This window comes from Gastrolobium bilobum, unplaced genomic scaffold (genome assembly GCF_033153095.1).
Source record: "Gastrolobium bilobum isolate Gb01-03AN ecotype WA unplaced genomic scaffold, APGP_CSIRO_Gbil_v1 utg30794, whole genome shotgun sequence".
Taxonomy (NCBI): Eukaryota; Viridiplantae; Streptophyta; class Magnoliopsida; order Fabales; family Fabaceae; genus Gastrolobium; species Gastrolobium bilobum.
The window spans coordinates 1-72,089 of record NW_026899964.1 but is presented as its reverse complement, the minus strand read 5'-3'; the positions used below and the strand labels follow the sequence as shown (position 1 = coordinate 72,089).

The 72,089-nt window shown below is 35.1% G+C and overlaps 4 protein-coding genes and 1 non-coding gene across 5 annotated transcripts; 4 read left to right on the top strand and 1 right to left on the bottom strand.

Annotated features, from left to right (window-relative positions):
• Positions 1-12,981: 12,981 nt before the first annotated feature.
• On the top strand, positions 12,982-14,177 carry LOC133294406 (non-specific lipid-transfer protein 1-like). Its single transcript, XM_061493055.1, has 2 exons — positions 12,982-13,587; positions 13,964-14,177. Exons 1-2 carry the CDS (start codon positions 13,250-13,252, stop codon positions 13,971-13,973), a joined length of 348 nt encoding a protein of 115 aa, XP_061349039.1. The 5' UTR covers positions 12,982-13,249; the 3' UTR covers positions 13,974-14,177.
• A 28,690-nt stretch (positions 14,178-42,867) lies between these two features.
• LOC133294401 (non-specific lipid-transfer protein 1-like) lies at positions 42,868-44,259 on the top strand. The gene is made up of 2 exons (XM_061493050.1): positions 42,868-43,307; positions 43,976-44,259. Exons 1-2 carry the CDS (start codon positions 42,964-42,966, stop codon positions 43,983-43,985), a joined length of 354 nt encoding a protein of 117 aa, XP_061349034.1. The 5' UTR covers positions 42,868-42,963; the 3' UTR covers positions 43,986-44,259.
• Positions 44,260-48,246: 3,987 nt separating this feature from the next.
• On the top strand, positions 48,247-48,639 carry LOC133294408 (protein FAR1-RELATED SEQUENCE 12-like). The gene has a single exon (XM_061493057.1). It carries the CDS (start codon positions 48,247-48,249, stop codon positions 48,637-48,639), a length of 393 nt encoding a protein of 130 aa, XP_061349041.1.
• Positions 48,636-50,827, top strand: LOC133294407 (protein FAR1-RELATED SEQUENCE 5-like). Its single transcript, XM_061493056.1, has 3 exons — positions 48,636-48,972; positions 49,065-49,320; positions 50,425-50,827. The coding sequence occupies exons 1-3, from the start codon at positions 48,636-48,638 to the stop codon at positions 50,825-50,827; spliced, it is 996 nt and encodes a 331-aa protein (XP_061349040.1).
• An 18,905-nt stretch (positions 50,828-69,732) lies between these two features.
• LOC133294409 (small nucleolar RNA R71) lies at positions 69,733-69,839 on the bottom strand. Its single transcript, XR_009749201.1, has one exon. It is a non-coding gene; the product is annotated as a small nucleolar RNA R71 (small nucleolar RNA).
• Between the last annotated feature and the right edge of the window lie 2,250 nt (positions 69,840-72,089).

The window sequence follows — 72,089 nt, the reverse complement described above, 5'->3', positions numbered from 1 at the left end:
GTATTAAGCCTCGCTTAATTAAAATTGCAGAATATCTTTTTCTTTTCAATTATGACGTCATTATCATTACCAAGTTGAATTAAATAATTCATATTCAAAATATTGTCTGTATGTAAATTGCAAAAGACAGCTAACTGAAATACCTCAATAGATAGATAAGTGTGAGTATCTAAAATCACGGAACTACAACACGTAGCCCGGACGTCATCCTGATACATTATTACAACTCAAATCTAAACTAAGACATAGTCAATCAGTGTGGCATGGACAATCCCCATGCTCACCAAATAAGGCAACAAAGCCAAACATAGTCTCAACAACATCAACATAATAATAACAAGCTAATAGCATATCATCAGCAAATATAATCCAACATCCAAACATATCATCCTATAAACAACAATATCAGCTAAGCTCCGGCCTCCCGCCGCTAGAGGTCTCAACCCCCGCATTATCTGAACCTGAAATATGTGCCCCAAACATGGGGTGAGATCTCTAAACAGAAATCTCAGTAAGACAAGGGGCCCTCAAGGATCTTCCACCCCAAGCTCACTTACATGTACAATATAAGTTCTAAAAGCAGTAATTCAATATCAGTTCCAAAATCAGTGCAATGCAGCAGATAATCATGTCATGTGTGTTGTAACTATTCTACTGATCAGAGAAGTGCAGGAATATGTCTATTACCCACACAGTACACGCCCATGATATACCCGCCTGTAAGAACCCGCACCGTTAATTAAGGAAATTAATTAATTAAATATGAGATTAGGAAATAATTCCATAATTGACCCTAATAATTATTATGAGGCTCTAATAATTATAGTAAATGATTAAGAATGCTGAAAGTCGCTTTTCGGAAGAAAAATGCAGATACCGATTCCGCAAGTCGGTATAAATGTGTACCGATAAAGTATCCCGGAAAATTATAATAAGTGCGTGATAATTCCTAGAATAATATATAGGACTTGTAAAACGAGTTTCAAGTTAAAATAATGAGAACTGGTGCCAGAAACTGATACTGGCTATGAAAAGCGCGTACCGGAAAGGTGCTCCGAAAAATATAAGAAAAATATGATAATTCTTGTAAAATTGAGTAGGTTAAGAATCCTAAGTTTGGGATTAAAATTATAAGCGTAGCAATTAAAGTTAATACTGTGTGTTAAATGCTTAAGTGACTATATATAGGCTTATTAAGGCACAAAACCCTAGACACTCAGATTTCCTACGTGACTTGTTGAGGGTGGCTGACAAGAATATTATTCCATTGGTCTTCTCCCTCATTTCTTGAGCCAAGTTGTCACCTTTGCTCCATCTCTTCATCTCTAAACACCTTTACCTTGGGTGGGTTGGTCTTGTGAGGTTGTGAGTGACTCCCTTGCTGAGTTGTAGCCCCTGGTTGAGGGTGAGGAGGTGCTGACTTTGAGAGTTGGCTTGTGGGAGCTTGGGGTTGGTATTTTGAGCTTCAAAGTTCCACCTTTGTGAAGAAAACAGTCTTCTTGTTGTGCATTTTCGTGGCCCTTGGTTGCTGCACACTGGAGTGGTGTAGGGAGCTCCTTTTCCCTGCCATTTTCTTTTTTGAGAAGCTTTGTATGCATACTCAACCTTTGATCATGAGTTTTTGGTTAAAAATGGAACCTTGATGCATGTAATGAGCTTAAGATGATAACCTAACGTTGGGAAATGCTTAAGACACTTAGAAATGCATGTTTAAGCTTCTATAATCGGTAAAAATTGGACCTTTGGTTTGGATTTTCACGAAATACAGAATCTGGGTTCTGTCGCGAAATATCCGGATATTTGGTTGTGAATATCCGGATATTGATATCCGGATATGGGGATCTGAATATCCGAATATGTATATCCGGATATTGGAAGAGAGATATCCGGATATTGATATCCGGATATGCCCCCGACGAATATCCGGATATTCTGGGATTTTGAAGAACAGTAACTGCACTGTTCATACAGTAGGCTATTAGGGGTTTGTGGACCCTAGATTGATGAAGTTGAACTTCTGTTTTAATTGAACTAAGTCAGAATCAAGTGGTTAAGGGCTTATGGCTTTATGTGAAGCCTTAAGACATAAATCGTAAGAGGAAAATGTAGTCTTTATGTTTATGCTTATGAGCTATGAGTGTTGATATGCTTGTTGGTCCTAATCAGATTGTGATCTGCTGTATGTTGGACTTGAGCTGTGTGGACTCTTGGCATTGGATAGTGAGCTTGTAAGGTAAGCTTTCGTGTCCTCGATTTAGATATGTTGTAGTTCCACCATGCCCCATGGGGGTATGGTTATATGCATGATGTGTTACATGCTTTGGATATTTTGAAATCCTATTGAGCTGTTATATGCTAGTGCCTTTATGATATGCATGTGGTGTTCCACCTATACGGTAAGCCTGAGTATGTGGTACATACAAGATGGTGAGCCTGTGGGTGAGGTGCAAGCGGTGTTCCTTGTACTACGTGTGGGTAATATACGTATTCCTGCATTTCTTTGGCCAGTAGAATAGTTTAAACACACATGGCATGAATATCTGTTGCACTGCATAGTTTTGGAACTTATATTGGAAATTATTGCTTTTGAACTTATATTGCACATGTAAGTGAGCTTGGGGTGGAAGATCCTTGAGGACCCCTTGTCTTACTGAGATTTCTTGTTTAGAGATCTCACCCCACGTTTGGGACGCTTATTTCAGGTTCAGGTAACCAGGGGGTTGAGACCTTTAGTGGCAGGAGGCCAGAGCTTAGCTGATAGATGTTACATGTTTATGCTGCTTTGCTGATATGCTGTTATGATTGGATGTTAGATCCTGTTTACTGTCTTATGCTTTTAGCTTCAGTTTCTGGATTTCTCTGTTGAGACTCTGTTGGTTATGTTGTTGATTTGGTGAGCATGGGGATTGTCCATGCCACATAGACTTGATTATGTCTTGTTTAATATTGGAGTTGTATTAATGTATAAGGATTATTGTCCAGACTACGTGTAGTGGATCCGTGACATAGATACTCACTTTATATATATTTATGAGGTATTCCAGTTAGATATCTTTTTGCAGTTACATACAGGCGATATTTTATGGAATTGATTAAGTAATCAACTTGGCTAAGTATAATAACGTCATAATTGACAAGAAAAAGATATTCCGCAACTTTTAATTAAGCGCAGCTTAATACGATGATAAGTTAACATACCGGGTATACACGGGGTGTTACACCGCCCACAGGACAACCCCATGGCTTCCTGTCTCGGCGAAACACCACATACATATCATAAGCATTTTGCACTTAACAGCTCAATAGCATTTCAATAAAACAATACATGAAAACACATCATGCATATAAACCATCCCCCCATGGGACATGGTGGAACCAACAATGGCTAAACCGACGACGCGAAAGCTTACCTTGTAAGCTAACTATCCAAAGCAAGAGTCCACACAAGCTCAAAGTACACACACAGCAGTATCACAATCTGTTTGGGACCAGCAATCATATCAATATTCAAACACAACAAGCATATGACATAAAGATAACGCCTTTTATTTACGTTTCATGTCTTTAGGCTTCTCACAAAGTCATAAGCCCTTAATTACTTAGATTCTGACTTAACAAGTCATTAAAGAAGTCCAACTTCATCAATCTAGGGTCCACAAACCCATAACTCAGTTCTGTATGAACAGTACCGCTACTGTTCACGCAAACCCAGAATATCCGAATATTTGTCGGGGGCTTGTCCGTATATCAATATCCGGTTATCTGTCTGGCAATATCTGTATATCAATATTTGGCTATTCATAACCCCATATCCGGATATTTCTAACTCAATATCCGGATATTTCTAACTCAATATCCGGATATTTCACGGCAGAACTCAGATTCTGCATTTCGCGAGATATCAATCCAAAAGTTCGACTTTTACCGATTATAGAAGCTTAAACATGCATTTTAAGGTGTGTTTAACCTTACCCAACCATAAGTTATTAACTTCGGTTCATTACATGCATCAAGCTTCCATTTTTAACCATCAAAACTCATGATCAAAGGTTGAGTATGTTTACCAAGCTCTCAAAACAGAAAATGGCAGTGATTTAGAGCTTCCAATGCCACTCCACAGAGCAGCAACCGAAGGGCCACGAAAAAGCACTTCAAGGTGGGTCCTTTTTTCACAAAGGTCACCACTTGAAGCTCCCACAACCAAGACAAGGCTCCAACAACAAAACCCAAGAACTCAGCCCCACACCTTCATACAAGACAGCACCCTCAACTCAGAAGATGACATCTTTCACCCTCACCAATTCTCACACCCAAGTGTTTACTTGTTTAGAGGTGAAGAAATCAAAGAAAGAAGGTGGCTTGGAGGTTTTCTCATGCAAAGGTGACCAAGGATAAGGGTGGCAGCAGCTCACACACAAGGAACTCACGTAGAAGAGGTTGGAGAATGCTGAGGATCAGCTTAGGGATTAGTGCCAAGCCTATTTATAGGCCCACTTAAGTGTAATCACACAGTATTAACCATAATAACTACGCTTAGCATTTTAATCCCAAACTTAGGATTCTGAACCTACTTATTTTTCTAAAATTTATCATATTTTTATTTTATTTTTCACGGCATATTTCTGGTACGCGCTTTTCCATAGCCAGTATCAGTTCTGGCACCAGTTCTCATTATTTTAACTTGAAACTTGTTTTACAAGTCCTATATATTATTCTAGTGACATAAACACACTTTTCATAATTTTCCGGGATACTTCATCGATACGCATTTATACCGAGTAGCAGAACCGGTATCTGAGCTTTTCGTCAGAAGAGCGACTTTCAGCATTATATCACACATACTATAATTATTAGGGTAAATTATGGAATTATTTCCTAATTCTCATATTTATTTATTTAACCTCCTTAATTAACGATGCGGGTTCTTACAAACAGCTCGAGGACGACGACCAAAGCGGTTAGGGAAAATTCCAATGGAGTTAATGCAGGGAGTAAAACCACTAATGAAACAGTTAGAAATTTCATGAGCATAAATGTAACGGGCTCCAGATTTGCGATGATTGCGCAGGACATTCAAGAAAGAAATAACGGTGAGGAGGATCTAGTAATATTCATTGATAATTCACAAAACGAAACTGACGTAACGGTCAGATTGGAATCAAACCCACCCCGAGGCCGCAGACCAAACATGGGCCTAGGAAACTCAAAAGGAGTTAATGCAGGGAGCAAAACTACTAAAATAACAGTTGGGCGTTACATGAATGACAATGTCGAAGGTGCCAAATCTGCGATAATTACGCAGAACAACCAAGAAGAGAGTACTGGTAAGGAACATTGATGACTCACAAAATGTTGTTTTCAAAATGGAGAAGAGGGAAACCACGAACTTGGATAGCTTTAACAAGCAGGACGATACAATTAGAGTAGAGAAAAACCCAATTGAAGGAAATATAAAACTAATGAAGGAAACACCTTGTTAATGAATGGGACCTAGGAGAAAAGAGTTAGTGTATCACCTCAAATTCACGAACAAACTGAACCTGGGCCTAGACTAGTAATAAGGCCTCGCCCAATGGATAGAAGACAAATGGCGTAGACAAGCCTTCATCTAAGCCTCTGCGTATTAAGAAAACAGCACCCAAAAAGAATGTTGGTGGGTCCAGATTGCATAAACCACACAAATCAACTTAGAAAAAGTCAAGAACTTAATGGAGCAGAATAACATAGGTCAAAGGAAACCATTGAACCCACATCCAAAAAAAGAAGAAGGGGACAACGATGGCACTAGGGAAAAATTGTAGATGCATTATAGCGCATGAAATGGTACTCTCAAGTCCACAAAAGAGAAGGAGAATGGGATAACTTAGAGGCTCTAGGGGTGACTCAAGTATACACAAGCTTGAGTTGAGTGGAATGTGTGTCCCCAAATTTTTTCTTTTCGATATGTTTTATTTTATGTCGAGCTATTGTTGGAATTGTAGGGGAGTGGGCAAGAAAGGCTTCATCCCCTTATTAAAGGATCTTACTCAGAGACACGACATTGATATTCTTGTTCTTTTAGAAACTTGTTATAGTGGTTTCAAAACTTCTCGTAGAATAAGAAGACTTGGCTTTAACAATTCTTTTTATACAAATGTTGTTGGATATTTAGGTGGTATATGGCTACTTTGAATGATGACATGGTCCAAATACATGTATTACAGACTCACTATCAATATGTTAACACTAGACTATTCTAGAAAAGTAGACGTACAGAGGAGATTGCAACCTTTGTCTACGCAAGCCCAATTCTCTCAGAGAGCAGTGTACTATGGTAAGAACTCCAAAACTCAAGGAGAGCATTATACGCCCTTGGACGGTGATGGGGGACTTAAATACCTACCTAAATTACGGCGATAACGAAGGTGGTAACGCCCTTAATTGGAGGAGTATTAGGGACCTCAATGAGTGCTTGGAGTACTGCAGACTTTCAGACATTGGAGCATCTGGTCCAAGATTTACCTAACAAAGAAGAACCTTGAAGGAAAGGCTAGGTAGGGTGATAGTCAATGAAGACAGGAACATTGGCTTCCCAAACTGTCACTTGAACCACCTTCACTTCTATAGCTTCGACCACTGTCCTTTGCTTTTATAGGATGGCCGCAGCAGAGAACCTCAAAAGGTCTATGCCCTTTTCGCTTCATGGTAGTATGGCTGACGATTGATGCTTTTATCTAAATTGTTAAAGATTGTTGGGCAACGAACAGGGAATGGAAAGACATGAACAATATTGATGCACCCAAGTTGACTGACTTGGATTAGGCTTTTTCATAGTTTAGGGCTTTTCAATAATTAATAGTTATTTACCCTTTTGTTATTTGGGCTTTTTTAAAGTTTAGGGTTTTTCAATAATTGTTAGTTATTTACCCTTTTATTATTTTGTTTTGTCTATTTAAGGCTTAGAGAACTTAGGTTGTTTTTTTTTAAATAAAATTAATAAAAGAGAAATAGTATTTTCTCGCAATCCTTGTTTTCAGTTTTTCTTTCTGTTTAGCCAACGGGTTACTGCTTCGACATTATTTGGTAATCAGAGCTCTGGTTTTCACATAAATGGATGAACAAAATAATGGCGATCAAGGTCGAGGTCGAGGTCGTGCAAGACGGGGTCGAGGTGACGGCAACGGTAGAGGGCTTGGTAACACCCTTAACGGCGATGGCGAACAACTACACATTGACACGCGAGAAGCCTCAATTGTAACAATGACCGCTAAAATGGAAAAACAAGATAGATGAATTCAGAAGCTCGAACAACTGCTTGCCCTAACACAGTTGGACGAGTCAGATGAAGGAAGGGAGTCTGAAAGATCATCTCATGTATAGGAAAGGAGCGAAAACCCATTATGGAACCAAGAGCGACAAGGATGAAATCAACCTTGCGATAAATTCTCTTTTGCTAATATTGGGGTGAAGCTTGAGATTCCATAATTTGAGGGCACCATTCATCCAGATGAGTTTATCGACTGGTTACACACCGTCGAAAAAGTCTTTGACATTAGAGACTTGATAGGAGATCAGAAGGTCCTTGTCTATTATGAATCCAAAGAAAAGAAGAACAATAAGTATCTATTCTATTATGAGGTTATCCCTATCTATGGTGAATCTGATGAAGAGCAAGATGATGAGAATCCCGTTATGAATGCTCCAGTTTATGACGAGTTCCCTATCTATGGTAAGTATGATTGGGAGCAAGAAAATGAGAATCCTTCGACTGTAAGACATGTTTGCTAAAGGAGAAAATAAATAAAAATGATACAGCCTTGGTAATATTCATAGAATCGGGTACCTTCAAATTAAAATAAATCAGACGTGAGTGAGGAAGGTAGGAGTTGTAAAAGGAGCCTCTTTATTTTTCCTTTGTTATTTATCGGTTTCCATGCTCATGAATTGGAGTTTTAAATTGATGAAAGTTAATTATTTGACCAGGTAAGAGTGTACCTTGCGTTGAATTAAATGTGGTTTCTGTATAAGTTACAAAATGATATGAATATGAAGTTATTAGGAGAATAAATGAAAAGCCATGACAATGGTGAGTGTCACCTTCGGCCATATAGGAAGATAGGGCATAAGTTGATGTCAATTGAATAATTATGTTAATGTTGGATCATTATCTTGTAATTAATAAGATTGATTAAGGAATTGGTGTAATTAATGAGGACAAGGATGTAGTTTATTAAGAGCGCGTACATACATAGTGAATATTCCATAATGGCTCCCTCAAAGGTGAATTCCAACTGTGGCCTATGCGGACGGAAGCCAAGTGTCCCATACTCTGGTACCGAAGGGATGCCTATATGATGCATGCTCAATCGTATGCATATTTATATAGATATTATTATTAGCCAATGCAACATGAAATTTATGCACGTATGTCATGCTATGCTTTCATACACACAAAAGAAAAGGGATGCATGATGAATATGCATGACTAGATCATCATTATAATAGCATATCTTTCATGTACTTTCCGTACCAAGCTGCCACATAACAATTACTTCTCATTCATGATTTTCCATCTTGTCACATTCATAGGCAGCATACATGTAGCATATAACAGCACATTAATCCAAGGCACATGTGAGCAATAATTCACAATTCTATACGCTAGCTAATAGTCACATTAGGTAATACCACCAAACACTTACCTCGAGTCTTTAACATTTTTAATCAAAACAACCCCCAAGTCCATCCGACATCCTTGAGGTTTATGAACCTATTCAAAATACCAAACAGATTTTCTTTACTTCCATTTATTTACAAAACACAAGATTCCATTCAGAATTTATTCTTCCCGTACCAAGTTCATTTTCTGATTTTACTTTAATTTCTTATAGGTTTAGCCAGGGACAAACCAAAGGTTTCTATACATTCATATTCGGTTTGTATAGTCATCACCTAGGGCCTAAACTTTTTAATTACATAACATGTTCTACATTATATGGCAAGGTCACTTAATTTCTTAGCATGTTGCCCCCTACGATTTCCCCATACAAGGCTTTATATTTATTCTTAATTTTTTCCCCAACTAATTACACAACTTAGCATAGTGCCAACCACCTTAAACTACATGAAAATCCAATGTAACGTATCCTAATAAACTACATCCTTCTCCTCATTAATTACACCAATTCCTTAATCAATCTTATTAATTACAAGATAATGATCCAACATTAACATAATTATTCAATTGACATCAACTCATGCTTTATCTTCCTATATGGCCGAAGGTGACACTCACCATTGTCATGGCTTTTCATTAATTCTCCTAATAACTTCATATTCATATCATTTTGTAACTTATACAGAAACCACGTTTAATTCAACGCAAGGTACACTCTTACCTGGTCAAATAATTAACTTTCATCAATTTAAAACTCCAATTCATGAGCATGGAAACTGATAAATAACAAAGGAATTAAGTGTAACCAGTCGATAGATAGGGAACTCGTCATAAGTATGAAGTAACTAGGAAGTGGATGAAATTATAATCTGTAACATTTAAACTTTAAAGATAAAATAAGTGTAATTAAAAGTCCTAGTTACTTGGTCCTCTGTTTACACCAGCATTAGACAGGTATATCTAATTGTTTTAAAATTGTCTAATTCGAAATTGTAAAATTTTGTCTGTGTTATCAATTGTGAAATAACTTGGTGAACTGAATTGTTTACTCCCATCATAGAATGCCTGAAATATAGAGTTATCTTGTAGATAATGACGTGTTTTTTAAGAATAGTAAGTATAGCAGGTGTATCAGTAAGAGTATGGCATGTTATTGATATTGACACACGTAAAGAAACGAAGAACATAAGTAACAAAGTAATGGATAACTGGAGATTTTTGTTTAGTAAAATAATATGTGGTTTTACTTAGTCTTTGTTTCAGTATGGTCTTTGAAGTTAATTAAAATGAAACCAGAAAATTGGTTGCTATGAATAAGTCTAGGAAAATTTTATTCCCTACATGCAAGTAAAATCTTGTTATATATATATATTGTCTGAAGAACAAGTCAAGTATGACTTGTTTGTGATACTCTGAAGTAATTGATGACTGTTATAGATGTCAGCTGAATGTGATATAAGGTCTTTCACTAATGTAATGTTGTTTGGGCATTTGACTTAAGTAGTTTTCGGAATGGTAGACCGAAGTTTGGGGACAAACTTCAAATTTGGTGGGGAGAGTGTAACACCCCGCAAAATTTGGGAAATTACATAACTTGAAACTAGGAGTGTGTAGCATGTTTGAAATTCGAATTAGACACGTGTATAGAGTGGAATTTGTGTAAGTTAGGAAAATTATTTTGTGTTGACAATATAAGTGAGTCTATGTGTGGATTTTAAAAGATTCAAGATACTAGTTAAAAAGGGATAATATGATATTTAATTACCATATAGGTAGGAACTCTAATTATTAAATTGTGGGTATATGAAATTACATACATAAATAAATGTATAATTAAAAAAAAAAAAAAAAAATATAATATATATATATATATATATATATATATATATATATATATATATTACATGTCTAGCTTTGTTATGCGTTGAGCATAGAAGTAAAGGAAAGGAAAATTTTAGTTACTAGTACAACTTAGAGGATACATAAAATCATATGATTCAGAGAAAATCTTGGATCATAATTCTCAATGGGCCACGGCCCAAACCTTGACAAATAGGAAATTTAGTCAGCCCATGTTTAGCCTATAATGATGCTTATCTATCCTTAAGCAAATCTATAAGCTTAGCTTGAATTGGCCTAAAGAAAACTGATATGCGCCACTTGTCCTAAAAGTAGACAACCCACCTTATCTCCTCTTCCACGGCTAACAACCAAAGCCACAACCCATGTGGTCTGATTACCTGTCCACTAAATTCTGTCCTTGTTCTCCTTCCTCCAAACCGTAACCAAGAAGAGAAACATCTACCAAGGAAATGAAATTCTCCTTCCAACGTCAAAGCCGCGAGCTTCTAGTAGGGAGCATGAAATAATTTTAACATATTCTCCTATAAACTAGAAGCTAACACACCCACTCTCTCCCTCTCAAAACCGTGGGCTATTTGAGAGGTGAAACACCATCTGAGTTCCTTCTTAGCCCTCACTGGTTCGGCCATGAGCAGGAACCAAGGGACTGCCATTTGAATCCATCTTCCACTCCTTCCTCTTGTTCGGCTGAAGGGAAAATTCTAGGAGGTGAGGTACTTTTCTGTTTTAGTGTCTTTTCCCCTTGACTGATTCTAATTAAATTCCTTCCAATGTTGCAAGCACAAGGTCCAGCCATTGTTGGGCAATTTCCCCACTGCTGCAGCTGAAAACCGATTGACTACAAGGAAGGCCACTGCCTTAAATTCTGATTTATTTCCCCTTGCATGCAAGAGCAAAGGTGTGTAGATGCAAACACAAAGCTAGGTAGCCGGTTCCCCTTGTGGTTGAGCGAAACTTTGCTGTGCATACAAAGAGGTGTGGACCTAACTTCATGTCCCTTTATAATGATTTCGGTGGAAAGTTAATTATTAGAAATTCTAATATCTTTCCCAAAATGGAAATTCTACCCAAAGATATCATGCAGAAAGATCCTTCATTCAAGAAGTCTTTAGTTTGCTAGCAGTATTGTGAATTTGGAAACAACAAGCATAACAACCTCATGCTTCATGGAGATAAAGATTTCGCTTTTGGTGGAAGTTTAATTGAAGATCGTGAGGGGCAATGGGACTTGATGTTACATCAGGCAAAATTTTTCTATCACAGATCGCAGATGCGATTATTGAACCAATAACTGCAGACAATAGTCCTTTTGGAATAGTTTATGGATTTTGTCCACTTACTCCCTTAGAACTCGTATTATTTATAGTTCCCAAGCAGTTTAGTTGTTCGAATGTAGATGAAGATACCAAGAATATTAAAGAATTGCATTCACAGGTCCTAACCTTAATTAAGAAATTTGGTGATATTGTATGAGAAGAGTTGTCACCTGGCTTACCACATAAAGAAGTTGATATCAATGAAGACGAAGCAGATTCAAGGGCGAATCTTTTACTAACTGGGGAGGATGATGCACCCAAGCTGACTGACTTGGATTAGGCTTTTCTATAGTTTAGGACTTTTCAATAATTATAAGTTATTTACCCTTTTGTTATTTGGGCTTTTTTTTTATAGTTTAGGACTTTTCAATAACGGTTAGTTATATACCCTTTTGTTATTTTGTTTTGTCTATTTAAGCCATAGAGAACCCTGTTGTTATTAGATTGTTTTTAGTTGAATAAAATTAAGAAAAGAAAAATAATATTTTATTGTTATCCTTGTTTTCAGTCTTTTTTATGTTTAGCCAATGAATTCCATGCCTTTTTCGCTTCATGGCAGCATGGTTGACAAGTGATGTTCTTACCTCAATTATTAAAGAGTGCGGGGCACCGAACAGGGAAATATGGAGGGACATGAACAATATGTTCAAAAATCGAGTTTCGGAATGGCATCGTGAATTTTTATTAGATATTCATAAATTAAGTGACGGAATTTTATTCATAATATAAAAAATAATAATTACCATTTCTTTATTTTTCCAATTTTATAATAATATTTAAATTTGTTTAACTGGTTCAACAATTTTAATTTAGCCAATTTAAACGGTGGTAACTTTATTCAAATGTGGGCTAATATTTTAGAGTTTAATGTTTCTCATGTTCTAGGAAATAAATTTATCTCCTACATACATATAAAAGTGTGTGAGACACATGTGAGGAGAAAAGAGATAAAGAAAAAATACGGGACAAACACTTTTATATGTGTAGTAATAAATTTATCTCCTATAACATGAGAAACATTAAACCTAATTTTTTAATTCTATAATAATTTTAGCTAGCTTCAATATATATAAAAGGTCTCATTCAATTCAAGTTAATAGGAAAAATCCATTCGGTGCCGACTCTATAAGGATAGTAAATTAATCAACCCACATGCAGTTCGAAGGGTTGCTTGAAAATAGTGTAGACTGTAGACATTAGCTTCACTCGCAGGAGAGTAAAGACTTGAACGAAAGCCCACATCCCAAGTCCTCTCGAGATGGCCAAGCATTGAATAATACACAACCACCACCAAACTCAATGCTCTTCCAAATCACTATATAAAGACTAGACCCACATCACTTAAACTCACAGAAAGTAATTCAAATTTTCAATTTCTACACCCTTAGTTCTACTTAATCTTCTTCTTTTAAGAATGGCTAGCTTCAAGTTGGCATGCTTGGTTCTCATGTGCATGGCTTTAGTGGGTGCTCCCATTACCCATGCCATTACATGTGGACAGGTTTCAGGCAACCTAGTGCAATGCGTAGGTTATCTCCAGGGAGGTGGTGCTGTTCCTCCACGTTGTTGCTCCGGTGTTAGGAACATTGTGAACTTAGCCAGAACCACCGCTGACCGCCGCACAACTTGTAACTGTTTGAAACAAGCTGCTGCTGCAGTCCCTAGACTCAATCCTGCGAACGCTGCGTCCCTCCCTGGCAAATGTGGAGTCAACATTCCCTATAAGATTAGCACCTCCACCAATTGTGCCAGGTACATGTTTAATTTACATGCATGGTTTTTTATTCCATAACCATAATTATTATTATTTTTGGCAACAAGCTAAATTAAAACTAATCCCGAATTAAAACGGTGTAATAATTGTCCAGTCTTAAAATTACATGCATGATCTTTTTGAGTGACCTCATGGTGTCCTCATTCTGTAAGATGAGACTAATTCTTTCACGGCTTGGAGTCAGAAGGTTTTCATCCACGGACCTCAGAGTGCTTTTCGCAGGAATCAAACCCATGACTCCATTAGCCACTAAAGCCCTACCCTTGATTGCTAATTGAATCAATTAATTATAGGAATTTTTCCGAGCTAGGTTTATATTATGGTGACGTTATTTGTTTTTTTTTTTAATTGCAGCATCAACTGAAGTGAAGAAGATTTGGATGATGGGTCTTCTATAAGAAGATATATATTGTACTAGCTATCTACTAGGGAAGAGAATAAAAGGAGGGACGAGGTCTCCATTTAGGCGAACTAGTTTACTCTTGTACTTTGGCTTGCCACGAAGTTTAAATACTTCAATGTGGTTCTATGTTATCCTTAATTATAACTTAAAATAAGAGAGGTTGTAGCTTGAAATTATTGATTATTCAGTAATTCAACACTTTTTTGTTTCCCCTGATATTTATAATCGGCTATTCTCTGTTAATGTTTTAATGGACATTATATACGTTATATGGGTTAATGAAATAAAAAAACTAATTAAATACCAAAAGCAAATATACTAATCTACCCACCGTATACTAAAAATAAAATAAAATAATTACGCATATTTTTACGGATTTTACAGATCTAGATCTACCCACTCTCATTTAAAAAAAAAAAAACATGACATGGTAAGAGAAGAAATTATAATCATATAGATCAATAATAATAAAGAAAGAAAGAAAATATTAAAATAAATAGTTACAAAACATAAAATATCCATTTCCCTTAAATTTTGGTGCTTTCAATTTAGACCCATTAACAAACCGAAGCGAGAACTTAGTACATGAGTGAAGTTTTTATCACTAGAAAGTAGAAAGTGTTTTGAAGAATCTTTTATAATGTTCAAGATATTTTACAAAGAATGTCTTCAATGATGTGTTTAACAGTCATTGGATCCAACTTGTAAGTATTGGCATTATGAAGTTGTTTTGCTCACACATCTTTTGAGCTCGATTTTGGAATCTGGGAAATTAGTTTTCTTAAATGTGTGCTCGTCTTTATGATTATTTAGGGAAACAGATAGTCTAAATTGTTATGAACGTTGACTCGAAGGTACATTTATTGCCATTAGTCTAGTTCGATAATTTTTAAATTGTTTTGTCCAATTAGATGGTGTCGTGCTGACAAAATTTACATCCAACAATACGCAACATATAAAGCTTTGAAGAATTGTTTTTTTTTTTATAACCAAAAAACAATTAATGGTAAGTTGATTATTCTACTAGGAAGAGTTGTGAGGAATTGCATGAGATATAATTTATAAGAGAGAGGAGATAATATAAATTCTCTTTCCATTAATCACAGGCTAATTGGTAATATATACAGCTAATAAAGAGTTGACTAAAATAGAAATTACTCTAGAAATTATAAAGTAACAAAATTAAGCCAATCTATTATGAAAATGATTAACAGATTAATTTGTCATTCACTAGGCTCGTGGGTTTGTGACTTTAGATCCGATAGGCGTCCAACTATGCAGGCTTTTTTCTGATCTACTGGGCCTTTTAGTCCTTTGTCTCCTTGGGAAGCTGGCCTCATATATCCTGGGTTGGGTTTGTTCATCTGGGCCGCTGTAGAATCATTTAATGCTCTTCATTAATAATAATATTTAATAAATAAAATTCTTAAGTTACTTAAAATGAATAATATTATGTGGTCTAACAATTTCCAATAGACTAAATACTTACTATTATTATTCACTACAAAAAAAAATGCTCTTTAGCCACATTCAGAAATGTGGCTAAATCACATAAAAAAATGTGGCAAACAAAAGCTACCACACTTTTTGTAAATGTGGCTAATCATGGCGTAGCAATCTTTTAACCACATTATTTGTTTTACTTAGCCACATTCTGATTCAGTGTGGTAGCATATATTTAGCTACAATTAAAGTTAAATTTGGCACGGTTCAAATGTGGCTAAAATAATTAAAAAAAAATTAAAAAAAAATAGCCACACTATATTGTGGCTACTTTTTTATTTGCTGAAATTTAACGAAAACAGCATTTATTGCAACATACAAGACATAGACAATATTGCTTGCTAACAAGACATACATTTAATCATGTCTTATCACTAAAAAATGGATGAAACTCCATACATTTAATCATGTCCTAGAAACAGAGAAGTCAAAAATTAACAATTAATATTAAAGCCAAGTAATCCTAGCAATTTGAGAATAAGTGTCAAGGGCAGATACAGGAACGACTTCAACTTGCCTTCCAAGCTGACAGGCCAATGCTTCAATGAAGTGTCTTCTAACATCTATTCCCTGTAGTAGAGCAACTGCAGTCAGATAATGTGTTTGATCAAGTAAAAGGTCAATTCTATCCATCAAACAAAGTATAATAAAAAATTCAGATATGTGCTTTTCAAGCCATAAGAAATGGAAGGGAAGACACTGCACTTGCTAATAAGGTCAATTCTATCCATAGGGGTTGCTTCACCCTTTCTTTCCACACAGCTTTAGGAAGTTGTGTAGTTGTCTCACCAGCTATTGTAGTTAAAACTTTATCAACTTATTCTTCTATCTCATCTTCTATGTCTTGCGAATCTAGTGCTGAGTCAACAACATCATTTACTATATCTTCAATAACTCCTGCCTGAAAGAGACAACATTTCCAATAACAAATCAGGGCACAGAAACTATGATATTATGTTGTTACATATAATAATATTTTTATTTGAACATATAATATCCTGTATCATAACCCTTGATTTTGATTCCTTATTGGATTAGAAAGGAACACGTCAACTGCACCTCTCTATTATTAACCTGTGCAAGATATATATTATTCTTGCTTTAATCTCTTTAAAGAGACATCATCCTAATACAACTGAGGAAATTTTGCACTTTTGTCTAAACTCAAATGAAAAGATGGATGTTCTTATATGATACTATAAAAAGAGTTAAAAAAAATATAAATGACATGTAGTAAAAAAGAAAAGTGCATTTGGCCCTTCTAAAGTAAACCATGAACAGTGCTCGTTTTCACTCCCTTTCTAGTGAAATGTTATACAGTTCCTACATTGAGGAGGAAGAACAAGTTGCAATGACCGCATGGAAATGTCCTACGGTAGATACAAGTTTGTTTTTACAAAAAATAGTCTACCCAAAAAAATTAAAAAATTAAAAATAAAGTAATAACCTGAAAGAAACATACAAAGCTATTTTTATTTAAAAAAAGTTTTTGAGTAGGATTCTAAGTCCCACACATAGAATGAATTATGTTATCAGATAGCTTACAACAAAATATTCTCATCAGTTAAAAGTACCTTTCGTGTTAGACTGACCTTGGTGGAAAATCTTTGGCGATGAGACGGTGAGCCAGCTATTTTGAGCAAAACCAAGTCATAAATGACCATTGGAGAAAATTATTTGCTCCCCAGTTCATTTCTTTTACACAAATAACAAGTTAAAGATTTTGAGCATAGCTTAACTGGAATCTGGCCAATGTAGAAAGGAGCAAATTTATGCTTCCTACAAAAGCGAAAAAGGTTCAATGTTAGCCAAAATGAGACACCAATGTAGTGGAGCTTCTCTGGGCATCTTTCACGCAGATGAGGAAGATCTGTTCTAGGTTTTATATTTCTTCAAGTAGCGAAACCTGAATTCATAGCAATATCATAATAAAGGTAATGCATATATTGGAAATATAACATAAATTGATAGACTTATGAGCATAGACAATAACAAATAAAATTATAGCCTTCACACTCACACTATGTTTTAACTCAGTCATTAAACACTATCTAAAAGCTAAAAGAAAACAATTATTAGAAAAGTGCTAGCACACATAAGCACAGACCTGTCTGAAAGTAATTGTCTTTCTGATGTGTTTCCAGTAATAAAATTGTTGAATATGAACAAGGACACATGGTAAACAAGGATTATCAAGAACACAATATGATTCTTATAAAAGACAGAAATTTTACATAGAAGAAATACATCCCAAATATACAATGTATAGGGCTTTCCCCTCCTCTATGAGACACTTAAACAAACAGAACTATCTAAACCTGTTCCAAAAAGGGACTTTAGAAGTAACATACGTTCTCTGCAGCTTTTGTAACTCTAACTCGAGGAGCCTGTTCTTCATCTTCAACATCAATCTCAGAGATAGGAGTAAATTGTCCTTCATAGTAACTGCATAGAGTAAATGATGGAAACGATTAATTGATGATGTTCTGCTTTTAACATTTGACATATTAAAGACTAAAATGAGCCCTATGTAACAACATCTTTAGCAAAGTATTAATTGAATCAGATGATTCATATAGAAGCCAAACCACTTTTTTTGGTAGCCCCGTGCATGAGGCTCCCACCATCGTGGGGTCTTCAGAGGGTTAGATGTGCATATCCTTACCCCTACCCCACAAATGTAGAGGCTGTTTCAGTGACCAGAATATATGACCACCAGGTCCTATGGCAGCAGCCTTACACTAGAAAATGGAGAGAGTATGCTGGAATTTTTTTGTAATCAGATCACACAAGAATATATTTATACTAGTACAGAATTATTTACAGTAATTACAAGATAATTCAACTCCAAAATTAGTTGATTAGAGCACTAAATGACTGTACACACTAAAATATCAGAGATATTTTCTACCACACAGTTGAACCAAGGCTTGCCAAACCGAATCAATATTCAATTAAAAACTTTTGAAGAACGCTCAATGCTCATGGAACCACGTGTAAAACGAAAGCTAAAATGAAAATCACTCCAATCGAAGCAAGAAGACAACCATGCACTCATCGTATTAAAAGCTCAACTGCAACCATATCCAAGCTAAAATTAAAAAAAGAAGATGAAAGCTCAGAAGGGTATTGCAACTTTGGAAGAATCTGGTTAAACAAAGCCATATGCCAGAATATAGAAGTTACCCTCATGACACTCGGGTGTGTGGCAAATATATATTGATCCTCGTGAGGATGATCCAACCTGAAAGTTTAAAATATCAAATTTAATAGACCTGCGCAATCAATCATATGAAAAATGAAATATAAAGAGCAGTGATTCTGAAGAAAAAGAATAGGAATATCTTTTTAGAAAGTAGAATGAGATTACGCCTCTAATGTGTTTTCAGCAAAAACGATAACCATTAGGAGTTAGATCTACAATTTGAACAAAAAAAAAAAAACATAACACTGATTAAAATGAAATAAAATAAATTATTTTGCTTAGTTACTGAAGGTGAATAAAGATTAAAGGTAAGAGGTTGACTTACCATGTAATCAGTGGACTTGAAAGGGTCGTTAACAGCAACGAGTTCAACATCGTCTCTCGACAGAGCAACCTTGGCCACCAAAAAGCCGATTCTTCCAAATCCAGTTACATAAAAAAACAAAAATAAATAAAATAGTAAAAAGATATATAAGCAAATCTGAAGGAAGAGAAGCGAGATCGAACGAAGGAGATAAGTTACTGTTGATTCCAATCTTGACCTTGCCTAATCCACATCATTCAACTGGAAAAAAAACACAAATCAAGCAAAAACCCTAGAGATTTATCTCAAAAAAGAAGAAGTTGAGAGAGAGAATGTGCACAAATCGAAAATTGGATCTTCGTTCTCTCTGCCGATGGATACAAGAACCTTATTGAGATTTACGATCGGAGCCACTTGAGCTCCGGTATCCACATCCTCGCCGGCAGTTCTTCTCTTTCTCGTGGTGTTTGGTGTCGGTGCTAGACATCTAAGAGAAAATAAAAATGAGTGACTGCAAAATTTCAGAAATACATAGATAGGGTCGGGCTTTCTATTACTATGAAATTATGAAATGAAGAAAGAGATGGGTTGGGCCTTATTTTGCGACATTTTTGCTAGTATGTAGTAAAATTGGATATTTTATAAAATTATGCCACATTTATTTCAATGTGGTTAAAAAATTGTGGTTAAATAGAGCTTTTCTTGTAGTTATTTAATAACACCCAAATTTCCATCGACGTTCTAAGATGGTGCTTTAAGGGTACGATTTAATAAAATAGTAAGTTTTCAATATTATACATATTTATTGTTTTGGTTAAACCGACGGTAAACACCAGCCGTACTGGTTTAACAACTTCAGCTATTATCCCGAAAATTCATATAATAGCGGTTTCAATACATTGTATTAATACAAGTCTGGGCGGTAAATTAAATTAGCTGAAGTCGCCGCAAAAATTCAAATAAAATATCACATTATAATTTTAACAGCAGTAAATAACCATCCCTAGATACTAGGGGTGTTCGCGGTCGGATTGGATCGGTTTTGGAAGCAAAAATCATCTGATCCAATCCCTTCGGTTTTATCATGTAATCATCCATTCGGTTTGAATTTTTTTTCAAATCCGATCCGATCCAATCCAATTTTTTCGGTTTGGATTGGATCAGTTTTCGGTTTTTTGAAAATCCTAAAATTTGTTTTATAATTATTGTGCAAATAACATCTTTTGTATATATTGGCTTTGTAATTTTTTTTTAAATACAAAAGCATCAATAAAACGATAATATAGTTTTTTTATTTTTATTTTGGACAATGAGATATGAAGCTCTATACAAATGAAAATTTGTTAAAGAGATGTGATTAGATTTTTTCTTGGGTTTAGTTGATGGGTTAATGGATCTTGAGTTTAGAAATTTTTGGGCTATGATTGAGAAGAGACCCAAGTAGCAGCGAATTAATATATTGGATCAGTTTGGATTGGATCGATTTTCATCAATCAATCCAAAAACCGATCCAATTCAATTAAAATTTGCAGTTTTTTTTCGGTTTTTGGTTTTTCGGTTTTCGATTTATTCGGTTTTTGGTTTTTCGATTCGGTTATTGCGGTTTGAATCGGTTTGGATCGGTTGATGAACACCCCTTTTAGATACAACTTATGTGAAAAAAAAACACTAATGATAAAAAGATACTGAAAAGAACAAAAAAAAGATGAATATGTCAAAATTTACTTATTGTTAATGGACAATAACATAAACATCAACTAGGGTTTTTGGGTGAGTGTGAGGTTTTCCATATTAACTCACCCTTCCCACAAGGACATCAAGGATGTTGGGCAAGCGGCTTCTTACACAGGACGAGTACGGAACACCTAGAGGGGGGTGAATAGGTGTTCTAAACTTTTTCAAAAACTTTTTCTTTAATCCCTATACGCCCAAAATAATTTTTCACAATGCTAAGAACAATGTAGAAACATAATGCGTACCTTAGCAATTTATAGAGTATAAACGCAGCAATGTAATTTTCTTAAGCAAAATATTCAGAAATTAAATCAGAGAGACAATGGACACACGACATATCCTGGTTCACACCCACTAAGCCTAAGTAGGGTACTACGTCCAGACTGAAGTAGCTGCAGATATTTTATTTATCACAAGTGTACCTGTTTTACAAACACGCGTCACACAAGCAATCAAACAAAATATTAAAAACCTTCCTAGTGCCTACACTGCTCCAAGCTCTGAGAATACTCTCAAACCGAACCTACGGAGTTCACCAACTCCTCTCACACAAGACCTCCACTTTCCCTAGTGGATTCTTGAGGCTCCAGGCCTTGAGACACACTCTCAAGCCAAGCACAAGGTTGCCAACCCACACGGTTGCACCCACACACTTAGGACAGATTTATAGCAGGCAACTACTCCACTTTAACAACCAATACAATATCTCAAATTTATAACAAAAAATTTTCCAACCTATTACAATGTCCTATCACACTTGATATATCAAATAGAGCACAACAACAAGCTCCAAAAATGATATGATGTATGCAGAAAATTTAGAGCACAATTATATGTATCACAAACTACAAATTTTCAGCAATAAGGAACTTGTATTTATTTGTATCAAGTATCTAAATGATGGACACTAAAAATTCTGATTTAAAAGAAAATTATCCAGAAAAATTAGAATTGTAATTTCTCTCAAAATTTCACAAAAAATTCAGAATTAGTTCTAGATAAATATTTTATTAATAAACCACAAGAAATCTGAATTTTAATCACAATATATCTCAAGTAAAACAGAAAATTCAGATTTAATATTTCAACAATAAATTTTCTAGAACAATTCAGGATTAGGTTTCTAAACAATAAATCCCAAACAAAAATTTAAATTAACACAATGTATAACAAGGTATAAAAATAAATTCAGATTTAATATTTTTAATCAATATTTCACAAAAATTAGAAACATTAATCTTACACAAAGAGTATCAAGATTTCTAAAATATTCACTTAAAATCAAAATAGAAAAATCAGAATGCTCACAATATATCAACAAAAAAACTGAAAATAAATTCAATAATATCAAGTCTCAAGAATATACCGAAGGATGCTCAAAACAAGGTTTAAGATATTACCTCAACAGATCTCAAATTTTTAGCAAAGTAAAACTGAAAATTAGGTTAGGGTTCTTCAACCTTAGTTCCAAAAAACTTGAATTAAATGCTTCAAAATGATTGAGAACTTATCAAAGAGCAGAGACTACGAGAGCTTTGAAAAGTTTCTTACAAACTTCCGAAGAGTAAAGATGATTCCAGAGAGAAAAATGAGATCGCGTTTCTTTTATCGAGAGCGTAAACGAGGAAGAACGATACTGTGAAGATTTGAAAGATGTAAGTGTAATTGTGAAATTTCTCTCTCTTTGTTTACTATTATATACAACAAGTTCTGATCACTTTTTCTTTTTATATTGCTTAGAGTGACGTGAACGTTTTGAAGCTTTTCAATTGGTAAAGCTACTTTATTGCTTTTTGTTTATTATATTTATTATACAAAGCAACTTGTCCCTGATGGCTTAACTTTTTATTTTTCCTATTATATTATATTAAATCTAACTAACTTTTATATATATATATATATATATATATATATATATATATATATATATATATATATATATATCAACGTAACAACACGAAGATCAAATGAAAAGAATGCAACGCTGTGCATTTCGTTTTGACACGAAGATCAAATGAAAAGAATGCAACGCTGTGCATTTCGTTTTGTTTCGTTATTTTGTATATTACTTTTATTTTGTTTTTATTTTGGTTTTTATTAAAACAAATTGTAATATGAGAAATGCATAATATGTAATGATATGCATTGGAGCTTGGAATCATGCTTAGTGATATATCTAATATGTTACAAAAAATCTAAAAATTATCTAACCCGAAACTTTAGCATCTTCAAATGAGTTCTTCATACTTTGACATCATCAAAACTATTTAGGCACAACCTTGTAGACTATAGGAGGTCCTTCAAAGGAGTCATAAACTACAAAAAGAAAACCATAAACTTAAATTCATATCAATTAAGTATAAAAATCAAACAAAAGCAATCCAAATGATTCAAATAAACTCCATAAGTACTGTTTTCGGATGAGGTTTTAAACAAACTTGAAATGAGCACTTCAAGAACAAGACATTCACAAATTTTGAGCTTATTCTCATAGTCCAAAAAATTCACACAAATATTTCCTGCTAGCATAGTATTATCAAATAATTATAAAGCTAATAATCATTAACCAATAAAACAAAAGCTTCGAATATGGCATGGTCATGTTTGTGCTTCAAATTTCCAACCAAAAAGATCTACCAAAGCTTCAAAACTAGTCATATGCTTATTAAGAGCTTGTCAACCAAAGCTTGCAAAGAAAAATTATTAAATACATGCATGCTTCACATTCAAATGATTAGAATACTCAACTTTCAACTTATAAAGGGAAAACAAATCACCCAAATTGCTAGGCAAAAAAATCATATTTTCACTTTGAGATAAGCATAAAGAAAGACACCCCCCCTCCCCCCCTAAAAAAAGGCATCACAATTCAATCCCAGTTATGAATTACCACGAAAGATAATGGCTTTCCATGTTTTAAGATACAAGAAGGTAATGGTCACACTGATTACAGATTTGCAAGTGGTGAGTCCAAGTGATGAGGGGGCTATAGATGAAAATCATTATCTCGATTTACTATTAATTACTTACTTGAGTAGTTTGCCTAAACAACATACAAGAGCTATTCAAATTAGTTCAAGAATTGTTGGATTTTTCTCTTTCACTAAAGCCCAAATGGGCCTAGTCTGTAAAGAGAGCTCAAAAAACCTACAGTTCATTCAGCTTAGGGCTAGGATTTTTTGAAATACATATATATTTTACACTTACAGTCATTAGTCCTTCTAGGTCAACACTTTGTGGTTGCAGAGGCTGAGGTAAGGTAATCTCTTTGAAAGTGAGAGAGTGCCTACACATTGTCCCCCTCCCCCTTAAGAGAGTGTAACATCCTGAGCGCTGATGAGGGCGAGGAGTGATCCCCGGTGCAAAGAGGCACAGACAAGGAGCGGCTCCTGACAGGCTTCCAGCGGGGGGTTACATGCATGAATGTATCGAACCGACACCCGAAAGAGAGGGATTCCAAAGATTGTGCAGGTGTGAGACTGCACAGTTTGGGAGAGCTTATAAGAATTAATTGGTACTATCTATACTAACAAGATGCATCTTCTTTTCAGTAGCCCGAAACGGAAGAACTCTACAGTTAAGCGTGCTTGACTTGGAGCAATTCTGGGATGAGTGACCTCCTGGAAAGTTTTCTCAGGAAGTGTGCGAGTGAGGAAAAAGCACACTGAAAAGTCTCGTGTTAGTATGTGAGGATAATCATTGATTCTTGAAGCGGCCGGACGTTACAAGTGGTATCAGAGCAGGCCCTCTCTTCCAGTACGGTGTGGTTCGAGGACGAACCAGGCAGAAGCTGGTGGGCATGTAACATCTCGAGCGCTGGTGAGGGATGGGAGTGATCGCCGGTGCAAAGAGGCACGAACAAGGAGCGGCTCCTGACAGGCTAGGCTTCCAGCGAGGGGTTACATGCATGAATGAATCGAACCGACACCCGAAAGAGAGATTCCAAAGATTGTGCAGGTGTGAGACTGCATAGTTTGGGAGAGCTTATAAGAATTAATTGGTACTATCTATACTAACAAGATGCATCTTCTTTTCGATAGCCCGGAATGGAAGAACTCCCCAGTTAAGCGTGCTTGACTTGGAGCAATTCTGGGATGAGTGACCTCCTGGGAAGTTTTCTCAGGAAGTGTGCGAGTGAGAAAAAAGCACACTGAAAAGTCTCGTGTTAGTATGTGGAGATAGTCATTGATTCTTGAAGCGGCCGGGCGTTACAGATTGTCTGGAAAGTCAACCGTCAACCAGCTACAAGGAGATTGTTCGTGCTATGAAGCAGACGAGATCAGTTCGTGAAAGTATTTTACACACAAGGAGGTCGCTTATAGATCTGTGCTTCAAGAGGTATGTGTTAGTGAGACAATGATAATTCAATAAGCATACCAATGTAATAAGATGTCCTTAAATCAATTTCGCTTAAATCCAATAGTTCTAACAATTGGTATCAGAGTCTTGGCTGTGCATTGGTATGTGAATCTAGTTTTGCTATTCATGTAATTAGTTTGCTTCATGAAATATGGCACCTAGGATTCTATATTTGTGTGTCGTATGAATTGTATATGTATCATTTATAATTCTTTTCATAAAAATCGATGCTTTTATTTGGTTTTTGACTTTAATCCATGGTAGAGATTTGGTTATATTTTTTTGGGTTGTAACAAGGAGGCTAATCCCTTATGATTAGGTTTCCTCCTTGGTTTTTTTATTTCATTTTTTGTATATTTTTTCGTTGCAAATATTTTAATGAAAGAAGATCAAGAAGATGCAAAAAGAAGGATGTTCGTCAATGTTTGGACGTGTTTATGACTTTTTGGTGGCTGATTTGAGAAACCAACCACATGACATGAAAGGGGACAGAAGAACGAGAAAAACGGTGGCTGAAACGGTCGGAAAGGACATCAGACGCACCGCCATGCGCTGCCTAAAATGACTGCGCATGGGCTTCACTCGCTGGTACAAATCTGGCGCATATGGGCGCGTGGATGACCGATTTCCAGTGTTACCGGCAACATCATGTTTGTGTATTCACGTGGTCCTTCCCATAGAGTTTCATGCTGAGATGTGTTCGGGTGACAATGCAATGGATATGACGGCTAAGGTTTCCAAGAAGGATATTAGGGTTTCTCGCCAAAGTTTGATATTTTGGGCTTTTGGGCCCATTGTTACCATAAAGGGACTTGAACTACATCCCTATGGACCAAAAGAAAGGACAAGAAGGACTAAAGAGTTTTTGTTGTCTTATTTATAATTTTATTTTTATTTTTCTCTAGGGAACCATGTATTAAAGTCTAGTTATAATTGCTTTATTTTTATGAATGAATGAATTATATGATTGATAATATGCTTGATGTGATAATATTCCATATAAAATAGGTGATGCCGTATTGTTGCATAACTTGTTAATTACATGAGCACTACGACTGTTATGTTTATACGACTAGATTAATAGTCATTATGATAATTAATTCATATTTCAAAATTTAAATACAATGGTTATTACATTTGATGGGCTGGATTAATGGTCATTATCACATTAATTCTAATTTTCAAAATATATGCATAAAAAATTTAATAATTTAATGATCGTTATGGTAATTATTTTGATCTCAAATTATCCTCATAAATGATAATTTTTATAACTCCTATAATCTAGATTAATAATTAAGTCAATTTTTATGATAATTTAAATTTAGATAAATAATTGAAAATTTCCTAAAAGAACTATTTATTTTGCGAGTAAATCGTAGGTCAGCTAAAATGGTCATACGTAAAGCACGCGTTGGCAATGATTGGATGCTATGGATAATTTTTGAAATTAAATAATGGTTACTCTCAATTGAACATTTCTATGATATTGGAAAATTGTTTATGACGAATGGGAGGAGATTCAAATTAAGAAATTTATTTAACCTCCAAGCGCACTATAGAACCATTAATAAAATAATCATGTAATGCCCCACCGAATAGGCATAATTGAATTTTATTAGATTGGACTTATATAATTATAAGAGGAGATTTAAATTAAGAAATTAATTTAACCTCCAGGCTCATTATGGGCCTATAAATAAAATAATCATGTGAAGCCTAATCGGATAAGTATGATTGGATTTTATTAGGCCTTAATGATTTTAAAATTTTTATAAAGTATTGTACGACCCATCGCTCGACAATACTAAGTTATTAAAGATAATTTTGAAATTAAACAATGAATTTTACATTCAACAAAGCTTATGAAAATTCTCAATAAAAATATTGAATGGGTGAAAGTTTTGAATTAAGTAATTAATTTTAAAACCTTCGGCCTCCATTGTGGGTCCATTAATAAAATTGTCATGTGATGCCCCAACGGATAAGCATGATCGATTTTATTTGATTGGACCTTAATAATTTCAAAATTTTAGTAAAGTATTGTACGACCAGACGTCGACAATACTTGAATACTACAGATAATTTTGAAATTAAGCAATGGTTAATTATATTTAATTTTGGTAAAGTTATTAACCTTCCCGACGAAACTCTAGTAATGACACCGAAAATCCAAATAACAATTTTAATTTTTACAAGTGACTTGTTTGACGTAAGCCTTGTAAAGAAAACTGAAGTATTGTTAATAATAAACAAAAATAGTTATGAGAATCTACTTGCACTTAGTTTATTTATTGCGTTATTTGTTTGTAATTGTGTGCCTTGTATGTTTTTCAAAAAATGTCTTCCTTCAATCCTTTAGAAATTTTTAAATCTCTACATGGAATAATGGAAAACAAACCTCGATTTCTTCTTAAATATGAGAAGCTGAATTTTGTCTTTACCGTACTAAAGTCATGGGCACCTGTAGAGGGCCGTGTCTAAGGACAGTAAGACACAATACTTAGATTGGAAAAAGGGCAAATATGGTAGTTCGCTGCTATGTTCTTGTCAGTCTTTCTGAACACTTGCATAAGCAGATGTACATGGCTAAGAGTGGAGTAGAGGAAGATGCTTCAGACTCTTAATGACATGTTTGCTGCTCTAGCAACTCTGCTGGACATAATGTAGTTAGTGCAAGTTTTGCTAAGAGTCTTGTTAAATCCAAGGGAAACCCAAGGGTGGTAATAAGAACAAAATGACTTGGTTATCAGTTGTCAAATCAAATGCTATGAAGAAGCCGAAAAGTAAGTGCTTCAAGTGTGGACTGAAGGGATGCTGAAAGAAAAATTTCCCAGAGGTAATGAAAATAACCAGACATGGGTAAGTTAACGCTTGGTTAGTGGATGAATCAATGATTCAGGAACCACTAATTATGTTTTCTACTCTTTATAGTAGTTCAAACATGGCATGCCTGTCAATGGTGGACAAATAAATTTTTAAGCTTGAAAATAAGGAACTTGTTTCTGCATTAGCAGTTGCACAAGCTATTTAAAAGACTTTGATTTTGGGTGACTATTTATTTGTTAAGGATTTCAAGAGGAATTCAATTATTGTTAGTTATTTGGTTAAAACATGGTTTGAAAATGCAATTGATTCCTCAGTTACATTTCGAAGTTCATCTTCGTCTTTTTTGTTCTGGTACATTGTTTAAATAGTCTTTATTACCTATGTTGTATATCTATAATAACCCTCACTAGTAATTATGGATTTAATATTGAAGAATAATTAGAAGTAAAAGAAATAAAGTCACCTTTGGAGAAAAAGGAGTTAAAATGACAATTAAGGGGTAAAAATGCGGGTAAACAAAGTTATCCGAAAAGTGAAACTAAAGTTAAAAATATGACTAGAAAAATATTCTAGTCCATTAAGTAAAGTTTGGTAATGAATGGAGATGTGTAGATAGATAAACCTTTACCCAGTTAAAATAAATTAACTTTATAAACCGTAACTCCTTTTAAAATTCTCTTTCCTGCACGTCTTTTTCTTCTTTCTTCTCCGTCATTTCCCGTGGCTTATGGATTGTGGGGGGGGGGGGGGCTTAGGGTTTCCTTCTGTTTTCCTCTCATTTCCACTCAATTTTCCACCAAAAGCCATGATGCCATACATGAATCTTTACGGAAAAAGGCTAGTGAATCCATTCCACCACTACATTTGGGCTGATTTGGCTTGTGGAGAGAGATATTCATCACCCCATTTTTGGTTTACTATTCATCCAAGGTGAAAAAAAGAGCTTTTGATGGGGATTTGCTTGGAGGTTGCTTCCTAGACCTTGTACAAGCCATTGGAGGTAATAAAACCCTACTTCCATGATAGTATTTGTAGGAAATCTTAGATTTATGCGGAAGCGGTTTAGGACCTAGTACATTGGTATGCTTACCGAATCATCATTGTTTCACAATTACCTCTCGGTGCGCAGGTCTCGTGTAGAATCTTCCATTGTAGGATTCCTCTTCACGAACAGCTCACCTCAACGCCGCAGCACGAACAACCTCCTTGAAGCTGGACTGTGGCAGATCTTCCAAACTATCTCTCGAGGAGGAAGTGGAAGTGTGTGGGCACTGATTAGATTCTGAGCTTGCCTCTTTCTCACAAAAAAGACCTTTGAGGCTGATGACTTAAGAGGTACTATTTATATGGGTTCCAAGAAACCCTAGCTCATTGGGCTCTAGGTTCCTTGGGCTCTTCTCATACTAATAACCCATTTGGGCTTTAGTAAAAGCGCAAACCCAACAATATTTTGATGATTTGAGCTATGAAAAATTATGAGCATGTGTGGGTGGAAGGTAGGCTAGTTTAAAATGTGAAATGATGATTTATGGTGTATGTTTTGGGAGATAGGAATAGGAAATAAGCTTTTGTATGTTAAAAAAATTGGAAAAAAATCCCATGTATTCCTCCCCTATATCTCGGCCTTCATAGAGTGATTAGGGACTATTGCGCAAAAATTTATATTATGTATTGAGAAGGTTTATTGTGTTGGAATTGAGTGAAAATTGATGAGTTAGTGAGAATGCCTAAGTGGGAAAAATCCTAAGGATCATACCCTATGTTTCGACCTTGTAGGTCTTTGAGGGGCATGATATTACAAATTTAATTGGAACTTGATGAATAAATATATGTGTATCTGTAAGTTGTTAAAATAAGTGAAGAAAATGAAATGAAAAAGAAGAAAAAAACCTTGGATCCTTTCCTTGGATTTGAGCCATTGAAGGTGGTTTAGGGGTAGCTTTGTTACATTTTATTTTAATAAAATGAGTAGTCTTCCAAGGTATGAAATGGATGAGTTAAAGAATTGTGATGACTTAAAGATTTTTGAAAGAAATATTAGTTCCCTTTATATGTACCCACGGCCGTATAGAGAAAAATGGCTCGAAATAGATTGGAAATTTTCCTGTGAGTACTTAGTTAATTTAGGGAACATTAATGATAAAAAATGGTCTTGACTTGTGTACTGGCATATGATTGGCAAAAACGTAAAGAAACGAAAGTAAACGATAAAATGTATGCCTTATGTAAGAAGCATGGCATTAGATCATTGTTATTGATTTTTGTTGTGGATTCTTCTCTAGGTGTGCCTAGGGACTAAAAAGGATCGGAATCTTATTGAAGCAATATAAGTAACTTGTGCCACAAGTAAGCGTATTGGTAAAGCTTCAAGAGGTAAGCTCTATGTTTAAGGAGTCTTTTCCTGCTTGAGTGCTCCACCACGGTTAGTGAACTATGTTTGGACTTTATGACTGTTGTGTTGATACTTTGTATAGATACATCCATATAGAGTTATTTGATAACATGATATGACTTGTTCTGATATGATTTCTATATTGACGTATGGTACACTGATGTCTTCTTGGGGTTTCCCTGAGATTGATGATGTACACCTTTGATATGCTCTGGTTCCGCTTGGGGTCCTCCCTTGGGAACACGTGCGTTGATTTCCGCTTGGGGTCCTCCCTTGGGAATGATGGCGCACGCCTCTGATATGATATGAATATATGATTTGTTCAGTTATGATATCTGTTATATGTGCCATGTATACTCTGTATCTGACTTTCATGCAGGAGTGAGCCAGGGGTATGGAGAATTCACTATAAACCTGGAGCTTATTGAGATTGTATCTCACCCCTTTTTGGGGACATCATTTCAGGTTCTCAGATCCTCGGTGAGCCCTCACTAGGCAGGGACGCGACCCGTGGTTGAGGCGTTTCGACATATTGGATTTTGAGTAGCGGTGGGCTACTGTATTTTGGAGTACAATGATGTTATTTAGTATTTCAGTATTTTGTGGATCATGTTATTTGATTCTTTATTTTGTATATGGCCTGTATATGTTTTGTACATGATTGTCAGTTTGATGCATGTACATTTGTGTATCCAGGCACGTTATATGATGATGTAGTATTCAGTTTATGTTTACATGTTGGATTGCATACTGATTAGATATAGTGGCACGGAGCCAAGTTATGCATGCGCCCACGGATGGGTATGAGAGTATATTTGCTTGACTGGTACTTCTGGATTGATATGTTGTATAAACTGTCTATCAGGAAACTCTTCTGAGTGGGATTGGAAAATCCCTAGTTGTCCGATTTATAGAGGAAACTCTGTCTGATTTTCGTTTACGCCGAGTAAGAATTAAACTAGCAAAAGAAAAAGTTAGCTCGTATTTTTGTAAGTTAAGTCTTTCGTTGTTTCTGTTTGTATCATATGCATGTTAATTGAACCGGCTCGAGACGGGGAGGTTACAATATCCCATTGAATTTATTATGTTGAATTAAAATGATGATGAACAAAAATATCCACCAAAGAAATAAAAATTTAAAATTAAACATATCTTTGACCTTTATGATTGAGTCCGATCATGGTAGTTAAAATCGGGATTTTACCTAAAATCAGAAGGAGGATAAAAAATCATAAAACGTAAAATCCTAACGTAAAAAAAATCATAAAAAATCGTAAAAGCGTTGGAAATTTTGATGAAATGGTTTTGATTAAAAAAAATCGTAAAATCGCATATTTAAATCGGGATTTTAACTACCATGAGTCAGATTACCTCAAATAGGAAACATGGTTTAGTTAAAAGATAGACTGAAAGTTCCATAGTCTTTGAGCTAAAAGCTATATGTAAGTCCTATTTGGAAGGTCAAATGGCTAAGCAATCTTACAAGGTCAAAAGGATTTGTGCAACTATTCAACTAGAATTGGTACATACTAATGTATGCGAACCAATTAGAATTCTATCCAGAAGAAGTTATTAATACTTCATTATAAGTTTAAAACTTTTGAAAAATTCTAAGAGATTTAAGTCTGAGGCATAAAAGCATCTAGTTGTTCAAATCAAAATATTTTGGTCTGACTAAGTGTTGGATACTTGTCTGGAAAGTCCAAGTCTTACATGATTTAAAAGGGGATAGTTTTCACAATTGTCAACTCTCAGAACGTGTTAGTTGAACGAAGTTACAGTATGCAAAAAATCAAATATTTCTAGACTTAGTGAAGTCCATATTCAGTTATTCATCCTTGCCATTGTTGTTCTGGGGAGATGCCTAAGGGAAAGACAATGTACCTTCATAACTTGATTCCATCCAAGTCTGTTATAAAGACACCTAAAAACTTATGGAAATAGTTCAAGCACAGGTCAAACCATATTCGAATTTAGGGTGCTCCTGCACACATCCTACAACAGCAATCAAATAAGATAGAATATTGTACGGAAGTGTGCATATCTTTTGGCTTCTCTAAGAGAATTGAAGATTGGATCTTATTTAGTCCAAAAAATAATATGGTCTTAGTGAACACTCACATGACTTTCTTAAAGGAGGACTATATGGAAACTTATAAGCCCATGAGTAGGGGTGAAAGCGGGCTGGGCTGGGCCAAGCTTTGCCCCGAAAAGCCCAAGCCTACGTCAAAAATTTTCAATTTGGCCTGCTCAAGCCTAGTATGAATCTAACTGTTAGCCTGGCTTGTCCCGTTTATAAAAAAACAAATGGCATGGGTTGGCCCGTTAGCCTGTTAATTTTTAACTTTCAAGTAGGGGTGAAAGTGGGCTGGGCTGGGTCAAGCTTTGCCCCGAAAAGCCCAAGCCTACTTCAAAAAATTTCAATTTGGCCTGGCCCAAGCCTAGTATGAGTCTAACTGTTAGCCTGGCTTGACCCATTTATAAAAAACAAATGGCCTGGCTTGACCCGTTAGCCTGTTAATTTTTAACTTCCAAGCAGAACCATGAATCAACTTTACAAAGTACTCAAATTTTGTAGCTACACCAAAAATCATAATTTCAACGTCCAAACAGAATCATGAATCATAACAAAACTCATACAATATGCATTTAAGTCATTTTCAAAAGCAAAATGCTCAAACTAAATAACATATATTTCATCAAATCCAACAAACAAATCCATACTATGTAAATTAAAATAACTACATGAATCCAACAAACACATCATGATGCTTGTAGTAAGTATAACCTCTCCCAAAAATCTTTTAATATATTCATATACACAATCTAACATGTTGAGATGTTGGTTCCTCCTATATAAGAAATAAAGTAAGATTTCTATTAAAATATAATTGAATATAATTAAGATATAAATAATTACAATTGATTAAATTTATATCTTTTGTTTTTTCCTCAAGGCATACTTACTCTATTTTATTTTATTTAAAATAAATAGTACAATATAAGCCGGCCTATAGGCCTGGCTTTTTGAAAGTGGGCTTACGACCTTTTTATTAAACAGGCTTTTTTAAAGCCCAAGCCTGACCTATTATACAAAATATACTAGGTCAGGTCTGGCCTGATGTAGGCCGAGCCATAGGCCCCTGTAGGCCGGCCCGACCCAGTTTCACCCCTACCCATGAGTAAGGTTATTCTTGATGAGACCTGTCTCAGATCAAGAATTTTCAAAATCTCTAGAAGCTCCATCCTTTATTCGCTTGATTGTTCAAAGAGGGAAAATATATACCTCTGGTTGAACAAACACAAGAACCATAATTGAAAATTCAACATGGTAATATACAAATGGAACTAGTAGAAATATTAGTATCACATGTGGAAGAATAATATCAAGGATTTGTTAACCCATAATATATGGATCAACAAGAAATTGAAGATCTACCATTAGTCCAAAACTTAGATCTACATGTAAATAAACAAGATCTAGTGCGGTACATTCGTAGTGGGAGAGAACCTTGTTAACCCTCAGATTATCTCTTGTTGAGTTACATTGATCCCACTAGTTACGATTATGCACTATAAGGCGTTGTTGATCAAGCGTTGCTCAAAGCTATGAACTATGAGATGAAAGATCCACTAGGTGTATGTGGACCTACGAGGAAAAATAGGGGATAAATAGGAAGGTGAAAACCTTCGAAGATAGTTTGGAGGCAAAAGAACACACCTAATACTGGGTGTGAATTAAATTTTTTGCTAGATGTCATGCTTAAGTCTATCCATATTCTTTTAGTTGCTGCTACAAGTCTAAATTATGAGATTTTATTTTTCCAACCAAAATGGTTTATAGCTAATGGGCAGGAACACACGGTATGCAAGTTGTGAAAGTTCATTTTATGGACTTAAGCAAGCATTTAGTTTATAGTATATCAGTTTTGACCGGATTAACAAAATTTTAATTTTGAGAAAACCTTGATGAATCGTGTGTATTTATTTGAAAAAAGATCCAAGGGGAGACAATAAATTTTCTGGTACTTTATGTAGATGATATGCTCCTTATTGGAAATAACATGGAGGTAATATCAAGCATAAAGAGTTGGCTAAGTTAGAGTTTTGGTATAAAAGTACTGAGGAAGCCAATTATATTCATGGTATAAAAATCCTATGTGACCGGAAGAATAAGTTATTGGCATCACCTTAGGTTACTTACATTGACAAAACTCTTGTCAAAGTTCTACATGAGAATTCTAAGAAGGGATTATGTCTCCCGGCCGTGAAATTCATCTTTCTAAGGAGTAACCTGTAAAGACTCCTGAGAAGAAAAAATGCATAAGTATGATACCTTATTCTTTGGCAACAGGTGGTCTCATATATACCATGTTGGGCATTAAATGAAACATGTGCCACACAGTGGGAGTTGTGAGACGGTACCATTATAGACCTAGAGGAACACTAGATTATTGTTAAGCATGTACTCAAGTTATGAGAGGTTATATGCTGGTATATTGATGAGTCTCCAATTTATTATGTATAAGGGTTAATATGAGCATGATATTGACTTAAAAGTAATTAAAAGTTATGAGAATTATAATTAAAGTGTTATTTTATTCTCAGTAATATTCTCATAAAAATTCTTATATTTTGCAGTAATTTTCAGCTCAATAAAGCGATAAATTGGAGAGCTCAAGTGGATTATCTTTAGATTTCTAAATCATTGAAGATCTTACTGAATCTTCTCTTGAATATTTTTAATGGAAGTTTTCCATTAAATAAAAAAGGAAAGATTTGAAGGATTGGATTAAAGATATGATAGAAGATTCTAGTGAAGATTCCATTAAAGATATTATGAAAAATTAAAAGATATGATTTCATCACTATAAAAAGGCAACTCTTGGAAACACAAAAGTACATCTAGAGGAAGGAAGAAAACACCGGATACCAGAGTTGGAGATTTCAGAGAGAAAGAAGCTTGAAGGAGATTGAGCAACATTGATACTTCTTCTTCTTCTGCTTCATGACTTCTTCTTCTTTTTATTTTTTTTGTTTTGTTTAAGCCAGCTATGTCTGGCTAGTTTTCTTTTGTAGTTAGGGTCATAGATCTGATGTGAACCCTTTTGATATTTAAATTATTTTTATAATTCTTTTATTTCAATTAATTTTATTTTACCTGGAATGAAATTTCTATATCCTTATTAGAATTGATCACTCTTATAGGGCTTTGAGGGTTAGAGCTCACAATAGACATATTGAAATTTTAATTCTGACTGGGGTAAAATAATAATTTGTTCATGATCTAGACATAGGCTTGTATGAATTACAGACTTCTTAATTCATTGAACTTAATGCTTAATTCAAGAGGGATTACTAAGACATTAGAATTCTAATTGGGTTAAAGGGTTAAATACACTAAGACATTAGGGTTTAACCAATTAATTTAAAGAAGATGAATTGTCTGAACAATTGAAATAATTGATTATAAGAATTAATTTAGATTAATAAGGGAGATCAAAGGTGAAGTGTGCCCTAGTTACAGTTCTTTATCATAGTTTCTTCAATCATACTTTTTATTTGCGTTCTTGCATGATCTTGATTTTTATTGCAATTAAGTTTTGTTCTTTTATTTTTATTTTAATTCAAAATTTATTCTCTAAATCAAATTGGATTGTCCAAATTAAAGGGAATAGTTATAATAGTACTTGGTGCTTTAATCCTCGTGGGACGATACTCTTTCTCACTACTTTATTACTTGAAACGATCGGTATACTTGCCGTAATCGCAACATAAATTCTAGTGGGAGTCTTGAAAAATTGAGCTTTCACAGATTCAGTTTTTCAAGTAGATTCACATATACATCTCGCTTGGAATAATATTGATATTGATTGAATTGTATCACTTGGTTATTTTATTACATTATTATGTACACTAGTGTCCAATAATTTGGTTATCTAAATTTGTATAACTTGTTAAGTGAATATGGTGACTATAAATTATAAACTTCTGACAAGATGCTGCCCCAATTAGAAATGGGACACAGTAGATTATATGGTAGGGGATGCCCTACTCTGATTTTGAGCTCAACCATGTATATCTCTCTCATAGTCAGAGCCCCCAAAGATTGGCTTAGTTATGCTTAGTCACTGTTAAGTAATTAATTGTGTTTATTTACCCTGTATTAATTATTTGATGTGAGGAGATATTTTCCATGTAAATGTGTCTGGAAATGTTATAGTTCGAAAACGCTCAAGATTATTGAAAATATTTATCACATGTGTATTTTATTTGTTGTCTAACATTTTCACATTAGTACAGATGAATTGGGTGTACTTATGCGGAGTAGGATGAGAAATGGATTTTAATATATAAAGACCATACGGAGGCACACTTGCGCCTCTACATATTTGCGTAGATATATAGTTGTAGGCATCTCTTGTAGGATTTCTACTCCCACCAATCCTTTTGAGTTTAAATATTGGGTTTTATGTTTATCATTTAACATAATATAACTTCAATTTTCTACACACACATTAAAGAGGTGGGGTCCACATGTTTTTCTTTCTCTTTCATCATTCCACTTTCTCTCTCCCTTTTGATGTGAGAGTTGGAAACAACACTTATATTATATTACATAACACTAATAAAATCCTTCAATATCAGTGTAGGAGTATGAATATCCCTTATATTCTGTAGTGCTGATTTACCTTAGGCCTGCAAGCCACTGATGTTAACTATAGTTTTGCATATGATACATGTAATCTTTGAGGACGCAGTTGGTATATGCCATGACTTACTATACGAAGAAATTAATTCTTAGATTACTTTACATTTTATATTTATTGTGTAAATTATTTTAAGGAGAGAATATAACATATCTAATAATTATTTATATAAGGTGTTACATTTCCGTCCCCAATACCTAATTTTTTTAGTAGTGATGAGATGTGTAGGAATGAGTTCTGTATGGGTAGAGGATTCGAGGAATGAGGTATTAATAAGTTTCTTTGTAATTCTATTGTGAATATTTATCATGATTTAATTGTGGTTAATATTTATTCATAATATAACCCTTAGATTTGTCAATGACGGTATGGTCCAACAAATTTCACAAACATCAGGATTGATAATATAAGCTTATACTATACGTTATGACATTTTTAGTTGTTTGGTGTGACTATCGTATAGTATAAGCTTATACAGCAGAACCTTTTAATGCATCAAAATGATGTATAACTTTTTTTTTTTGGTAATCAAATGATGTATAACTTAATCAACCTAAGGGGGTGGATTAAGCCTAATAAGGAGTTGATATATTATCATTGCACGCAATTCTCAATAATTAATATATTATTTTAATATTAATATATTAAAATAAAATTTAATTTTTTAATATATTAAAATTTAAAATTTTGAAGATTTTTATTTTTATAAAAATTAATATTTTTTTTGAACATGTTGATCAATAAATTTTTGTAAAAGTTATATCATATAACATATTTGGAATAATTGTATAAATTCTTTGTTATTTTTGATAAAAATATTTGTTTATCCTATCTAGTATTCTACAGTACATTACCAAATATTAAATAATATTATGTTATACAATATCATGTCAAACACTGGATATTATTAAAATTTAATAAAGTCTTATACTATCATGCCTTATACTATCAGGCTTTATCTTATACTGAACACCAAACATGTCCCTCGTGTAGTATTCATTGTATAATATATTTCGAAATTATGTTATTTCACTCATTTTTATTGAAAACGCATTTAAGTGATCCATCTGCCCGTGGTAATACAAAGTAGCATCCTTAATATTCTAGCAAGATAATTACTCTCGGTTACACAAAAAGGCCATGAATTGGTTATAACCTAGTTAAATACTATAAGGGTTTGGTCCATACCCCTCAAGGGCGTGAGTTTAAACTCCAATGGTTAATGTGAGAACTTTGTTGGTAGGTGATATGTAATCCTTTTCAGAAATTCTCAAAGAGGTTGAGGGTCTTCTCTGACCCTAGTGGGAAATCGGTGTCTAACCCCACTCAAACTTTTAAAAATTAAAAAAAAATGCTATAATGGCAAGCCAACCTACTTAATTTCAAAGGCTTCAAAATAATGAGGATTTAATGGCTTTTTTTTATACAGATCACAGCTTTTAAGATAAGCTTTCTCTAGTCATTAAGATTTTTCTGTTTTTTTCTTGACAGGGCTAACTGTTTTATTCATCACCGAACAATATATCAATCATTGTGTTATAGCACCTCAGACAAATCATTTTCGACCATACATGATTTGGTTTATATAAGTTTTTAAAGATTATTGAAGAAGATAGGTTCGAATATTAAGTCCAGTTAAATTGAATCATCAACATCCATTTAAAACAATCACTACACAAAAAAAAAAAACACACATTAATATATATATATATATATATATATATATATATATAACATAATTTTATATTAATTACAATATTGACGTAGGCAGAATTTTATTATAAGGGGGTAAAATTATAATATAAATTTTTTCTTTGAAATTATAAACATTTTTGTGACAAAAAATAAAAATAATACTTATAATTAAAGGCGTCTATATATTTTGAAAGAGGTAAACTTCAATAAAAAATAAAAAATCATGCTCAATTATATTCTAAAGGCTTGTATAAATTTGAAGGCGTAACCCGTCCCTTGATCCACCACTGATTAATTATAATTATATTCTCGATTAAGAGTGAAAAGTGTTTAATTGCATTAACTGACTCTACCTAATATTACAACTGCCATATTTAACACTCGAGATAGATGCGGAGGACTCCCATCTTTGATAACAAGCAATGAAATTGACAGAGAAGATAATATTATTGGGAAAAACAAATATTATGTTATAAAAAAATCTTAAATCATGTCATAGAAATAATTAATTGCGAGATCCATTATTTTTTAAATAAAGAATTGATGGGCCTACTTTTGTGTGTCTGTAGAAAAAAAATTTGTGTCATGTAAAAAGAAGAAAATATTACCCAATATTATTTAAGTCTTTAATATTTCTACAATTATCTACATTTTTTTCAAAACGATGTCATTTTGGGTTAAAAAATTAAAAAAATATAAACAAAAAAATTATTATATTCCTAAAATAAATTATAATTATAACATTGATTTTCACCTCAAAATGACGTCATTTTAAATTTAATATAAATAAGTTATCTACATTGACTTATAAAAAAAATAAACCCATTATTTAATATGTACAAATTTGACGGTGAAGATTATGTTTACATCCATTGATTCATGAATTAACGTCAATCAGAACCATATCATGACATTAATGATTAAAACTCTCTCGTAGAGGAGATCTTCCTCGACAAATCTTTAAGTATGTTTTTTTTTTTTTTTTTCTCAATACGTATTTATTGTTTAGTACGACTTTTTGTCAAAGAGTCATTGTAAGGGGATACCCAGTATTTATGTTGAGATCTACCCGATCTGAGTTTTTTACAGTAGGTAGGACCTATGAGTACGTAGGACAAAGACTTAGGGTGCAGACTGTGCTCTATGGTGGCATGGTTGCCTTCTTTTAAGGGTAATTGGAGGACATGGCCTATCAATCACAATAACATGTAGTATCGCGAAAGATCGATTAAAGTGTCATTATTTGAAAAAAAAAATTATTCAAATATCAGATGAATATTATTTTTTATCAGATTGTCACGTGATGTAATTCGCTACAACTGATAGCAAATTATGTTCAGCAATAATTTTATGACACGTGACACATTTTCATAGAGAGAAAAATTGACTGGACGAAGTTCGTTATTAGTGATAGCAAATTTGGTATGCAATGTGACTACGAGTCACGAAATCATACACGAACATAATTCGCTTGACAGTCTGATAAAAAATATTATTCACATGACATTTAAATAAAAAATTTGCCAAACAATAACACCTTGGTCAGTGTTCCTAGTATTGCAATTGCATCACTCTTTTTTCGATTTGGCAAGAATAAATTGAATGGAATATATATGAGATATGTCATTCTATCTATCATTTTTTCTGTCTATCTTTGTCTACTACTCTCCAATATCATTAGATCAGAATCTTAATTAATATTTATTTTTTTCACTCTTCTTTAAATTCTGATCTAACGGTATTGGAGAGTGGTAAACAAAGATAGACAGAAAAAATGGTAGGTAGAATAACTTATCCTTATATATATATATATATATGGCTTATCATTTCTCAAGCTGCTTGAGATAACTTTTTCTCTGGCTACTAAATCATAACCGTATAAAAATATATCAATGATGATAAAGGAAAAAAGAGAAAAAAAGAAATATAACCATTCAAAGGTGAATCAATTAACATAAGAAAATAAATAAATAAAATGACGTAATTTTGGATAGACGGAGATAAATATATCTCAAACTACTTGAGAAATATTTTTCTCACACACACACACACACACATATATATATAGAGGTAGGATCATTTGACACCATTGATCAAAAAAGATCAAAAAAGATCAACGACTCTGATTTGTAAGCATGTGACACCATTGATCTTTTTTTATCTAATGGCTCTCAGATGAGGTGTCAAATTTGACACTGATGTCAAAGGATCCTACCTCATATATATATATATATATATATATATATATATATATATATATATATATATATATATATATGAACTTATTATTATTAATGAAATTACTATGTTTTGATGCACTTTGGTGGTTTTTTTATATTATCTCTTCTCTACAAAATTTCTTTCATTTATAAAATTAGGAGGAGAAATAAAATGAGAGTATCGTGAATGAAATGGAAGATAAAAAACTACCAAAACACAATAGTTTTATTTAAAATGACACAAATTTGTGTATTTTAAAATAATAAATTCTTTTCGCATATAATACACTATAAAATTATAAATTTGTTTTATTATTATTTTTAATTAATAATTATAACTATACATGTTCTTTCCTAACTTACATTTCATACCCTGGGTTATATGTAGTTGTGGCCTTGTGGGTATACCTGCAATAGTGTGTGTGTTTTTTTTTTTTTTTTTGTACTTCAATCTGCAATAGTTTTTTGGTTGAGAAGAATTGTGATTGTTAGGTATTGTAGTCACCATGTTAGGTACAGATCTCTCATCTCTTCTTGTCAGATTTCCACGATATCATTTCTCAAAATATAATATGTAACGATTTTATAACTTCCGTTATCATTATATACCGTACGATCATTGGCGCAGAATTACGAATAGAGTATTGGAGTGGCCTGATTAACAAAGTTTCCGCTAAAAGACGCAAAACTTTTATGGGACCAAAACTTACATTTTATTCAAAAACAAATTGCAAAAGTTTTTTTTTTTTAAATATTTCAAGTTTCAACAACCATAAATGTTACGTGTACAATTTATATTTTTTTGGGTGGAGATTCCCCACATATAATGTGGGCTGTGAATGAAATGGTAAAGACAAGAGAGAGAGCTGAAAAAAAGTAATAATTAAATTTTTGCAAAATGTAAGAAAAAATCTTTTTATAAATAACATCACTATATATGAACAAAATTGGGGTCATGGGTCCCCACTGCCAAGCATTAATCGTCTGTTCTGTTCGACATTTGTCCCGTACAAACATATATTAAAGTTTTCAGGAACATGGCACATTCTAGGCCCATAGCTGGAGTACATTTTTGGTAAGTTAAATAAATAAATTGCAAATACTCTACGCGAAGGTAAATTTCTCAAAATATTAATTGTTTCTATAATAAAATATAAGCTTCGGATGCAAGTGATGATTATTTTTATGAAATATAATTAAAAAAAATATTAGAAGTCAACATTTTGAAATTAAATTTTTCACAAAATAATCTATAAATTATAAATCAATGAAATTTAAATGTAATTGAGTTAAGCTTTCGTGTATAGGCTAGAGGGATAAGGAGAGATATACTACCTCGTGATTTAAACTACATTTTAATAAAATTCATATATAAATAAAATCAACAAACCGAATGTTACTAGTAAACTAAATACAACTTTTTTTCTAATAAAATTCTTAAAAAATTGGTTAACAATACGAACAACTATATCTTAACAAACAATCTAGTTACTGTACGTAGGATCAAACAAAAAATGCAACTCAATGTTATGCCAGAGTTTGAAAAGATGAATCATGAATTCGGTGCGATCGTCACGTTCCACAATAGTAGTGATGAAATGAAAAAACTTACTATCTAGTTTTACTTGAAAACAGTAAAGGTAGGTAACCATTCAAAAGTTTTGTCGGTAGAGGGTAGATACGAAGAAGGATACATTGTACTATGAATACGTCTTTATCCTATGATTTAGCCTCACTATATCAACGTCTAATATTAAGCCAGGTGCCCAAAGATGATACCATGTATCACTGTAGCATTAAATTGATTTCAACTACCAACCAACTTGCCATTGCCACGTGTTGCCTATAGCAATAACTCATGTTCCCATTACCCTTCTATATAAACACCACACAATGCAACACTTATAGTCACCAAGTGAAGTAAGCAATTCAAAAGCAAAGGAAAAGATATATACACATATTGTAATTGGTTTGTGATTTGTTTTAGTTGAGAGAAGGGGAATGGCTAGTGTGAAGTATGCATGCGTGGTTGTGATGATGTGCATGGCATTGGTGGGTGCACCAATGGCCGAGGCTGCAATCACATGCGGTCAAGTGGTGAGCTCGTTAACTCCATGCATCACTTACCTGACGAGGGGTGGGGCACCAACCCCAGGGTGCTGCAACGGAGTGAAGGGTGTGAACAACGCCGCCAAGACCACCGCTGACCGCCAGGCGGCGTGCAATTGCTTGAAAACGGCTGCTGGTTCTATTAGAGGTTTCGATGCCAATAATGCAGCCTCACTCCCTGGCAAATGTGGTGTCAACATCCCCTACAAGATCAGCACCTCCACCAACTGCGCCACGTATGTTAACTCATTCTCTATACTCTAATTACTCATGTTATTAAACCTAGATATGCTCATCAATTCCAGTGGGTCATTGTTTAATTAAACTATTTAAACTAAATTTATGTAAAGTTATATAATAAATGAGAAAATATTTCTGTTAGCAAAAGTTAACAGAAAAATATTTCTTCTACACTAGATTCGTTCATTTTTATGTTAGTGTGATAAAAAAATTTCTTTTGTTACAAAAGTAAAAATATTAAATCCTAAATAAATATATAAATATAAGCACGGTTTAATGTGTGTTCTTTTAAAGAATGTAAGTTGTATTTTTTTAGTGACTTACACAAAGTCTGACCGGTCATACTTTGTGTAAATACGAAAAGTTGCTTTTTTTAACTTTACACATGAGTGATATGAATCACCTAAAATCAACTTTTCAGATTAACAATCATGAACACAAGTTTGTGTTCTTTAAAATGATACTTCTTTTTCCATATAAGTAAATGGTTAAAGAGATTCAATTTGACTGAATTAGTCAACTAATCGGTGAATAATTTTATTAATGTTTGTAACTTTGCTAGCTACTTAATAGAATTTAGCCAAAACTAAAAGAAAGTTATATTAGTTTGAAATATTGGTTATTATTTAACTTGATTTGTTTGTTGGTTTGTGCAATATTTCAGCATCAAGTGAAGAGTGGATGTGGCGGGGAAGAAGAAGAGAGCATAGTAAATTTTCTATCGCAGTGTTGTAGAATGAATTTACGAGAATAAAGGGAAGGCGACGAGGGCTCCACTTATGCGAGTTTCCTCATGTATTAGCATGTTCCCGTAGTTGTTTCACACTTTGGTCTAGTTATTATCGTGTGTGATGAAATTTGTCTCGGTTGTTGCGTGTATGGCATATATAGTGATTCCATGCTACTTTGCCTTTTTAATTTTCGCAATTGTCTTATTGGTTCTTCTCATCTTCTCTCTTAATTTGTGATGTGATGGGACTGTTGGGCATTCAACATCATTTCTCCCAATCAGAATCGTATCAGCTAATAAGGATAATTAATATTTAATATATCTGGGCCAAGTCAATTAAGGTCCCTTTAAAATCAATTGGTCTCAAGAGTGCCGTTGGGAGGTTTTCGTCGTTAATTAATATGCTTGAGTGTATTTCAGAAAATTAGTGTTCCATCCACCAAGTAAAAAGTTCGGTAATTTTAAAAATAAAAACCACATTGTTCTAAAGTCAAGTTTTGACCAAAATACAATCTAATGACGCAATAATTTTGTAATTACCTCAATAAATCAAATTTATAAGCCTGGAAGAAAAAATAAGCTTGCAATCCACTGGATTATGAAGGGAAATGATTAGGGCACCCTAAACCCTATTAGGATTTATAGAGATCATGTGAGACTTAACCCTTTATTTATAGAGAAATTTACTTCCTATTGAATAAAATCCATTCTCTAAGGCTGGAGGGACTCATTACATCATTACATGGGTTCAGAACACCATAGAACATAACTGTTTTTTTTTTTGGCTAAGAAAATGAATTTATCGAATCAGTCTTTGGACATTTACCGTTTCATATAATTTTCCTGGTAGCAATACTAATTCATGTTAATTTTATAGTAGGGTCCTTGACCCAGTGATCATTGGCCCATAAAATTCATTTTGACGCAACCTGTACTGCCACTTTCGGTGGCTTTGTTTGCATGTGGATCAAAATCTATTCACTATGGTGCACTTTTGATTGGACGGTGGTTGAAAAATCAACCGTGCAAATACTATTGCAACGACGGAAAGTGGCTATAGAAGTTGGATGGTGCTGGACGATTGCAGCACCGATAAATAGGCAGCCTTGCAACATGGTTTAATTAAGAATCCCGAACTTTTCTTGTTTAAGAGAGTGTTTCTTAGCATACCTACTTAGAGAGAATCACCAAGTGTTTTGAGTGTTATTTTCAACGAAAGTGGATTCTCCTAGTTTAAAAGAGATTAATATTTGATATCTCCTTATATTTTAGAGAGAGAAAATGTATATCAACATTCAACAGGTAGTAAAACTATGCTCCTTATATAAGTCACTAGGATTGGTATAGTGATGAAGGGTTTGAGTAGGTTGGATTAGGTTATATTTTCAATTCTCATTTTTTTAAAAAAAAAATGCTTCTTTTGGGCATAAATTTTAAATTTTGAAATAAAATAATTAAAATGATAAAAGAGATGTGCTTGGGAGAAGAGGAATGTTAATTGACAAAGTGTAGATCAGTATGGCGCGACTCTATTTCTATGTTCCATTTTTATGATTTCATTTTCGATTATAGGAAATCCAAAGTAAAATTTTTCCAATTTACATTGTTCTAAGACTAAAATTGTTCCTAACTTGTTTTCACAAATTAGTATTCTCCACCTTATTATTATTATTATTATTATTATTATTATATAAAAGTTGCCTAGACACAAATGAACAGAGGAAATTATATACAAGTGTATAACTATCGGTTTACAACTGAAGTATTAATTTTACACTTGAATTTTTCGAATTGTTAAGTTGAGAGAGAGAGAAATACCGTAGTGAATGACGAAATATGTTTGAGTAAAGGAAAATCGCATATTTAAGAGTTAAAGTAAAGAGAGAAGAGTTGTTTCTCTTTCTTTCTTTTTTTTTTTGGTAGATTGAGTTGTTTCTCTTTATATACATTAAAATAAACTCAATTTTCTTATTTTTCTCTAATTTGATAAAACAATTTTCTGACTTTAATGGAGAAAAAAGATAATGGATCCCCTCATTCTTTTTCATTTTCTTTACAAAAAAACTAAATTTTGGTTATTGTATTCTAGCCATTCCTTCCTTATCTCATTAATACAAGAGTTGTACTATGTGGAGACTCAAGTTGCTACAGAAGTCAACCACCTCAATTGAAGCAGTTAAAAGAGCAGCACTATTTTTTCTTATGTTCAGACTCAGTCATTGCTGATCTATGAATAAAGAAAAATACTTCGGATGAGGTTTAAATATCTTATTTCTTATTTATTTTGCACTTTGAATTAATTTTATAGTCGGTTCAAAGAGTCAAAACTTGTGACGATACTAGAAGAAATCAACTCACTCAAAAAAGATAATTAAGATTGAGTTAACACTAACAAAATAAATAAAGAAAAGCGTACAACCAACAAGTTAGACAATGAAAGACAACTTTCAATCTTCAATATTTCTTTTGTCTTTTTCTAAAATCGCGATTGACTTTTATAATTTTGTTTGTTATTTATTGATAAACTTAAAGTTTATCATATTTTAAAAGATTAAAATAACAATAATTAACTCTCAAATTTTGTCTAAAGTATGAAAACTAAGAGTTATTTGACTAGAATATATTAACATTGTTCCTCTTATATATAGAATCCTTACTGTTTTTGTAGGAGAATCAAGTTCAATTGGAGCAATGATTGATCTAGAAGGATTTAAAGCGATAAATGAGAAACAATGATTTAGTGAAAAATTCTTTGATTCTATCTTCTCCAAAAATTATTGTACTAAAAATGCTTAAAAGTTGTAGATTATTCTTTTATGTTTTCAACGAGACCAAAATCACATCAATCGAAAAAGTATAATTCAAATTATGCCCAAAATATAAAATATTGTGCTTGTTGCCAAGTGCCCTCAACATATTTAATGGTTTTGTCATAGTGCGCCAAAGTGTGCTCCAATTTATCAAATTACGTGTTTTAGCGCGTTGTAAACATAAGTATTATAAATCAAGTCAAATATTATAAATTAATTTTAATCAAATGAAAATATAAATGATTCTCAAAATTCATATTTTCTAAATATTTCAAATAATAATGTAATAACTTTCAAATACTTTTAAGCTCTAAAATGTAGACATATCACAAGTTTCATAATATTATTGTAAATCATTTCTCCAACATTATCAAAATTAATATAAGTATTAAAAATAATATAAACCACCTAACTTAGATTCATATTACCCCATCCCTTAAAAACATTTAAGTATCAAATGATTCACATTTTTATTTATCAAATCATCATGTAAAATGATAAATTAAATTATAGTTGTAATAGCAATAATAAATAAAATTATAAATAATTTATCATAAAAATTAAAATATAATTTGAATTGTTATAATTTAAATCGAACTTTGAAACTGTCAATTGGTGGGATGATTCGCAGTATCTAAGTTCTTGTCCATCAATTGAACCTTTTAGCATTTTTAATGGAGAAAATTTTAAGCGATTCCGGCTCATATAACTCTCTGTGGTCCACCCAATCAAAAGGTTACACATAGATTTATTAATCCACGTCAGTATTGTAGTTCGCTTTTTAATTTTTTATTTATTAATATTATTTTATTTCATTTACCTCCTCCTTTTCCTTTTTTCCCTCCCGCCTCACCTTTGCAAACGAAGTTTTTTGATTTCTTTCTCTTCTCTCTTATTGTTTTCTATTCCCTTCCAAAGCTTTCAAGGAGTTCATCAGAATCTGATCATTGTTAGCTGAATTTTTTTTTCTTATTCGCCAGAGCCTTTCCCGTTATCGATTTACCACAATATTTTGAAACAGTCCCATTACTGATTTACCAGAATATTTTGTAGAGAAGAGGAAGATGCATGCTATAAAGAGGAAAATGGTGCATTTTATATATAATGTGAGGGACTATGGTATTTCATCTGATTTGTTCAATTTTGTGAAAATAGAAGGTGCATATTCTTATTCTTCTTTCTGCGTTAATAAAAGTTGAATTTTCTAGATAACAGACATCGATTCTTTGGTGACGAATTTTGATTTAAATTAGATTTTTATTTTTGTAATATGCTTGTTTGTTTAAATAATTTTTCACCCTAAGTTTGACTTTTCTGGTCATCTTTATGATGAAAATCAGCATCTTTTTGTAGGATTTTTGTAGATGGAGGAAACAAGCACTTCAGAAAAAAGAAATGGATAATTTTATATATTCAGATTTGTCTTCATTTAGTCCTGACAGTGAATATGGTGATGAACAAAGAGAGATGCCGGTGGTTGTGAGTAAGGATCAAGATGGATATGAATCAAAAATTGGAATGTTGTTTTCAAATGAAGATGAAGCTTATAAGTTTTATAATGGATATGCTAAATTGGTTGGTTTTACTGTGAGAAAATCAAGATATCGAAGATTGTCAGATGGAACCATAAGTCAGAGAACATATGTTTGTGGAAAAGAAGGATATAGAAAATTGAAGGACCCTTCATATGTGAACAAGAAAAATAGAAGAGAAACAAGAACTAGTTGTCAAGCTATGATAAGTTTTAACATTGAGAAGAATACTTGGATGAAGCACATGCTAATATGATTGAAGATATGGACAATGTTGCATTAAAACCATGTAGTGTGTATTCATATTTTGTTGAAGTTGTTGGAGGAGCTGAAAATGTTGGATTTTTAAAATCTGATTATAATAATTTTTTACAAAGTAAAAGAAACAAGACCCTTGAAGCAGAAGATGCACAAAGTTTTATTAACCATTTTGAAAGTCTTCAAGCAAATGAATCATCCTTCTTCTATACAATGCAAGTGGATTATGAAAATCGCATGACTAATTTTTTTGGCATGATGGCATATCAAGGACAGATTATAATCACTTTGGAGATGTGGTCATTTTTTACACAACCTATAGAACAAACAAGTATAATATGGCTTGTGCACTTTTCATAGGGGTAAATCATCATAAATAAAGTGTTTTGTTTGGTTGTGCTTTCTTATTGAATGAGACAACAGAGTCATTCGTTTGGCTAATTGAATCATTTTTGGAAGCAATTAATGGGTTACAACCTAAAACAATTTTCATTGATCAGTGTCTAGCAATAGCCAATGCTATTAAAAGAGTTCTTCCTAAATCTCAACATCGACTTTGTTTATGGCATATTGGCCAAGATGCTGCTAAGCATCTTTCTTATTACTTGAGAAAACCTGACTTTAAGGTTTTATTTAATAGGTGTCTCTACAATTGTGGATCAGAGCAGGAGCTTGAAAGGTGTCTCATTTAGTCACAAAAGTTGATATTTCAAAATGCTCATGGTTGAAAAAAGATTATGAGTTATAAGCAAATTGGTCCCCGACATTTAGTAAGAATTATTTCTCAGCTGACATCTTATCAACACAAAGAAGTGAGAGTATGAATAATGTTTTTCGTACTGTCACTTGCAAGACGATGTCTCTAACTCAATTTGTAATTCGTTATGAAAAAGTTTTGGAGCGTAGATGATGGTCAGAATTGCAAAAGGACTTTGAGTGCAATCAATCCACACCTCCTAGAGTAAAAGAACTTGTAGGTATTAGAATCGTTTGAATCTTTATCCGTGACAATTGAAAAAATGAATGAAAATGGTATGGCTAAAAAAATTTATTTTATTTTATTACAGGTATAGCCAAGCAAGCCCCAACACGTGCAAATTTTGAAAATTTGCGTGTTGGACACGTTTCGACACGGACACGTTCCGACACGCTCGGACACGCGGTCAACATTTAGGGACACGCGGTCAACTCTAGAACACGTTCGGACACATTTTTTGGACACGCGGTTAATGCTCGGACACGTTTTTTTTTTAAATCTTAATTTTATTTTATTAACTAAATATAAAAAAAATAATTTATAAATTAATTTTTTTCTATTATGAAATTTGACATGAAAAAATAACAAAGTACGAAAAAAAAGTAATTATATTTATGTTATAAAATTTAAATATTTGATTGGTTATATGACTTATTATGGACTCTTATATGTATTAAATATAAATTATATTATATATATTAAAAAATTTATTTAATATCAAAATGTGTCCCAACGTGTTGAAATATGACATTTTTTAGAATTAACGTGTCGGCGTGTCGTGTCGTGTCCCGTGTCAGTGTCGGTGCATCATAGGGTATAGCTGAACAAGTTGCGCGAGTATATACTCATGTTATTTTTGAAGAATTCTATAAAGAATTGTTTGAATCTTTATCTGTGACAATTGAAAAAATCAATGAAAATAACACTTTATTTTGTTACAAGTTAGTTAAATTTGATGATGAGAATTGAGAAGCAATATTTTGTGACATTTGAAACTGCAAATTGCTCTATTGAATGTACTTACAGAAAGTTTGAATCAGTTGGCCTCTTAAGTCTTCATGCATTGAAAGTACTTAACTTTCACAATATTTTTCAAATACCGTCTCAATATATCTTGAAGAGGTGGACAAAAAATGCTAAAGATGGTTTTAGTATAAGCAACAATGGCAAACAGGTTTGCGACAATGGTAAACAAGGAATAAATTACCGTATAAATAAAATAATGAAGAAAGCCATTTATTTTGCCACCAAAGGTGCATTGACAGATGAAACAATCAAAATGGCTGAAGATCAACTAGAGCATGGGAAAAAAAGATTGGAAATGATGTTAAAAAATGATAGTGACATGATTGATAAGATTGCAGTTGACTGTAAGACTAGTGATGAAGAGATAGATGAGCATAACACATTAAATTCAAAAAAGTCTTAGATCCGCAACGTGTTCGAGCAAGGGGAGTTACAAATGCTAGACCCAAAAGTCAGTTGGAAAAGAAAAGGTGCAATAGACATCAATCACAAGCTCTTGGTAAATCTCACGGTGCTAATACATCTAAATCTTTAAGACATAATCATGTTGATATAGGTACAATGAATCAATTAATTAGGATCATACTATTTATTTATTTATATGTGATTTTAAAATTATTGTTGTTATCTTCTTTTGTGATTTAGGAAAAGCTTCAAGTACGACAACTAAAGATTCTAGCACCTCTTATACAACTCTGTTAGCTTATAATTTTCCATATATCTCTCTAGTGGCAAATGCTAATACAACTCCACCATCTTATTGTTTTCCATATGTTTCTCTAGTGGCAAGTGTTAATACAACTACACCAATTTTTTGTGTTCCATATATCTCTCAAGTGCCATATATGCAGGTATTATTAAGAATAACATCTTATGATACTATTATAGCTTCAACAAATGACTATTTATGCGCTTCATACTGATTGTGATTCTATATCATAGAAGATTAACTTATTTTAGTTCCTTTTTGCGAACTCTTTTTTAGGTTAATAGAACTTAAGAGCTCATAGAAGTCCTGTAGGCTACCATGGAGATTGACATGCAATATTTTAGTGGTATTGCAAGCTATCATGGAAGCTGTCATGCAAGTTTCTTTTTTTTTTTGAATGGTAGGAAGTCTTGCAAGCTATCATGGAAGCTGTCATGCAAGTTTTTTTTTTGAATGGTAGGAAATCATACAAGCTATCATGGAAACTGTCAAGCGAGTTTTTTTTGAATGGTAGGAGGTTTTGCAAGTTGTCTTAGAAGTTTTTTTTGAATGGAAGGAGGTTTTGCAATCTATGGAAGCTGTAACACCCCGTATATATCCGGTAATGTTATCATACTATCGTATTAAGCAGCGCTTAATTAAATATGCGAAATATCTTTTTCTTTTCAATTATGATGTCATTATCGTTACCAACTTGCTTATTAATCAATTAATAAAACATCGCCTTTATGTAATTGCAATAAAACAGCTAACTAAAATACCTTATAACATAGATAATAAAAATGTGGCTCTAGTCACGGAACTACAACAACGTAGACCGGACCATCTAACAGTTTATACAACTCCAATCTAAAGTACTACATAAAATGTCATGGACAATCCTCATGCTCACTCAAATAAGGCAACTCGCCCAACATCAGTCTCAACAACAACATAAACATAAATAGCGGAAAACATAAACAGCATCCATATCCAGTCATGGCAGCAATACAACATAATAACATCAACTAAGCTCTGGCCTCCTACCACCAGAGGCATCAGTCACCAAACTACCAGAACCTGAAATAAGCATTCCCCAAACGTGGGGTGAGATCTCTAAACAAGAAATCTCAGTAAGACAAGGGGTCCTCAAGGATATTCCACCCCAAGCTCACTTACATGTGCAATATAAGTTTAAAAGCAGTTCATCAATATCATTTCTAAAACAGTGCAATGCAGCAGATAATCATGTCATGTGTGTCAATACTATTCTACTGGCCAGAGAAATGCAGGATTTATATACGCCAAATACCCACACAGAGTGCAAGACACCACTTGCATTCACCCCGGATCACCATATCGTATGACACCACATACTCAGGCTTACCGTCAAGATGAAACAACACATGCATATTAAAAGCCATTACACATAAAGCTCAATATCATTTCAAATATTCAAAGCATGTAACACAGCATGCATATAACCACACCCCCATGGGACATGGTGGAACCACAACATAGCTAAACCGAGGACACAAAAGCTTACCTTGCAAGCTAACACCCAAAGCCAAGAGTCCACAGCTCAAAGTCCAAACACAGCAGATTCACAATCTGTTATGGACCAATACTATATCAATAATAATTTACAACAAGCATATAACTTAAAGACAACGCCTTTCCTTTACATTTTACGTCTTAAGGCTCCATACAAGCCATAAGCCCTTAATCACTTGATTCTGACTTAGTTTATTAATTACAGAAGTTCAACTTCATCAATCTAGGGTCCACAAACCCCCAATAGCCTACTGTACACACAGCACAGCTACTGTTCTACGAAATCCCAGAATATCCGGATATTCCTCGGGACCATATCCGGATATGCAATATCCGGATATTTCACTGTACATATCCGGATATACAATATCCGGATATCCAGATTTCCATATCCGGATATCCAATATACGGATATCCACATTCCATATCCGGATATCACATATCCGGATATTTCTCGGGCACATATCCGGATATTTCACGACAGAATGCAGAAACTGCATTTCGTGAAGATATCCTTCCAAGGTTTCATTTTTAACACTTTCAAACGTTAAAGCATGCATCTTTATACTGTTTAAGGGTCATACCACTGTTGGTTACTTGATTAACTCATTAAACATGCAAAGATCACACCTTTAACCCATAAAACACAAGCTCAAGGTAGGTACAACTCACCAAAGCTCAAAACAGAGGATCAATGGCTCTTGGAGCTCACCACACTGCCTCTACAGGTTCTGGAGATAAGGTGTACGAAAATGCAACACAAAAGGTTGGTCCTTTCTTCACAAAGAAGCTTCTTTAAGCTCCAAAATGCCACCACAATGGCTAAACACTCTCAACCCCCAAAGTCAGCAACCAAGGACCCTCCAAACAGAGCTAAAAACCAGAATGATGCTCCCAACACACCCACCCTAGTGTTTCCCACTCACTCAAGGTGTCTACAAGAAGAAAGTGTGAAGAAAATGGCTTCAAGCCTCAAGAAAGGAGAAGAGAAACCTATGGAAAAGTGTTTAAAGGTTCTGGTCAGCCACTCTCACGCACAAAAACTGAGGTCCTAGGGTTATGTGCCAATCATAAGGCTATATATAGTGGTTTAACCATTAAACGCACAATATTAACTTTAAATGCTACGCTTAGCATTTTAATCCCAAACTTTGGAATCTGAAACTACATATTTTTTCAAGAATTTTCATATTTTTCTTATAATTTTCTGAGCACCTTTCCGGTACGCGCTTTTCAAAGCCAGTACCGGTTTCTAGCACCAGTTCTAAATATTTGGACTTGAAACTCGTTTTACAAGTCCTACATATTATTCTAGTAATTATCTTGCACTTATTATAATTTTCCGGGATACTTTTTCGGTACGCATTTATACCGACTAGCAGAACCGGTATCTGCACTTTTCTTCTGAAAAGCGACTTTCAGCATTATTACTCACTTACTAATATTATTAAAGCCTCATAATAATTATTAGGGTCAATTATAGAATCATTTCCTATTTTCTCATAATTATCTAATTAATTCCTTAATTAACGGTGCAAGTTCTTACATTCACCCCACCTTTTTAGGATTTTGACCTCAAAATCATAAACATACCTGGTCGAAACTCGGGGTACTGCCGGAGAAGCTCATCCTCACGCTCCCAAGTACACTCCTCAAGAGTTCTTCCGGCCCATTGCACTTTGACCATCAGAATGATCTTGCTCCTCAGCTGCTTCTCGCCACGATCGAGAATCTTTAGTGGTTCAACGGGAGTCTTTAGGTTCTCTCGAACCTCCACATCATCCGGTTGCACCACGTGCGACGGATCTGCTATGTAGCTCCGAAGCTGAGACACGTGAAACACGTCGTGGATGTTAGCCAGGTTCGGAGGCAAGGCAAGCCGGTAGGCAATAGGTCCTACTCTACCAAGAATCTGGTATGGCCCAATAAACCGCGGGCTCAGCTTCCTCACTCCGAGTGCCCGTCCAACACCGGTGACAGGTGAAAGTCTCACAAACACGTGCTCACCCTCACTGAACTCCAGTGGACGACTGGCGATTTTGCGCCTACTTCAGCTTTTCCCTGATCATCTGGATCTGCAGGGTGGTATCTTGGACGAAGTCCAAGCCAAACAACTCACGATCCCCAACCTCAGACCAGCAGGTAGGTGTACGACACCTCCTATCGTAGAGCGCCTCGTAGGGTGCCATGCCCAGGCTAGCATGGAAACTGTTGTTATACGAAAACTCCACCAATGGAAGGTACCTATCCCATGCCGAGCCTTGCTCCAACGTGCAAGCCCGCAACATGTCCTCCAAGGTCTGGATAGTCCGCTCAGTCTGTCCATCAGTCTGAGGGTGATAGGCTGTACTCAGTCTCAACTGCGTACCAAAAGCTCCCTGCAGCGCCTCCCAGAACCGAGATGTGAACTTCAGGTCCCTATCACTAATGATACTCTCGGGCACCCCGTGAAGCCTCACAATCTCGCGAACATACAGTTTGGCCAACTGCTCTGTAGTGAAGCTCACCTTCACTGGAAGAAAATGAGCAGACTTTGTCAATCTGTCCACAATGACCCATATCGAGTCACAGCCAACCTGAGTCTTCGGTAAACCCACAACGAAGTCCATGGAAATGCTCTCCCATTTCCACTCTGGAATCTCAAGAGGTTGAAGTTTACCAGACGGCTTCTGGTGTTCAATCTTCACTTCTGGCAGATCAAACACTTGGACACATACACAACTATGTTCTTCTTCATTCCTGGCCAGCAGAAATTTCTCTTCAGGTCTTGGTACATCTTTGTAGCACCAGGATGAACAGTAAACTGCCCCTTATGGGCCTCCGCCATAACCTCTTCGGTCAAGGGACCTTGAGGAATCACAACACGCTTCTAAAACAACAGAAGTCCATCCTCATTCCAAGACACATCGTCTTGGTTCTTCACGTAGTCGAGGCACTCTCTCTGCACTTGCGCCTCTTGGATCTTCTCCATAAGCTCATTCCTGACTCTCAGTCTCCATCTCGAGAAGTGAACCCCCAAACAAGGTGGTCACCTTCAGATCTCGAAACTTCTCTATGAGGTCGAAGTCACCCATCGTCAAACTAGATAGACTCACGGATTTCTGACTCAAAGGATCAGCTACCACATTGGCCTTGCCAGGATGGTACTTCAACTCAAAGTCGTAGTCCTTCAGAAACTCCATCCATCTTCTCTGCCTCATGTTCAGCTCTTTCTGATCAAACAGATACTTCAAGCTCTTGTGGTCACTGAACACCGCAAACTGCATGCCAAACAAGTAGTGCCTCCAAATCTTGAAAGCAAACACAATCGCAGCCAACTCCAAATCATGAGTCGGGTAGTTCTCCTCATGAGGCTTCAACTGCCTCGAAGCAAAATCAACAGCTCTACCAGACTGCATCAACACACAGCCCAGCCCCTTTCCAGAAGCATCATAGTAAAGCTCAAACGGCTCCTCAGGATCAGGAAGGATCAACACAGGTGAAGAAGTCAATCTCTCCTTCAACTCCTGACAGCACGCCTCACACTCGTGAGTCCACACAAATGGAGTCTCCTTTCGGGTAAGGCGAGTCAAAGGGAGAACCATCATGGAGAAACCCTTAATGAACCTCCGATAGTAACCTGCCAAGCCTAAGAAGCTCCTCACCTCCGATAGTAACGATGGAGAAAGCACAGACATGGGCAACTCAAGCCCCCAAAGCAATTGGGGTAGCAACAAACGAATGCGTAGCCCCGGAGTCAAACAATGCATCAACAACAATACCACCAATAGACACAGTACCTCTAACAAGGTTTGGAGCGCGGTCCGACTGCTGCCTATCCAAGGTGTACACACGCCCAACAGAAGGTGGCACTGCAGGTGCCGAAGTAGAAGCCATCAGAACCATCTGCAAAGGAACTGCCTGAACAGCTGCAGCTCTCGCCGTCGATGACAGAAAGTCTCTCGAGAAGTGGCCCTCCTTGCCACACTGGAAACAAACCAACTGCCCCGAAGCACAACGTCTCACTTGCTCCTTTCCGCACCTCGCACATCTCGGAGTGGAAAGAGGCCTAGCAAAACTCCCCTGCTGTGAAGCAGTCCTCTTGAACTGACCAGGCGCCTGCCTAGTCGCCAACTGTTTACCCTTGCCCTTCCCAGAAAACCTCTTGTCCTTCCAGGACGTAAAAACAGGAGGGGAACCAACAGTCCCCTTGGTCTCGTCGACCTTGGCCCTCTTGGCCTTACTCGCTATGCAGACATCCTCAATGTCCTTACACTGCTGAACCGGTGTACCAAAATCCCTCGAAGCGGCTCCAGCTAAATGCTCAGCAATCACCTCACTAAGTCCCCTACGGAACTTAGCAGCCAGAAACATCGGAGTAGGAGGAACCATTCTGAAGTGTGCAAACTTCACCAGCTCATTAAACTTGGCCAAGTACTCGTCAACAGACATCGAGCCCTGAACCAATCTATCCAACTCCCCTTGTTTCCTCTCCTGCGCATCATAGGGAAAGTATCTGCCCAAGAAACACTCCTCGAAGAATGGCCATGTCAAAACACGACCCTGCATCTCATAAGCACGAGAGGTGTTCGTCCATCACTCATGGGCATCGCCCTCTAGCATGTAAGTCGAGAACATCAGCTTCTGCGGATCTGTACACTGCATGACCTGAAATATCTTGTCCAGCGACTCCAGCCATCTAGCAGCAGCAATAGGATCCAAAGACCCCTCAAACACAGGTGGCTTATGCTTCCTGAAAGCATTCAGCCGGCGATCTATCACATCACGATCCTCAGCAGGCTCTACCTGAGTCTCCCTCGTCTCAGCGACATCAGCAACACTGCCAATGTGACTCAGGCTCTTATCCTAAACACTAGGTGGAGGCGGCGGCGGCGGAGGCGGCGGCGGTGGTGGTGCCTGGCCTACAGCAGGACCAGCCCACATCTCCTCTAACATGACTCTCATCATCGTCATGTTCGCCATCTTGTTCGCCTCGAGGACATCCTCAGTGGTCTTCCGGTTCGCTTCACGAACCTCTTCTGCGGCTATCCGGTTCGCCTCGCGAACAACATCCATCATTGCCACGTTGGCCAGTCTAGTGGCCTCCCGATCGGCTAACCTAGCCGCCTGCATCTCGGCCAATGCAGTCAGGATAGGATCGAGTTGATCCTCAGAAGTCTCTCGTGTTCTCCCGGACCTTACCATGGCTCTGCACAAGTTACACAAATTATGAGTTGATCAGGCCCACACAGTGTGATTACATATGCATTATCATAATAAAATTCGACGGAGTAAACACACAAGACAGACACAACCAAACATCCTAGCTATTGCAATACATACAGGCTTTTCCCTCGAACCATTGCTCTGATACCATAAATGTAACACCCTGTATATATCCGGTAATGTTGTCATACTATCGTATTAAGCAGCGCTTAATTAAATATGCGGAATATCTTTTTCTTTTCAATTATGATGTCATTATCATTACCAACTTGCTTATTAATCAATTAATAAAACATCGTCTTTATGTAATTGCAATAAAACAGCTAACTGAAATACCTCATAACATAGATAATAAAAGTGTGGCTCTAGTCACGGAACTACAACAACGTAGACCGGACCATCTAACAGTTTATAAAACTCCAATCGAAAGTACTACATAAAGTGTCATGGACAATCCCCATGCTCACTCAAATAAGGCAACTCGCCCAACATCAGTCTCGACAACAACATAAACATAAATAGCGGAAAACATAAACAGCATCCATATCCAGTCATGGCAGCAATACAGCATAATAACATCAACTAAGCTATGGCCTCCTGCCACCTGAGGCATCAGTCACCAAACTACCGGAACCTGAAATATGCATTCCCCAAACGTGGGGTGAGATCTCTAAACAAGAAATCTCAGTAAGACAAAGGGTACTCAAGGATCTTCCACCCCAAGCTCACTTACATGTGCAATATAAGTTTAAAAGCAGTTCATCAATATCATTTCTAAGACAGTGCAATGCAGCATATAATCATGTCATGTGTGTCAATACTATTCTACTGGCCGAGAAATGCAGGATTTATATACGCCAAATACCCACACAGAGTCCAAGACGCCACTTGCATTCACCCCGGATCACCATATCGTATGACGCCACATACTCAGGCTTACCGTCAAGATGAAACAACACATGCATATTAAAAGCCATTACACATAAAGCTCAATAGCATTTCAAATATTCAAAGCATGTAACACAGCATGCATATAACCACACCCCCATGGGACATGGTGGATCCACAACATGGCTAAACCGATGACACAAAAGCTTACCTTGCAAGCTAACACCCAAAGCCAAGAGTCCACAGCTCAAAGTCCAAACACAGCAGATTCACAATCTGTTATGGACCAATACTATATCAATAATAATGCACCACAAGCATATAACTTAAAGACAACGCCTTTCCTTTACGTTTTACGTCTTAAGGCTCCATACCAAGCCATAAGCCCTTAATCACTTTATTCTGACTTAGTTCATTAATTACAGAAGTTCAACTTCATCAATCTAGGGTCCACAAACCCCCAATAGCCTACTGTACACACAGCACAGCTACTGTTCTACGAAATCCCAGAATATCCGGATATTCCTCGGGACCATATCCGGATATGCAATATCCGGATATTTCACTGTACATATCGGGATATACAATATCCGGATATCCAGATTTCCATATCCGGATATCCAATATACGGATATCCACATTCCATATCCGGATATCCCATATCCGGATATTTCTCGGGCACATATCCGGATATTTCACGACAGAATGCAGAAACTGCATTTCGTGAAGATATCCTTCCAAGGTTTCATTTTTAACACTTTCAAACGTTAAAGCATGCATCTTTATACTGTTTAAGGGTCATACCACTGTTGGTTACTTGATTAACTCATTAAACATGCAAAGATCACACCTTTAACCCATAAAACACAAGCTCAAGGTAGGTACAACTCACCAAAGCTCAAAACAGAGGATCAATGGCTCTTGGAGCTCACCACACTGCCTCTACAGGTTCTGGAGATAAGGTGTACGAAAATGCAACACAAAAGGTTGGTCCTTTCTTCACAAAGAAGCTTCTTTAAGCTCCAAAATGCCACCACAATGGCTAAACACTCTCAACCCCCAAAGTCAGCAACCAAGGACCCTCCAAACAGAGCTAAAAACCAGAATGATGCTCCCAACACACCCACCCTAGTGTTTCCCACTCACTCAAGGTGTCTACAAGAAGAAAGTGTGAAGAAAATGGCTTCAAGCCTCAAGAAAGGAGAAGAGAAACCTATGGAACAATGTTTCAAGGTTCTGGTCAGCCACTTTCACGCACAAAAACTGAGGTCCTATGGTTATGTGCCAATCATAAGGCTATATAAAGTGGTTTAACCATTAAACGCACAGTATTAACTTTAAATGCTACGCTTAGCATTTTAATCCCAAACTTTGGAATCTGAAACTACACATTTTTCCAAGAATTATCATATTTTTCTTATAATTTTCTGAGAACCTTTCTGATACGCGCTTTTCAAAGCCAGTACCGGTTTCTAGCACCAGTTCTCAATATTTGCACTTGAAACTCGTTTTACAAGTCCTACATATTATTCTAGTAATTATCATGCACGTATTATAATTTTCCGGGATACTTTTTCGGTACGCATTTATACCGACTAGCAGAACCGGTATCTGCACTTTTCTTCCGAAAAGCGACTTTCAACATTATTACTCACTTACTAATATTATTAAAGCCTCATAATAATTATTAGGGTCAATTATGGAATCATTTCCTATTTTCTCATAATTATCTAATTAATTCCTTAATTAACTGTGCGGGTTCTTACAGAAGCTGTTATGTAAGCTTTTTTGAATGATAGGAGGTCTTGCAAGCTATCATGGAAGTTTTTTTTGAATGGTATAAGGTTTTGCAAGCTATCATGGAAGTTTTCATGCAAGCTTTTTTGAATGGTAAGAGGTCTTGCATGCTATCATGGAAGTTTTTTTTTTGAATGGTAGGAGGTTTTGCAAGCTATTATAGAAGCTGCCATGCAAGCCTTTTTGATTGGTAGAAGGTCTTGCAAGCTATCATGGAAGCTGGCATGTTAAACTAAACAGAGACATGATTTATCTACATGTATATGTTGCTAAAATGTCAGTTATGCACATAATTTATACAGATAAATGATGACTGGAGATCTAGGAGATATTTGTTTATATACTTTTAGATCTGCAACAATGATATGACTATGGGGTTGTCCAATTAAAATGAGGAATATCCCTAATTTCCCATTTTCTTGGCTCCTTGGATATAAAATAGTGGCTGGAAATTAAATTTAACAAAATTCATGTTGAATGATGTCATATCTTGCATTTAAAAAGAAAATTCCAAGATTGATTACTGTTACAAGATCCATTTATTGAACAATATAACAAAAGACATATATTGGACAATGTTACATGATTTTGAATCATATTACAATGATACATTATGTTTTTGGAAGAAAAACTTCCTTTTTTACATCAATATCCAAATACTACACCTAACAAGACAAAAAAATATACAAATTCTGCTCCAATAACTAGTGGTAGGCTGACCAACATTTGCAATCCCCTTGAACTTGCATGTAAATCTTTTCTGCATTGTAGAATAATCCCTTCATTCTTATAGCTTTGTAGTTTTCCAAAGGAAAGCAAGCCTATAGGAAAAATCGAAGTATCTTTCATCTGATATAAAATATGGAGAAAATTAGAACAAGCAGAACAAATAAAGGACATTTCACTTTAAAACTCACATTAACATCCAACAAGTGCCCTGCCATTATTCTTAAAGGCTGAATTTCGAATCCTAACTGTTTTATCATGTGAAGAGCTGGCCAAAAAATGTCCTGCAAGACTAAATTGCACCAGAAAAATAAATAAATGATATAGCATTCTACAATGTACTTGCAGACTATGTAACACCGATACTGACACGGGACACGAGACACGATACGACACGACACTCCGACACGTTAATTCTAAAAAATGTTAGATTTCGACACGTTAGGACACGTTTTGATATTAAATATTATTTTTAATTTATGTAATATATATTATATTTAATACTCAATAATTTAACAAAAAACGAAGTTAAAATTATAATACCAATTAATTTTGTAAAGAAACATAAGATTTCTCAAATATTTATATTAAACTAAATAATTAAAATGATAATTGTAATCCAACGAATCTAATAGTTGGAATTAAAAACGCAACGCAATGCAACTTTTGAACTTTTTTTGAGTCTTTACAACGCGTGTTAGAGTGTCGGGGAGTGTCGAAGTGTCCAAGAGTGTCGGAAATTGTCGGATACGACACGTCAGGGTTTTTGAAGTGTCGGTGCTTCATAGCTTGCAGACAACAAAGTCCTAAAGATTCATGTACTTCTAATTATATATAAGCACAATAGAATATTGGTGAATGTGAAAATAATCATTTTTTTCTAGATTATTATATTTTTACAATGTCATATACTTTCATATTGTATCGAACAAAGATGAAAGGTGTCCATTGATAAGTGTCAAAGACACCATATTTTTAATATCAAATTTAGTTTAAATAATGATTAATATTATTAAGTATATAGTGTTAATTAATAAATCCAAAAGATATCAAGATTCCAACAAATAGATAAGATTCTGATACCTTTTTAAAAATGTTTCAGGTTTAAAGTAATTAATTACAAATACTAAGGGATAAAGGCAGTTGCAAAGGATAAAGATCAAGAAAAATAAAGAATTAATCAGAATTAATTCTTTTCAGCGAACCTGGTCCAAATTAAAAGTCCAGTTTTATTTCTTTAAAAGAAACACAATTAGGGCTTTGGAGAGAAATTCAGGGACGTAACAGAGCAAGGCTAGGAGGTGGCTAGAGATGACTTAGGAGGCAGAGAAGCTCCGCTCCGAACCTGAGGAGAGGAGAAACGACTATGCTTATCGTGGAGACCAGATTTTTATATTTCTTTTTATAAATTATAGTTTCTTTTCATCTTTTTATTCTGATTTTATGATTATGTTAGGCTAAATTTATTTAAATAGTTAGGGCGAGAAGGAACCAATGGGTTCTTAAACGCTATTTATTTGTTCTTGTAATTTATATTCATGATTTAAAGTTATGCAATTAATCTGTTTCCTCATGACTAGCTTTGTTTATGAATTGATCACGCATAGATAAACACATGAATCTTTCATGATAATATGGATGTTGGTGTATTGATTCTGATTGATTGATTGCTAGAGTTTGTATGATCTAGGGATAAGCTTACGAATTCTATAACTTTATGGTTCTTGCGTTAATGCTTGTTTTAGGAAAAAGTACTAAGGGATTAAGCTTTTGAATGAAGTAAAGGATCAAATTTTCAAGGGATTGAGATTTAATCAAATTTAGAAAGAATCGTTAATAACTTGATTTTGAATGTTAATTATAAGAGTGGGTAGAATTATTAGGAAAACATTGGGAAAGTCGAGTCCTATACGTCTTTTAGTGAAAGTTAAAAACCAATTTTCTCAAATTATTAATTCTTGAATTAATTTCTTAAATATTGAAAATCAAAAATAAGTTTAAAATTTTGTTTTAATTAAATTGAAATATTCTCGAGGAAACCTTTCACGATCGATCCAACTTTAATTGAGTAGATAAATTAGTGATTGGTCATCAGTCCTCGTGGGTTCGACAACCTTATTTTACCACTTTATTACTTGTACGACCGGTGCACTTGCCGAAGTCGCAACATCCATTCCTCAGAGAACCACACTGCATACTAAAGAATAGCAATAGTCGAAAGCTACTAAATTACAAATTTTTTTTTCCTAAACATCCCAGACAGAACATAAAAGATTGGTATTAAGCTTTGTATTCCATAGTCAAACTGCATAATCCATGTAAGATTCATGGTTCAGAATAAGACTAGAAATTAAAAATACAACAAAAGTACCTATATTGTAGAATGATCCCCTCATTCTTGTTGTAGCTTTGTAGTTTTCCAAAGAAAAGCAAGTCTAAAGGAAAAATTGATGTATTTGTTATCTGCATATTCAAATATCTCAGTTGCTATAAAAGCCAAACCAACCAACAGCTGCACAAGAATTAAGAGAAACACCAGATCTATTGAACCCAAAAGAAAAATTTGAAACTTTATTAAAATTGGGAAAGGGTTATGTGGTGGTGCACCAATTTGAGGTTCGCGAGCTGATGGGGTGTGCCGTAAGAGGTGTGACAGCAGTTCAGCGGTTGGGGCATTGCACCATGGTTGGGGTGTCTGACATGGTTGCAGCAAGCAAGATCGCTTTGGTGGGATTCAAGTTGGTTTGGATACGGGGAGGGAGAATTCAGAGAAGAGAAGAGAGAAAGGAGAAGGGATTATGAAATAAAATAATATTAATAAATAAAAATTTAAAAAAGCCAGCTACTATACTGACGTGGATTAATAAATTTATGTGTAACCTTTTGATTGGGTGGACCATAGAGAGTTATGTGAGCTGGGATCGCTTAAAATTTTCTCTGTTTAATGATTATTTCCCTGCCCACAAGCTTAGAAACAATTCCATTACAGTATGACAATTGACAATTACCATAAGCACGAAGGTTCTTAATTGCCTTGATAAGAGAGCGAACATTACTACTAATTAAGGAGACCATAAGAAACAAGAAGTTTCTCACTATGGGCAAGAAAACTTCTTCTTTACCTTTTTAATCTTTGTCACGTAACACAAATTTCATCTCTCGAATATAGCCAACTTATTTCATTTGTGACTTTGGACCTCTAAGTAGAACATATATATTATCATTTTTTCTTGTAGGATGAGAAGTATCTTCATCTCTATATTCAGGGAATCATCTCCTTACTTCTAGAAGATTTTTTCTTGCTAATTTATTCTTTAATTTCTTTTTTTTTTGTCATGAAATTTTTAGAGGTACAAATTAAAGTCAACCTTTGATTGCTCATTAAAGCGAGAAGAATCTTGCTGCTTAACTAGTTCAACACATCAATCCTCCAGTGTTACCATGAAACTATATAGATTCATCAAAGTCTCCCATACATATGCACTTGGCTTCATATTGGCATTTTTTTCAATGAATACAAAGGCTTACCCAAGACATTAAGGGTGTGCATGACAAGCATTCTGTTCCTTGACACTCTTTCTAAAAAAAAAAATAATTATCTTCTATTTTTGTGCCTTGGAACAGTTTTTAAGAAAAAAAATATGTTTGATAACATATTCTATTTTTATTCCGAGAATGAGAATTGCGTTCGATGACACTATAAATAATATAATAAAAATAATTCCTATTAAATATAAAAAAAATTCGGATCATCACTTTCCTTTTCATATGAGGTTGTGGCGGCGGCGACGGCGGTGGCGTGGTGGTTATAATGGTGGTGGTGACAATGGTGGTAGTGGTGGTGGTGGCGTAGTGGCGGAGGTAGTGGTGGCTGCAGCGGCGGCGGTAGCTACGTCGATGATGGCGGTAGTGGTGGTGGGCGGTGGCCGTAGTGGTAGTGGTGGCAATGATGATGGCATTGTAGTGGTGACGATGATGGTGGTTGGTGGTGGTTATGGCATGGTGGTGGTGGTGATGGTAATGGTTGCGACGATGGTGGTAGTGGTTGGTGACAGTGGCGGTAGTGGAAGTGGTGGCAGTGATGGTAGTGGTGGTGGTGGTGGTGACGGCAGTGGCTGCGACGTTGATGGTGGCAGTGGTGGTAGTGGTGGCGGCACTAGTGGGGGCTTGATAGCGGCGGTGTCATGGTGATGGTGACGAAAGATGTTGCGGCGACGGTAGTGGTGGTTGGTGACGTTGTTGGTGATGGTGGCGGTGGCTTCGTGGTGGCTATGATGGTGGCGGTGGCGATGGCGGTGATAGTAGTGACTACAATGATGGTGGTGGTGGCAGTGAATGTGACGGTGACGGTGGCGGTGATGGTAATGCTGGTGGTGGTGGTGATTGATTGATAGTAATGGTGGTAATGGGTGGAGGTGGTGGTGATGATGGCGGTGACATCGTGGTGGTGGTGACGATGACATTGGTGGTATGATGGCGACGACGATGGTGGCGGTGGTTGTGTCAGGATGATGGTGGTGGTGGTGGTGATGGTAGAGGTGGACAGTGATTGAGAGATAAATGTTTCTGATTTTGTGCCCGGGAACAAAAAAGCAAAAAAATTTATTCTTTTTTCTATTCTCTAGTACAAAAATTAAACTGGTTCATCCCGGGAACAAAAAAATTAAACCGATTTTACCAACCGAATTTTCCATCTATTTCAGTTCCTAGGGACAGAAATTAAAAAAAAAAAAAAATTTGATTCCGGAAAAGTTGTCATACACACCCTACGTGATGTACCCAATATTTTTTATAATGAAGGATGAAAATAAAATATCAAAATTATAAGTATTATTAAGATCAATAGAAGAAATAAACTATTACAACTTCTTTTAAAGAACTAACTATTATATTTAATAGTTTATTATTATTAAAAAAATATCATTATATATATATATATAAATAATATATATATATATATATATATATATATATATATATATATATATATATATATATAGGGTTTGATGAGTGTCAAGTCACTTGATATAAGTATTTGTCGAGACACTAAATCATAACCGTACAAAAATGCATCAATGATGATAAAGAAAGAGAGAGAGAAAGAAAATCATAACCATTCAAAGGTGAATCAATAAATATAAGAAAATAAATAAACAAAACAGCGTAGTTTAATACTGACTTGACCATCCAGTGACATAATAAACAATAAACCTATATATATATATATATATATATATATATATATATATATATATATATATATATAGTCTATAAGATTTGTAATGTGACTGTATATAGTCATTGGTTCTGTCACTTAAAAACTATGTCGTTTTGGGAAGTATAAGGAAAGTTCGCGTTCAAAATTAATTGTAGAAAATAAAAATATTATATTTATTTCCACCTTTGTATGATTATGATTCTTCATATTTAATGCTTTATATATATATATATTTTTTATGGTTATAATTTCTCATTTTTAATACTTTCACACTATAAAATGACGTAGTTTTATATAACTGCATCAATCCTTAGGTGTAGTCACTATTCATCCGTTTATCCTATATATATATATATGAGACAGGATCCTTTGACACCGGTGTCAAAAAAAAAGTTTGACACCTCATCTGAGAGCCGTTAGATTAAAAAAAATCAACGATTCTGATTTGTAAGCATGTGACACCATTGATTTTTTTTAATCTAACGGCTCTCAGATGAGGTGTCAAACTTTTCCTTTGACACCGGTGTCAAAGGATCCTGCCTCTCTATATATATATATATATATATATATATATATATATATATATATATATATATATATATATATATATATATATATATATATATATATAAGAAAAAAAAGAGGCGTTACATAAAAAAAGAAGCTAACAAGTGAAAGTAAGAGATAACCATGGTGTTAGGCTGTTAGCTTTGGAGGTAAGATACGACCATTCCATAAAATTATCCACTTGTTTTTCCACTTTTCCTACAAGACAGTCTGCTAAAATTTCCATTTTATTGCCCTTAAGCTTAACTGAACAGAAGAATCAAACTACCTTTGAATTGAATTGATGTTCGCCAAGATTACAAGATTTACATGATATATATTACAAGATTTTATCAAAAAAATTACTCAATATTTTTTAGTTTATCTTCCATCAATAATTTAAGAAAGCAAAGGATCATCTTTTTTTTTTTTCCAATATACTTGTTTTAACTTTTACAAAACAATCCTTTATTTGTAAGTTTTGAATTCTGTTTCTATTTTTTATATTTTTATATAGACCATTGATAAACCTTTAGTTTATCTTATTTTATAGACTAAACTAATATAAAATATCAAGTTAAATAAGTCAAAAACTAGGGTTTAATATAATAATCATGAACATTATCTGAATTTTTGTTTAATGGAATCATCTTTGCTATTTTTTAGGGATTTGTTGACAAAAGGAGTCAAAGATGAAGATTGGATAAATAGAGATCACAACTAGAAAAGATAAGATCAAGAGATGATAGAAGAAGATCAAAAACAATAAGATTGAAGATCTTATCAAGTTGTTAGAAGTGGGAGCTTAAGCCCCCATTCAGAAGCTTAAGCTCCCTAAAAACGCAAATAACTACTGCCTCTGGGCGCTTAAGCCCCAAACTCAGGGCTTAAGCGCGCCACAAGAAGAAAAAGTTGTCGTGAGGAGCGCGCTTAAGCGCCCTTCAGAGCGCTTCAGCGCACAACGCGAATCAGAATTCACTGTCCTAGGGCGCTTAAGCGCGCTACAACAGGCTTAAGCGCCCAGACAGATCCAACTTAGGCCCATTCGAGTTTTCTACTAGGATACAAACTCTTGGCCAATAAAAGGGCCATTGGAGACCAGAAATAAATAACTTTTACATTGAAAAACAACTCTTGGGTGCTCGGAGGCTGAAGGAACGCAGAGAAACATCAGATTCATGTTCGTGAGCGGCGGAGACGGATCAACGTCAAGTGTTCACTGGAGATATTGAAGATCCACCAATCACCTATGGAGTTTGGGGGAGCTTTCCTATTCTCTTTTGTTCTTGATTTTGCCATGTCCGGCTAGTTCTTTAAGTAGTTAGGGTTAGATGGATTTTAGTCGATTTATTATGTTTTGAACAATTCACTGTGTTAATTTTCCTTTATATCATGAATGAAGTTATCTGTTTTTAATGATTTATATAGGCTTGAATCTTATGTAATGATCATCGGTGAATGCATGACAATAGGAATGTTGGTGTGTGATCCATATCTGATAACTTTATCGTAAACGTTATGATTCTAGGGATAGACATAGGGTTTGCGTAATCTTTAAGATTCTTGAATTTAATGCTTGCATGCTTGGGGAATAACCGGGGAACTAGGGTTCTTCCAATATTGTAAAGGTTTTAGAGTAACAAGGGACTGAGCTCTAATAACATGCGAAAGAATTGATTAGATTGATACTAAGGACAATTAACACTAAGAAGAAATTCAAACGTAATAAGGAGATTAAATGAAATCGAACCCCTAGCTACGTTTTTATTTTATTAGTTAAATCACATCTTTAATTTCTTGTCTTTAATTCTTGCAAGTAATTAGCTTAATATTTAATATTTTAATTTTGCAATTCAAATCCTGTTTCCAAATACACTTTCGATTGTCCAGCTAAGTTTGCGATAGTGAATTAGTGCTTGAACCGTAATCCTCGTGGGAACGATCTCTTACTTAATCATATATTACTTGTACGATCGGTGCACTTGCCGTGAGTAGCAACAAGTTTTTGGCGCCGTTGCCGGGGATCACTATTTCAACATTAATAGTAGCTATTAATTCTTTAGATTGGACCTTATTTTCTGTTATTTAATTTTCAGTTTTTTAAATTCAGTTTTATTTTCTTATTTTATATAATCTATTTTTCTGGTTTATGCGAGGTACCGTTGACACCGATTCCTTGCAATTCGACCCGGAGATAGAGAAAACAGCAAAAAGAAACAGAAAACTTGCTAAAGAAAGAAGACAACAAGAAAAAGAAGCTTCAAGCTCAACAGAACCAAAAGAAGAAGCAATGGGAGACAACAATGTACCTCCACCACCTCCGAGAACATTAGGAGATTACATGACTCCTGCTCGAGTTCCACAGACGACGAGCATTGTTAGACCAAACGTGGATGCTAACAATTTTGAACTCAAGCCTGCGTTATTGCAACTGATTCAGAAAGATCAATTTGCCGGAGGAAGCACGGAAGACCCTTACATCCATCTAGAAAACTTCTTGCTATACTGTGATACCTTGAAGATGAATGGGGTGTCTCGGGATGCTATTTTGCTCAGATTGTTCCCCTGTTCACTTAAAGACGAAGCAAGGGGATGGTTGCAATCGTTACCTCAAGGAAGCATCACCCACTGGGACGACTTGGCAAACAAATTTTTGGACAAATTTTTCTCATCTTCGAAAATGGCAAATCTCAAGGCGGATATCACTTCTTTTGAACAAAAAGGAAGTGAATCTCTATATGAAGCATGGGAAAGATTCAAGGGATTACTTAGGAAGTGTCCCCAACAAGGCATTGAAGCTTGGGAGCAAGCAAGAACCTTCTTTCAAGGGATGACGCCGAACACAAGAACATTGGTGAATGCTGCATCAGGAGGGTCCTTAAAAACAAAAACTCCAGAGGAAGCCTTGGAATTACTAGAGTCTCTAGCCTCTCAGGAGTATGATAATGCTCCAGTACCACAGAGAAGAGCGGGGATTATGAAGCTTGATGGCTATGATGCCATCTTAGCTCAGAATGAACAGATTTTACAAATTAACAAGAAACAACAAGAACAACTAGATGCTCTCACAAAGCAATTTACCAGTTCTCAAGTCTCTTCTGTTAGTAATATTCAAATAACTTGTGGTATTTGTGCAGGTGCTCACGCTACTGAAGACTGCAAGGCACCCGAAACTGCAGATGTTAATGGAATTTGGCATGATCAGAAAGTTCCATATAACCCAGGGAGGAACCAATACGACAATAACCAGAATCAAGGGTGGAGAAATAAAAATCAACATCCAGGATTCAGTTATAGCTCGAATCATCAGCTAAATCCTCCTATGCCAGCACCACAACAACCTCCACAACAATCAGAGTGGGAGAAGGCCTTTGCACAACTATCCAAAACCACATCAGACTATGTTCAAAGTACCAATGCATTCAGGGAAGACACTTCAGCCTTTATGCAAGAAACCAGGGCCTCATTCAGGAATCAAGAAGCCTCAATCCGGAATCTATAAACTCAGATTGGTCAATTGTCAAGGCAGTTCAACGAAAGAACCCAAGGCACCTTCCCAAGTAATACAGACGTTAATCCAAACGCACACTGCAAGGCCATTACCACTAGAAGTGGCATTGTAATTGAACCTGTGATTAAGCCTTCAGTAGAGAAAAAGAAAGCTGAGGGATCTGCCATTGAAGGAGAAAAAGAGAAGGAAGTTGACAAAGAGCCTGCTGCAGAGAAAGCTGTTCCTGAAAAGAAAGAGTTCAAATGGGAGAAAAAGAAAGCTCAAGAAAGACAAGAAAAGCCATTGGAGCTCTCACCTTATGCAAAAATTCCATATCCGCAGAGGTTCAGAGAGGAAATCAAAAAGAAGCAGTATTCGAAGTTCCTTGACATCTTCAAAAAGCTACAAATCAATATTCCATTTGCTGAAGCCTTGGAGAACATGCCGAATTACGCAAAGTTCATGAAAGATCTCTTATCGAAGAAACGTAAACTGAAAGAATGTGAAACGGTGACGTTGACGGAAGAGTGTAGTGCTATAATTCAGAAAAAGTTGCCTCCAAAACTTGAAGATCCTGGAAGTTTCAGCATTCCCATAGAAATTGGCAACATTGATGTGGGAAAGGCGTTATGTGACTTGGGAGCTAGTATTAACCTTATGCCATTATCCATCTGCAAGGCTCTGGGAATTCATGAATTAAAGCCGACCAAAGTTTCACTGCAGCTAGCAGACAGATCTACCAGAAGGCCAGATGGAGTTATTGAAGATGTCTTGGTGAAGATTGATAAGTTCATATTCCCTGCAGACTTTGTCATCTTAGACATGCAAGAGGATGCTGAGATTCCCTTACTGTTGGGAAGGCCCTTTTTAGCCACTGCAAGGGCTATGATTGATGTGGAGCAAGGTAAGCTGATGTTGCGGGTTAATGATGAAACCGTAACGATTGATGTTCTTGAATCTATGAAACATCCTTCCGACGGAGGAGATTGCTTCAAGGTTGATGTGATCAATGATGCAGTGCTAGATACAGTTGATGAAATACTCCAACCACTGATGGAATTGGAGTCATTAGAAGAAGATCTACTGCACAAAACGACTGAAGCAACAGAAGGAGAACAAGAGGTTGAAAAGCTAGAAGAGAAAGTTGATGATATCATTCCAGATGCACCAAAGGTTGAATTGAAAGAACTTCCTCCCACTTTGAAATATGCATTTCTTGGAGAAAGCAAGACATACCCGGTGATCATCAACATAAATTTATCAACCGCCGAAGAAGAAAAATTATTGAAAGTGTTGAGAGAGCACAGAACAGCTATAGGATGGTCTATTACAGACTTGAAAGGAATAAACCCATCTTTTTGCACTCATAAAATATTGATGGAGAATGAGGTGAAGCCAGTCAGACAACCACAGAGGAGATTGAATCCAACTATGAAAGAAGTTGTGAGAAAAGAAGTCGTGAAGCTCTTGGATGCTGGTATGATTTATCCAATCTCTGATAGTGCATGGGTGAGTCCGGTACAAACAGTTCCAAAGAAAGGTGGGATCACAGT

Excerpts from the sequence above, each read along its gene's own strand:
- LOC133294406 (XM_061493055.1), top strand. The coding sequence starts at position 13,250 with ATGGCTAGCTTCAAGTTGGCATGCTTGGTTCTCATGTGCATGGCTTTA.
- LOC133294401 (XM_061493050.1), top strand. The coding sequence starts at position 42,964 with ATGGCTAGTGTGAAGTATGCATGCGTGGTTGTGATGATGTGCATGGCA.
- LOC133294408 (XM_061493057.1), top strand. The coding sequence starts at position 48,247 with ATGGATAATTTTATATATTCAGATTTGTCTTCATTTAGTCCTGACAGT.
- LOC133294407 (XM_061493056.1), top strand. The coding sequence starts at position 48,636 with ATGATTGAAGATATGGACAATGTTGCATTAAAACCATGTAGTGTGTAT. Across the intron at positions 48,973-49,064 it reads ACAACCTATAGAACAAACAA|AGTCATTCGTTTGGCTAATT; the intron begins GTATAATATGGC and ends ATGAGACAACAG. Across the intron at positions 49,321-50,424 it reads TCAGAGCAGGAGCTTGAAAG|AAAGTTTGAATCAGTTGGCC; the intron begins GTGTCTCATTTA and ends ATGTACTTACAG.